Genomic DNA, 72,089 nt, shown 5'->3' with positions numbered 1-72,089 from the left:
TCACTACATCTCTTTTGATGGTCTCACCTACAACTTCTATGGCACGTGTTCCTACGTTTTGGCTGAGGTCTGCAGTGGGGACTTGCACCTGGGAAACTTTTCTATTGTTGTAGAGAATGAAAATGTTGGAAACAGCAATAAGACAGTGACAAGGTCGGTGAAGGTGAATGTATATGGATATGTGATTGCCATGGAGAGAGGAATGCAGTGGAAAGTAAAGGTAAGTCCTGCATGGGAGACTTCAGTCACTGTAAAGTTGTTTATAGATAATTCGATTAAAAACATAGTATTAGTATACTTGGTCTTTAAATATTGAGGTTTATAAAACGTTTTTTTTAAAGACTTCAGGCTTTAAGAAATGGGTTATAAATCTGTGTGAAAATATTACTTTTTATATGACGATCCGAGTTTTATTAGATACTTTAATATAGTTGGATGATGTTTCACTGAGGTTTTTTGCTTGCCTTCCTCTGGATCAAAATACTGTAAATACAAATATAGGATAAGTATCTGTTGTCTAAAATTAACACATGTTGAACTTGATGGACTGTTTGTCTCTTTTCAACCTCATCTACTATGTGACTATGTACATTAGTAAAGACCCAAGTTTTACATCAGAATATTCTTATCCACCCTAAACATCAATTATACAAGATTATTCTATTATGTTTAAAGAAATCAATCACTTTTAATCACAAATTCACAAACATACAATTTGCCATATAAGTATCTTTGGAACTACAGTATATTGCTTTCGGCTATAGTTTATTTTTATTTTCATTCCAGGTAAATGAAGAGATTAATGTTGTACCTCTGATTTTGGAGAAGGGGAAAATTCGAATAAATCAAGAGGGTAATAGTATAATACTCCAGACTGACTTTGACCTGATGGTCCTATATGATGCCATGTTTTCTGCCCGTCTCACCATACCTGGTGCCTATCGTAGCGCCATTTGTGGTCTGTGTGGTGATTTCAATGGCCAGTCCAACGACGACTTCCGTCGTCCATCTGGTGAGCTGTCGGCCAACGTGGAGGAATTTGGGGCATCCTGGAAGACAAACTGGGAAGGCCATGACTGTGTTGATGGCCGCAAGGAGCCTCACAATGGTTGTAATCCAATCACGGGTGCCATATTTGGCAGAGATGAGGAATGTGGACAATTACTAATTGAAAACGGTCCATTCATGGAGTGCAATAAACTAGTTAATGCCACTGATTATTTTAACCATTGTCTGTATGATATGTGTGCCCATCATGGACAAGAACAGACGGTGTGTGGGAGCCTACAGGCTTATGCCACTGCCTGCCAGAGTTCTGGAGCCAAGATGAAACCTTGGAGAACACCTGACTTCTGCCGTGAGTAACACCATGCTCAGTACACACATGGAGGCGCACGTTCATATTCAAATAAAGTCCTTCAATCTGCAACATTAAATGAAATATATGTTACAGCAGTTGCACTAATGTAAAAGCACCCACCCTTTTTGCGATGACTTTCACTTAAGAGTTTTTCAGTTCAAGACCAATATAATGTAGCTCGTTATTCTCTTCACATATAAGTAGTGACTAAATGTAGAGTGCTACTGTACATCCAATATGACCAATTATTTAGTTCATTACTACCTGCTTTTTCTTTTCATAAGTATGGGTCATTTAGTTCACTCCCTTGATCTGCATCCACGACCACGTAGACCATGGCAGCAGGTCCTACACTACCAATTTTATCCTATGTATATGATGTTTTTGAGCTTGCTAAACCTGTGTATGCCTATATTTAAAGCCAGTCAACACATTTCAAATGCTATCTGGCGGTGTATGACAAGCTATTTGTTGAAGAGAATTATAATGCATTATTATATATAATCCTATATAATATTATAATTATACAATGCACAGTACAGTATCACAACTATATAAGGAGGAGGTTGATAAATCCTAACAATATCTAATCCATCCCTTAGCTCTGTCCTGTCCAGATAACAGTCATTATGAGGTGTGCACTCGTACCTGTGACATTACTTGCGCCAGCATCACCACACCAAGCTCCTGCTCTGACAGATGCTTTGAGGGCTGTGAGTGCGACCCTGGCTATGTGTTCGATGGCGACAGATGTGTGACTATGGACAGATGTGGTTGTATGTACAATGGGAGATACTTAAGTGTAAGTGCTTTTTTTCCGATCATTCCTTTTTTTGCGTTATAGTTATTGTAAAGTTTAATTACTGTATGGGTTGTCATAATAATTTATAAATCTTACAACAAGATTTACTTAGCAATTATGACAGTTGCTGCTTAGTCCCCCTGACACTATTTACGATACTTACATGTTATGGTGCCAATATGTGGAATATAATTTCCTCTCCTATGATGTTCCTTGGGCCCGTGCCCCTCTCATTCTGCCCTTAGTTTATTGAGATTTATAGCACTACAATAATATATTAATGAAATGGTATATCTACTGGAAATGAAAAGATCAAGACGACCACAACCAAAAGTAAGAAGGTAGGATAAAACCAGGAAATGTGTTGGAGCAACGTGGAGAAGAGAGGCTTGCAGCCGCAGTACCTGAAAGATCATTGGGGAGGCCTTCATCCAGCAGTGAATCTAAAAAGGCTACTGCTGATGAGATAGAGATTATATATATATAATTTTCCAATTTGGGAAACATTATATAATGCAATGTGTCCCAAATTGGAAAATTAGCACATCTATAGCTATAGGACCTTTAATGTTTCATTTTCTCTGTTCCCAATCTCTCTCATCATCTGCCTCTTCTTCGCTTGTTTATTTGATTATAATTCTACAGAATGAGCTGTTTTCTTCTTTCCTTACAGCTCGGGGCTTCTCTCGTCATACCTGACTGTCTCCAACGCTGTTCCTGTGAAAATGGTGGTGTTGTAATGTGCAGCAATTTCTCCTGCTCGGATACAGAGTTTTGTGGCCTACAGAATGGGAATCGAGGCTGCTTTGAAAAACAGGGCACTTGTTTACTCAGCCTTCAGGGCAACCTGACTTCCTTTGACAATCTATCTGGTCCTGTTGCCCATGTTGACACCTTTGAGTTGGCATCTGTATGCAACCTCACTTCTGATGTCTGGTTCAGACTGGTCGTAATTACCCAGCAGTGCCGCAGTGAGGATGGATTTCGTGTTTCGGCACTTCACGCCTATTTCCCAAATGTCTCTATCTCAATAAATCCCAATGGAGAGGCCTGGGTAAGAATTAAGTGGAAGTGACCTTAAAATGACAAACCATCATAAATTAAGTCATGTACTATCTCTTCATTATTTTATTAGGACACAAGGAGTGTTATTTCTTGGTAACCCATACCCCACAATGATTATTGGCTTATCTTCTGTGAGGAAAGGGTAGTATCAAAGGAGTGAGAGGGAGTTGGGCGTATGATACCTTATATTGGACCAAAAACTGGTTAAAGTGGGTATGATACCTTTTATTGGACCAGCAACTGGTTAATATGTTACAAGCTCTCGAAGCTCTCAGGATCCTTCATCGGGTATGACAGAAATACAGCGAGAACATATTATATACAGTACACTGTTTGTAGGAAAGGGTGTAATTAAACCAAATCACAAATACAGATGTAGCAGATGTTATTGCTCCCGCTGGCACGTTGCAGCGGGTCACACACAACGCACCAGCGAGAGCAACTGCCATTATAAATGCATTAACCACATGCAAAAAAGGGGTGGGGGTTATACTTCCAGCGGGTGTGATAACATTTGCTCCATCTGCACATAAGGGCTGCTTGGTTTTATCTAGAGGAACAGTGACCAATCTTATTTTAGTATTTGGGGTGCACATTGTAAGACTAGTGGTGCAGGTTGTTTGTTCTTTGTGTAGATTCCGCTTTGGGTCATTGCCTTGCTTGTGTTACAGGTGAATGGACACGCAGTTGAACTCCCTGCTCAGGTATCTAGCTCTTTGTCAGTAAGCTCTGTCAAGGGAGCTTTAGTGATCAATAGCGGCACGGACATGGAGCTTGTAATGAGTGAGAGTGGAGAGCTGACACTCCATGTGAGCCCGGAACTGACTGGGGCTCTGTGCGGAGCGTGTGGCAATTTTAACCGGCAGATTTCTGACGATCTGCAGGGGGCACGGGGAAAGCCTGCTGCTACCTTCTCTGAGTTCATTGCATCATGGCAAGCTTGTGACTTTTCCAGATGGTAAGTCATGTTTCTACTACAGCATCTAGCTACTTATACAAGGACATAAGCTCTAGTAACACCACCTAATGAAAAATGCCTTTACTTTTCATGCACACTCAAAGAGCCCAGAAAGCAATCTGTTGCAGGGATGTTGGCAATCCGCACTGTTTGTTTCAGCTAATCAGTACAGGGGAATATCCTTTATAGATTGTAATTCCACTGCCCCCTTACCCTCTTAAATATAATCTGGAGTATTTACAAAGGAGTACAAATATATATATATAATTAAAACAGAAGTGTTATCTTGCATTAAACGGTATGGATGGAAGAAAAGAAAGCATACTAATGCCACCTTATAAAACATTAGTACAGTAAGACCACATCTTGAATATAGAGAACAGTTTGGGCACCCCTCCATAAACAATACATTATGGAACTATAAAAGTGCAGAGAAGAGGCACTAAATTAATAAGGAGATGGACAATCTAATTTATGAGGAGAGGCTAGCTAAATTTGATGTGTTTACATTAGAAAAGACACTCTCCAGTTGTAATCCAGGGGGAGCATGAAGGGAAATAGAACAAAAGACAAAAAAAAACAATCTAAGTGCAGACAGTTTTGAAATTAGTGTATAAATTCTATGTTCTGTCTTGGCTCCTATGTGTTGCCTACTTACAAGATGTAAGTCAAAATCAAGCGGTTTTGACACACAATGGTCTCTGCTAGAAGGATTTCTCAACCAGGTAAGTGGATTCTCCAACTCTCAGCTCAGCAGCAATGTGTATGCAAAAGAAATGATAACCATAGTGCAGACCAGTACAATAAAAAACTCGACTTTATGGGGTTAAAAATTAACACTTACAATAAAAACAAGTGGTTTAAGCATATGTCACAATCATTGTGATCAAGGAGAGAAAGTTGTTAACTTCAGGCTCACCCGCCTCCTCCGGTGTGACTCTGTGTGAACCACCACTCTCTGGGACTCTGCACCTCCAGCGGTGAACGCCGTCTTCCAGGCCTTTTCCCCTCGTGGGATCCCTCTTAAGTGGGTTGTTCTGCTCCCATTCACCTATGAAGGGGAAAAGGCCTGGAAGACGGCGTTCACCGCTGGAGGTGCAGAGTCCCAGAGAGTGGTGGTTCACACAGAGTCACACCGGAGGAGGCGGGTGAGCCTGAAGTTAACAACTTTCTCTCCTTGATCACAATGATTGTGACATATGCTTAAACCACTTGTTTTTATTGTAAGTGTTCATTTTTAACCCCATAAAGTCGAGTTTTTTATTGTACTGGTCTGCACTATGGTTATCATTTCTTTTGCATACACATTGCTGCTGAGCTGAGAGTTGGAGAATCCACTTACCTGGTTGAGAAATCCTTCTAGCAGAGACCATTGTGTGTCAAAACCGCTTGATTTTGACTTACATCTTGTAAGTAGGCAACACATAGGAGCCAAGACAGAACATAGAATTTATACACTAATTTCAAAACTGTCTGCACTTAGATTGTTTTTTGTCTTTTGTTCTATTTCCCTTCATGCTCCCCCTGGATTACAACTGGAGAGTGACGATTTGTGGGACTAGTGGAACCAGTCCCCACCAGCTGGGTCTGAGCAGGGGGTTTGAACTTTAAAATATCGTTTGCACGTTATTTTATCACGTCACTATGGTCTATTAATCAATTGATTTTTCTTATAATTCACTGTATAACACAAGTGTACACTAATAGAGTTAGCGCCGTTTTCTTCACCTTTACTTAGTAATTAGAAAAGAGGCATGTTAGAGGGGATATGATAACTATATACAAATATATTCAGGGTCAATATAAGGAGCTTTCAAAATAACTATTCATCCCAAGGGCAGTACAATCAACACGGGGTCATCCCTTAAGGTTGGAGGAAAGGAGATTCCACCAGCAACAAAGGAAAGGATTCTGTACAGTAAGAGCAGTTAAAATGGGGAGGTCATTACCCATGGAGACTGTGATGGCAGATACAATAGATATCTTTAAAAAAATATTTAGAAAGGATAGGTGTTTAGGGTTAAAAAAAAAAAGTCAACATGGGAAGGATGTTGATCCATGAGGTAATCTGATTGCCATTATTGGAGTCAGGAAGGAATTTATTTTTTCTCTTATGAGACATCATTGGATAATCTTTCACTGGGGTGTTTTATTTGCCTTAGTTTGAATCAACATATTGTAAATATAAATATGGGTTAAATATCTATCATCTAAGTTTAATATACGGTAGGTTGAACTCGTTGTACATGTCTTTTTTTCAAACTTATCTACTATGTAATTGCATTTCTTAGTGACAATATATCACTTCCCACTAAATGTAAATATAACACTTTTTGTTGTTGAAGCGGCTGCTCAGTGAATGTTTAGGAGTGTTGATATGAAGGTGTTAGCCAGAGCAATACCCCTACTGGACAGAGATGGAGGAAGCTTCTCAGATCCTTGTAACTTGTTCAGTAAGCTTCTTAGATCTAATGCTAATGCAGAAAGATGGAATGTCTAGTAAAGTATGCTCTTAATAATGCAAATATAGACAGTGAAGAACAGTTCCTAATAAGATTGTTTTTTTCTAGAGATGAGGGAAAAGGGCAGTGCTAACTGCAACATCATTGGGATGCACTTGTGTGGAAGTAGTTAGTACATTTTAGTAGAGATTTTTTTTAATGCATACTCTGTTTAAACACTGCTTTATATTCAGTTATTTAAATTTGGGATTTATATTCTGTTTTCATACACTGTAATGGAAGATTAATTCCTTTTTCCACCTACAGACTTCTTTATTATAATGGGGGTGTTGTTCTTTATTTCCCAGCAGACTGTTTTAGATAGTGAAAGATAAGTCCTTTATTGGCATGACAGACTCACCTCATGGTCCCTCTTATCTCCTCAGCGAACCTTTGAAGATCAGAGCTGTGTGAAGTTGTGGCAGAGATCGTCCCACGTTTTCTTATGACATACTGTACAACTTGACTATACATATATCCTGTACAGCCTGCCTATCATCACAATTTCCTTAATAATCCTAGAACCTACTTGATATCTAGCTTTCACGTGGGCTAATAATAATAATAATAATAATTACATTATATTGTAATTAGAAAAATAAATGTAAATATTTATAAGATTCTGTCTTTTATTAGGATTTGTATGCTTTTCTCAGTGAAGCCTTATCCAGAGAGCAAAAAAAAAATGGATTTTGTTTCCTCTTCTAGAAATAATAATAATGTTGTCTTTGTAATTAAGCGTCTATTTTATGATTTCTCAAGGGAGCTATAAGAAAAAATAATTCTTTTATAATGTTTAATATTTGTCATGTGCTTTGATATCTTTATTACGAAAACCATTCATGTAGATACTGTTGCTTTTAATGATAATAATAATATAAATAATAATAATGATAACAGCAACAACCTGAATAATAACCTTGTCATGCTATATGTACAGCTCAACCCCATTATAGCGAGATCTACTACAACACGGATCCGCATATAATGCGGTCTGAGCGTGGCTCCCGTTTTTAAAAAGCTAAGCTGCATTTTTTTTTTTTTAATACAAATTTTTTTAAATACAATTATTCAATGCTTTATTGCTAACAGACACACACGGGGAGAGACACACACAGGGAGAGCCACAAAAAGGGAGAGACACACACGGGGAGAGACACACACGGGGAGACACACACACCTCCTTGATATCCAGAATAACCTGCAATGCATTCCAAACAGTATGGTCACAGACATCAGAGGCGGACATGAAATACTTTAATTTATTTCAGTCTAGTGTCTGTTCCTTGGTTTGATTAAAGGAAAAATATACAACAAGAACAAAAGAAAAACACCACCATTCCCCATCTTTTTGTTAATGTCCTTTTTTCCTTTTTACACTTGATTTACTGTTTTGTACTAGAACTGTGATACGGCTGTCTAGAAGACTGCAGATAGAATGTAATAGCTGTTGTTACACCATCTATGCCATCTGCAGTTGCTATCATAAAAATCCAAATAGCATGATCCATATTTGTATTAAATGACAAGTTTAACCAAGATAGTCAGCATGAGCCTGCCTACAAGCTAAGTGAAAGCTTCTATGTACGAAGCTCTTAATCATGTGAACAATCCTAAAATTATCAAACCATAAAGAACAAAGCACACAGGGCAAGATTTGTAGCGTATTTGATACGTGCTCCTTCCATTTTTTAAATCATATGGAACTACAGTACAATCAAATGGGTATCCCTGTCACTTTGCAATCTTGTCCTTTTCTGCTCTTTAATTTTGGTAAGGAACAAATTTGACAGCTGAAGAATGCAACTTTATAAAGACACACATACACACACACACACATACACATATCATCCCCCCCCCACCCTTCCCAGGACTCCGACCTGTCTTTAGGATCCAGCACTTCCTGACTCTCTCTCCCACCAGAGCCTCGTACTGTTAACTCCCCCTCCCTCCCCCCGGGTAACCAAGGCTGTGATGCGCACGCCAGCTTGGATCAGGTGAGGTTTTGGGCTGCAGGCTCCAGTAGGGAGACTGGGGTGTGGCGGGAGTGGTACAGGGGCAAAAAAAAGCGGGGCCTAATGGGGGCAGCGTGGGTGGTCTGGGACAGCTGGGAGAGTTATCCCAGCTCTCCCCCTCCGGCAGACGCAGAAGTCCTGATCGCGGCGGCCATTTTTCTCCCCGCGATCCTCGTTATAGCGCGGTCGCTTTACATCACAGCTGATTTACGACAGGGGGTGGGCTTATGTGGTTTCCATGGGAAGAAAGAATCTTTAGTTCTCATCAAAGATTATGAAAATCAGATTTCACCAGAGGACAAAACATGAGATATCTCATCTCCTACACAATTGACCTCTTTGGGGGAAAACATATGACATTTGGGGCTCTATAGGTTTTCTTTAATGCTATATCCTTTTTTTTTATTATTACTGTTCTGCATTTATTGTAATTGTATGTTCTTGTAACCTTTTTTCTGTAACCTAAGCACTGAATTTTTATATGTATTAAAACATTTAATAAGTAATGCTTTGGGCTCTAAATGAACTGGTACATGCTCTGCAGAGAGTATTTAAAATTTCGGACACATTTTGCTACAACGGATTGTTGTATGTTAAAGTGTATAGGTTTTCTATAATAAACAGGGACCTGGGACCCTTAATGACATTAATTTGACATATTTTGTTTGCATAACTATCTCAGGTGGTGGCAGTGAACACTGTAGATATGATTTCAATTGGGTAAGGGGTTAATATTAACTCATTGGAGGTATAAGAAACCGTGAAATTGCACACCAATTATTGTAGCTAATTGTGATAAAATAATACAATTTGGTGAGAAGTGCAAAAAAGACAAAACGAAAAGCGATACTACTATACAGTAAATACAAAACCTGTGCATGAAATATAAGGAGTTGGCTGCTAAACGACACAGATAGCTCAATATCTGGAAAAGCTGCAAACAAAAAAAGAGAAAAGCACAGTCCTTTTGGTCCCGGGATGCCCTGCCGATTTGGAGGAGTGACCCCATTCCAGGACTTGTCTGCGATATGGAGAAGTGAACAGACGGCCCTCAGGGACCGTAAGGTTATCAGGGGTCTGATCTTGTTGAAGAACGATATCTTTTAATGCTTCAAAATTAGTGGAAGAATGGATACGTTTAGGTGGAAGAATAGATTTGAGTTAATCCTCAGAATTATCCTCAAGTGAGAACTGATGAGACAGGGCATCTGCTTTGACGTTTTTGTTCCTGGAAGGTAGGAGATAATTAAATTGAATCTTGAAAAGAAGAGTGACAATCTGGCCTGGCGGGCCCCTAGACGACGTGTTCCCTCGATATATAATAGGATTTTGTGGTCAGTAAGGATTGTTATAGGCACCTCTTTTCCTTCCAGAAGATGTCTCCATTCTTCCAAGGCTAGTTTCATGGCCAAACGTTCTCGATTACCAATATCATAGTTACGTTAAGCCGAAGAAAATTTTGGGGAGAAAAAAGCACAGGGGTGCAACCTAGCCTGAGGATTCTTCCTCTGGGACAGAACAGCGCCTTCTCTGACATCAGATGCATCCACCTCGAGGGTAAAGGGGAGCTTAGGATCAGGATGGAGAAGAACTGGGGCGGGTACGAATGCTTTTTTTAGAAGATCAAAAGATTTGACTGCCGCAGGAGACCAAGAGGTGGAATCTGCACCTTTTTTAGTGAGAGCCGTGAGAGGAGCTACTAAAGAAAAAAAATCAGAATAAATCTACGATAATAGTTGGAAAACCCCAGGAAGCGCTGAACAGCCTTGAGAGTAATGGGTTGAGGCCAATCCAAGACTGCCTTGGCAAGATCCATCGGGAGGCCGGTATCCGAAATGATGTATCCTAGAAAGACTGTAGAGGATTGATGAAAATGGCATTTTTCAAGTTTAGCGAATAAATGATTTTCACGAAGAAGTACTTATTTGACATGTTGTACATGTTCCTTCATAGATTTAGAAAATATCAAGATATCGTCCAAATAGACAATTACGAAAGAATTGAGAAGATCCCTAAATATTTCATTGACAAAGTCTTGGAAGACAGCTGGGGCATTACACAGCCCGAACGGCATGACCAGGTACTCGTAGTGTCCATCTCTGGTATTGAACGCAGTTTTCCACTCGTCGCCTTGATGAATACGAATGAGGTTATATGCACCGCGTAGATCCAATTTAGAGAACACCTTGGCACTTTGAAGGCGATCAAAAAGTTCTGAAATGAGAGGAAGAAGGTAGCGATGTTTGATAGTAATTTTGATGAGCCCCCGATGCAATGCATGCCGCAAAGTCCCATCTTTGTTCTTTATGAAGAAAAACCTGGCTCCAGCGGGAGAGGTGGACTTGCGGATAAACCCCCTTTGTAGATTCTCGGCAATGTATTCCTTCATGGCTTTATTCTCAGGCATAGACAATGGATAGGAAGCTCCTCTGGGCGGTGTAGTACCGGGGAGAAACTCAATAGGACAATCATAGGGGCGATGAGGAGGAAGGATTTCGGACCTGACTTTGTCAAAGACATCCTTGAACATGAAATACTCCTCTGGCAATTGTACCCTTACTTGGTCTTCCGATAGAGTAGTGGCGCAGACCCTGCTTGAACCCCTGAGACAATTCTGCACGCAGTACGGACTCCACTGCATGGGTTCCTGATTCAGCCAGTCAATCAGAGGGTTATGGACCTGTAACCAGGGAAGACCCAAGATCACTGCTATAGACGGGGCATGAATGACGTTCAGCGTAATCTCCTCCCACCTCCCAGTGATCGTCTGGTGACTTCAGCTGAAGATTCTGCGTCACTAAGGAGATGAATGTGGGTTGGAGCTGTCGCCATCAATAGCCTCCAAGGCAAGGGGTTTCTTCTTGTGTGTAAGAGGAATGTGATGTTTCTCTGCAAAGCTCTGATCTATGAGGTTACCACCAGATCCTGAATCAAGAAAGGCTAGCGTGGAGACGGAGAATCCCTTTCCAGACAGAGAGATAGGGATAAGGATCTTGGTGGGATTAGAAATAGCAATAGGGGATAGAGCGATCGTTCCCAATGAGACTCCCCTAGGCCTCATGGGAACCTTGCGTTTCCCGACTTGTTGGGACAAGAATCAGCAAAATGTCCAGGACCACCACAATACAAACAAAGTCCCGCGTCAATACGACATTGTTTTTCAGTCCGTGAAATAGTGGTAACCCCCAACTGCATAGGTTCAGACTGATCCATGCCAGGATTTTCCGGCTGTGCGATGAAGTCTCCTTTCGGTCCTCTTTTCCTGGAGGCGATGATCCACCTTGATGCAGATGGCAATGAGGTCTTCCAGGTTGGTGGGCCGGTCGTGGGTGGCGAGTTCATCTTTCACGATTTCGGACAGACCCCACCAGAAGGCGGCAGACAAGGATTCATCGTTCCAATCCGTCTTGGCGGTAATGGTCCTAATCTCAAGTGCATAACGAGCAACTGGACGGTTGCCCTGGGAAATGGAGAACAAGGCAGAAGCTGCAGATACCTTTTGACACGGCGTGTCAAACACCCTGTGGAATTCCTTTGTGAAGGCTCCAATACCTCGGGTCTTCGGGTCAGTGATAAGAGAGAATATATATATATATATATATATATATATATATATATGCAAATATAACTGTATGCTCATCTGCATGTCTTAGGCAGGTCTGCAACCCCGCCTTTCCCCATTATCACCCAGCATACAGCACTTCCACTGCAGCAAGGGATTCTGGGAAATGACATGCAAATGAGCACACAGTGTCACTTTTTGCCTCAATAACCATTTTTAACATGGTTCCCTATAGGCTTAAGCTTGCTGCATGGTCACAGCTTTGAGCACAGCCAGGGTTAAGGTGCATACCCAGAAAACCACCCACAGACAGCCGTTTCGACCTTGATGGGTCTCATCAGTGTGGGGTTGATTTTACTGGGAATGCAAGAGAGGCTATGGGATAGGTTAAACCATAATACTGAGTTAAGTTATGGTGAGTAAAAAAAGTGACAAAAACCCTCCACAGGAAAGCAAATATAACTGTATGCTCATCTGCATGTCTTAGGCAGGTCTGCAACCCCGCCTTTCCCCATTATCACCCAGCATACAGCACTTCCACTGCAGCAAGGGATTCTGGGAAATGACATGCAAATGAGCACACAGTGTCACTTTTTGCCTCAATAACCATTTTTAACATGGTTCCCTATACAGTTATATTTGTATATTTGCTTTCCTGTGGAGGGTTTTTGTCACTTTTTTTACTCACCATAACTTAACTCAGTATTATGGTTTAGCCTATCCCATAGCCTCTCTTGCATTCCCAGTAAAATCAACCCCACACTGATGAGACCCATCAAGGTCGAAACGGCTGTCTGTGGGTGGTTTTCTGTGTATGCACCTTAACCCTGGCTGTGCTCAAAGCTGTGACCATGCAGCAAGCTTAAGCCTATAGGGAACCATGTTAAAAATGGTTATTGAGGCAAAAAGTGACACTGTGTGCTCATTTGCATGTCATTTCCCAGAATCCCTTGCTGCAGTGGAAGTGCTGTATGCTGGGTGATAATGGGGAAAGGCGGGGTTGCAGACCTGCCTAAGACATGCAGATGAGCATACAGTTATATTTGCATATTTGCTTTCCTGTGGAGGGTTTTTGTCACTTTTTTTACTCACCATAACTTAACTCAGTATTATGTTTTATATATATATATAATTATATATATACAAATGGAAATATAACTGTATGCTCATTTGCATGTCTTAGGCAGGTCAGCAACCCCGCCTTTCACCATTATCACCCAGCACACAGCACTGCCACTGCAGCAAGGGATTCTAGGAAATGACATGCAAATGAGCACACAGTGCCACTTTTTGCTTCAAAACCATTTTAAACATGGTTCCCTATAGGCTTGATAATGGTGAAAGGCGGGTTGCAGACCTGCCTAAGACATGCAAATGAGCATACAGTTATATTTCCATTTGCTATATGCTTTGCTGTGGAGGGTTTTTGTCACTTTTTTTACTCACCATAACTTAACTAAGAAGTATGTATATATATATATATATATATATATATATATATATATATATCACCTTGGAACGAGTAGCAGTAAAGTGGGAAGGATTCATCTCGAACTGAATGAAACATTGATTTAGGAACCCCCTGCACTCATGGGGATCCCCACCATACCGGTTGGGCGTGGGAAGCCGAGGTTCAGACAGAGAAGAAGGCAAAAACATGGGGCTAGCGACTAGCAGAGTGGGTCCCATGTGAGTTTCTTGCAGGTGGAGGGTCAGGGCCCTGAAGTTCTCCTGAAGGGTCCTCGGGTATTTGTCACTAATTTCAAGTTTACTTTCAAGATTGGACAGGGCAGCAGTAAGCGTATTCCACCCCAATGAGGTTTTGATCAAGTGTGGGGCACCTCACTTTTCAATCCTTCAAGGGACAGCTGTCAATTTTGCATTTCCAAGATATCAGCACTATTTATACAGGTATGTACAATTACCCACATTGGATTTCTCTGGTTATATCCTATACTGTGCTATTGTTTGATCGCATACCTTTTTTCCATCAAGGATTCCCATCATTTATCCCAATTGAATTTGTAATTCGCCTGTTAATTCTTGCTTCCAAAATGCATAACCTTACATTTATCTGTATTAAACCTCATCTGCCATTCACCTGCCCCAGTTTCCAGTCTCTCCAAGTCCTTCTCCAAGTCCTTCTGGAGAGAAATTACATCCTGCTCTGATTCTACTACTTAACACAATTTGGTGTCATCAGCAAAGATGGAGACTTTGCTCTACATGCCAACCTCAAGGTCATTAATAAACAAGTTAAAAAGCAGGGGCCCCAGTACCGATCCCTGAGGTATTACACTCATGACTTTAGCCCAACCTGAAAAAGTTCCATTTATGACAACCCTTTGTTGTCTATCCTTCAACCAGTTTTCAATCCAGGTGCATATATTTTTATTGAGTCCAATTTGCTTTATTTTGTACACCAACGTCTTGTGTGGAACCGTATCAAAAGCCATTGCAAAATCTAAGTAGACCACATCAACTGCATTACCCTGGTCTAAATTACTACTTACCTCCTCAAAGAAACAAATAAGGTTAGTTTGGCATGATCTATCCTTCATAAATCCATGCTGACTATTACTAATAATTTTGTTTTCCATTAAGTATTCCTGAATATTATCTGGTATAAAACCTTCAAGTAGCTTCCCTACTATTAAAGTCAGGCTTACAGGTCTGTAATTCTAAGTTTGGTATCTAGCTCCCTTTTTAAATATAGACACCACATCTGCTTTACATCAATATTGTGGTACTGAGCCTGTGGAAAAGGAGTCCTTGAATATTACATTTTATGGTTTGGCTATTACTAAACTTAATTCCTTGAGAATTCTTGGATGTATGCCATCAGGGCTAGGTGCCTTATTTACTTTCATTTTATCAAGCTGCCTATGAACTTCTTCCTCAGTTAACCAATTGTTTGTTAATATCGAGGTTGTGGCTTCCTCCTGCAGCACTAAGATTTAAATTGATTTTTCCCTGGTAAACACAGAGGCAAATAATTTGTTTAATACCTCTGCTTTTCCTTTATCTCCAATAATCCTCCTGCCCATCTCACACTGAAAGGGTCCTATATTTTCTTTTCTGATTATTTTTGTTATTAAGGTACTTAAAGAACTTTTTAGGGTTGATCTTACTTTCTATTGCAATCCTTTTTTCATTATCTATTTTTGCTAATTGTATTGCCCTTTTGCAATTTTTGTTACATTTCCTATAATTCTGATATGATGCCTCCGTCCCTTCTGACTTCAAAGTAATCTTCTCTTCTTTGTAATCTAAAGTGGGCCGGAAATGTTTATCTGATGGCTTCTTGATCTTAAATGAGACAGGAAAAAAGGAAAGCCGAATAAATCTCAAGGAAAAGCACAGGGATTATACAGTATAAGGAGTGTGATGTCAAATTTGGTTGACAAATGGTACACCCCCAATCCTATTGGTTTGTGTACCATGTAACAGCTTCCATTTTTTAATGATGTGATGTCATCTTAAAGAAAGGGAAGCGAGCTAATCAGGTAGCAAATTCTCCCCTCCCTTTAAGATGACGTTACTTCTGCAAAAAAGCCATTGCATGGTACACCAGCTACTGGATTGGTAGATATACCATGTGATGCCTTTCCTTTTTTGGAGTGCTGTGACATCATCAAAAAGGGAGGGAAGATATCCAATCGGGCAGCATGCTTCCCGTCCTTCCTTTTTGATGATGTCACAGCACTCCAAAATAAGGAAAGGCATCACATGGAATGTCTACCACTATGATTGGTTAGTGTATCATGTGAGGACTTCCATTTTGTTTTATATAAGTGACGTCATCTCAAAGGGAGAGAACTGTATGCTACCTGATTGGCTGGCTTCCTCCCTTTAAGATGAGATCCAACTCGCATTTTTTATTACTGCAATTCCTGAAGCTCTGTTATGCAAACTGCCTTTTTTTCACACCACCTCCAGGGGGTGAGATTGGTATTGCAAGTTACTGTACACCTGCAGCCTGAAATATGCGTTTGGCCGAGAGATCAAAACCCATAAATCAGACTGGGGGTGGAGTTAGCACAACCTTAGGTCATTCTGCTTCTAATGAAAGTTAAACCATGTGGTTTGTCACTTTTAATAGAAGTGGTTTAGAAATTGCGATTTGCAGTAGAGAATTGTTTTTTTTTCTTCTCACATTTCATTTGCTTTCTTCTGAACATGCCAGACCATGTGGTTTGGCAATGACAACTTCAGAGCTACTTGAATAAGCCCCATGGAGAGATACCTATAAACACACCTGAGATACCTGGGAAATAAGTTTATTTTATTAGGCAAATGAGCTAATCTGGATACGTAAATACGACCATATCTCAGGTATTTCAGGTGTTGTCACAGGTATCTATCCAGCCTCCACGTGTTGTATAGATGAGGGTATTGGGAAGTTTAAAAGTCAATGGGTACTCTACTGAATAGGACTCTCCCCCCCTGTCAATTTCCATCAAACTTCTTCACCTACAAAGTTATATTGAACTTTTGTTTTACCTTTTCAAACTAAATTTGGACAGTTTCACACATCTCTACTTAGCACATTAATACGATTCCTTTGCATCTGACAGATGCCTGAAGCTTAGAACAGTCTCAACATACGTATGTACATTTCAGTCATGGAATGTTCACAACTTGGAATGTGCAAAGCAACTTTTGGAATGTCCACCACATTCTGTCAAAGGAGCAAACCATGCAATATCCTACATATTTGTATTTTGTTGTTGTAAATAAATCAGTTCTTTAGTATTAGATAATACTTACTATCTTTTTTATTTTAAAATTCAACTTAACTGCATTTTTGACTAGCTTTAATATAAATATACTGAGGATCCTTTGATTTCTATAGCAGGTTTTATCCCACCCCCCCAGCAGTGCAAGATACCGTATTTGTAACACTTGCCTGTTTGTGATAATTTATTGCCAATATTCGCAGCAGTTTGAACAGCAAACTGCAATAATAATAATAATGTTACCTTAATAATATAAGCAGGGCCACCAACAGAAATCGTGGGGTCCGGACAAACATTTTAAGCAGCTATCTATATATGTAAGTAACCGCGGTAAGCGCCGCCCACTCAGCGCTAGCGAGGACGCAGCCTTACTCCCTCTTTTCCTCACTCACCCCCTCTCTCCTCTCCCTCTGTCATTTACCCCACGCTCACTCATCCCCCCCACAAGATATATACCAAAAAACTTACCACCCTCAAATACATTAAACAAAATCCCCACCCTCTCAAATATATACAACCTCCCCACCCCCAAATGCATTCAATAAACCCACCTACCCAATACATATAAAAAAAACAATACATATAACCCCCTCATTCATATTAATTCATTCTCTCGTGCTCTCTCTCTCATTCTCATTATCTCGCTCTCATTCTCATTCTCTCTCATTCTCTCTCTCTCTCTCTCTCTCTCTCTCTCATTCTCTCTCTCTCGTTCTCTCTCTCGCTCTCATTCTCTCGCTCTCATTCTCTCGCTCATTCTCTCTCGCTCATTCTCTCTCTCTCATTCTCTCTCTCTCATTCTCTCATGCTCTCTCTCATTCTCATTATCTCGCTCTCATTCTCATTCTCTCTCATTCTCTCTCATTCTCTCTCTCATTCTCTCTCTCATTCTCTCTCTCATTCTCTCTCTCGCTCTCATTCTCTCGCTCTCATTCTCTCTCTCTCATTCTCTCTCTCTCATTCTCTCGCTCTCATTCTCTCGCTCTCATTCTCTCGCTCTCATTCTCTCGCTCTCATTCTCTCGCTCTCATTCTCTCTCTCTCATTCTCTCTCTTATTCTCTCTCTCATTCTCTCTTTCATTCTTTCTCTCATTCTCTCTATATGCACACATTATATATACACACATACACACAGTGTATATACACACAGTATATATACACACATATACAGTATATATACACATATGCACACAGTATCTATACACACAATATATATACACACTGTGGTGCCATCGCTGTCCTCTAGGGGCTGAATGGGGCAGTTTTGGACTTTTTCATCACAAAGAGTTAATTTAATCCTCCTTGGAAAGGCTATTCAGGTGATAACTAATGAAGCTAATCAACCTGTTCTGAATAGCCAGGAAGTGCTTTAAAAGGCTGGAAGCTGCAAGGCACAGAGAGACAGTTTTCCCCAGAGAAGGGGGGGAGATAGAGGAGCTCCCCAGCTACCAGGAGCTGGCTAAAGAAGTCTGAGAGACACTGCTGAGAGAGCTGTGCTGAAGCAGTGACGGCTAGTTACAGAGGAACACAGGAGTTTCCCTGAGCTCCCATGGGGTGGAATCCCAAAGTGAAGAACGAAGGACGATAGACTGTGCTGAAGAAGGGACATCGCCAGATGGACTAAGATAAGCACAACCCTTTCTATTGTTTACAAAGACTGCTGTTACCTTATTGCTTATGCTAGGGCATGTTTTGGGCTGACAACTGGCTTAGCTGGCAGCCCTGATAGTAAGGGCCTGAGAAGTCAGTTAGCTTTCCTAATGGAAATAGGATTTGATTTTATTATTTGGTTTTTCTTAAAAGGACGGTGGGCCTATTCATATTATTTATCCCTGTAAATAAACCCCAAGTATAAAGACATACAGCGTTTCCTGACTCATTTGGGATAAAAGAGACTGCAATGTGGTGTCGGCATCACAATATGGTGGAGAATGCGGGCAGTCCCTAAGGCACTAAGCAGCGGAAACTGTGGGTTTGAAGATAAATGCGGGGATTTAAAATGGCCACCCAACTGAAGTAAAAAGCAAGCAAAGCCTGTCCCACTATGAGTGATCAGTTGTGCTTACAGCATGCACAGAGAATGTGTGAAGTGTTGATGCAATAGCACCCAGAGGTCAGAAGATAAGTTAAGGTGCTGAACTCAAGCAGGAAAAAAAAAAAAATTCTGAAGAAAGTGTAAAGTCTGCCGGCCAGGTATGAAAAGGATTGCAGTGCTGTATGTAAAGTTGATGCTTTTTGCGGAAGCGAGTGAATTTGCAGCTAGCAAGTGCTGTGTGTAAATGAAATAGCGCCTCCAGTAGTTCAAGGTGAAGAATACACCTGAAGGTAGAAAATGGAGGATACAATGTGTTTTATGTGTAATATGCCTGGCCACACAAAACAATGTCCTTTCAGGAATGGGTATCCTGGCGTGGTCCCACAAAAGGAGCCGCACCAGAGATGTTTATGGTGTGAAAAGCTGAACCATACCAAAGACTGTCCCTTCAGGCAGGATGATGATGACGACGATGATGATGATGATGAGAGAGAATGTGTGCCCAGTATTGCTACCTTAAAGCAGAAGTTACAGCCCAGAGCGTTTGGCGCAATAGTCACCGGTACGACGACACGCCTAGAGATGACAGAGGCTGCCGCTACCACCGTGTGCAGAGAGCCGAGCGAACCAGAGAGAACAAGTTCTGACTGGAGACTATGCTATGAGATGTCCCAGAAAGATGTGCAGAACTTCATCACAGACTTAGAAATTTCTCACCAAGAGGCTCGCGCACTCAAAACAGAGCTGGAACTCTCACGCCATGAGGTCTCTGAATTGAAGGATTCTGAGGAAGAGATCCTTATTCGTTTTAGAAAAGGTTAAAAGAGCAAATACAAGCCTGGGACAGAAAAATTCAGACTTGACTGCTTGGATTGCCTCTTATCTGTCTTTGACCTGAGCCACTGATAGAACCACCTGTGCTGAAGCAGGGATATCATGAAAATCTGACCGGTTGATGGCCGTTGAGGACTGGAGTTCGCCAACCCTAATGTAGCTCTTTATAAGCACTCTGTTAATGTTTGCACTATGCTGGATTAAAAACCATTGCTGCACTTTAGTGTGTGGGATTGCGTTTGTGTTTTGTGATACATTTCTTTGTGATACATTCTTATTTGTCTTTCTGTGGATCATAGTAATCTCCTACAACCACCTGTGAGAAAGTGCTACATGACATGCACAGAACACAGCATCTTGTTTGAAGACTGAGCTGTTGCCCCTGATCGAACGTTTGACTTCTCCACTCTAATTCCTTCCAGGCTGCTGCGTCAGCCCTAAATACAGTTCAACTGTTATGAAATAGCGTGGCCTTGCTGAGGTTAAGGATCTTGCTCTTTGCACATCAGCTTTGTAATGAGTGTATACCATGCATAGAAATATATACACATGTTGCTAGACTTACTGTCTCCAGCACCACAGCCAAAAAAGCAAATGGCAGACGTGCTGGGGACAGCATGTGCTGTGATTGTGCAACAGGGTGGTCCTTGCTTCCGGACCGGATAGCCCCCCAGAGAGGATCGCGAACTGCCTCGGCAAAACAAACCGTAACTCTGGCTACATCTGTAGCCACCCATTAATATTTATGGTTGCTAAGTGTAACGGGTATTCCCCTACACCAATCGCAGATAGAGTGCATGTGAGGGGGAACCTATGTGTTACCAGGTGTGGTGCGTATACCTGTAGGTTCACAAGAGGCCTGAGCCTCCGCTTGCTGGGAACCTGGGGTGAATCCTCTGCAACGATCTGGTTTACAGTGCCTCCACCTGTGTAGGATTTTAGGAGTGTAGAAGGTTGCATACACAGGACCCACAAACACAATAAGTACATACACCGAAGTATTTATATGAACAGTTTACTGTATATGCAACATAACCATAGCTTCACAGAAATCATAATATGTGTATCCCCTTTCTGACTAGGAGTACCACTGGCCAATGCGTCACACAGGACGCAACTCTACACTGTGTCCAATGTCCCATAACCATACAGTGACCACAATAATTGGGTGCTCGGCACCAGCGTCCCAGTGTCCTGGATCCCCACCCAGATGTGTGGCAGCGCTGCTCACGTGTGTATAGTATATAGAAGGTGTCTTGTTGGTGCACTTATGAAGGTACCTGCCGAGTGCTCCTGCACCCGGGCCTGCAGACAACTTCAAAAAGGATACGCTGCTCAGTGATCCCGTCTGCGATATCCTGCCTTTCCTAGCACGATGATCTGTCAGGGGCGATCCCACCCTGGAGATAGTCCTTATCTCTTTGTAGCGTAGGCTTGAGCCCAAGCCTCTTCGCGGGGAGCGCAGCGTCCGCTGTGTCCCTAACTGACAATATCACTAATGGGGCAAAATCCCTTACCTAGGGCCTGTCCCTGTAGCACAACAAACTGTAATGTGGCTCAGGACCTGACTGGGGCCTAGGGGGGTGCTGCCCTACTGCAGTGGGTTACAGACCCCTGCACTCACCTCCTTCCCCTAGCTCTTCCTGGTCCCGACTGCTCGTGTGGGCTCAGCACGCAAAACATTTATCTATCCCCCAGAGCAGGGAGAAACTCCAGCCCTATTGGCTCCTTGGCGTCATGTGGGGCGGTCCCGAGGCTCATGGGACTTGTAGTCCCGTCCAAGAGATTTCCCTGGTAGGCTACTGCTTCGCGGGCTGTACTCGCGCATGCGCAACTCATAAGGGCCGCCGGAGCTCCACTGCGCATGCGCGACTTCACGCAAGATGGCGGCGCCCTACATTGGAGCCGCCGGGAGTCTCCGGCAATGCGCACACCCTGTGCAATAACCAGCTGTCCTCCTGCACCTCCAACAACCGCCTCACGCACACCGGAGGTGCGCACACACTCCCGCACCTCCCCGTGAGTACCTGGAGAGGGGAGTTCTGACCCGCAGAGGGGGACCTGGATACATAAGATTGTCGAAGGGCCAGGAATACAAGTTCTCATTGCTGAGGGCACATAGCCAAGAATAACGAATGGCATCTCATGGGTCATGGGAAAGCAGAAGGCATTTACCTCTGTAGATTAGTAGGAGTAAAGAGTGGCTCAGTGAGTAAAGACACTGACACTGAGTTTTAAGGAAGGAATCCTTTTAACCTTGGGCATGTCACTTTATCTCCCTGTGCCTCAAGCACCAAAACATAGACTGTAGGCTCACTGCGTACCGTGCCCTTTACTGTAATTTGAGTCCTATTGGGAGAAAAGCGCTATATGAAATAAAGTTGTTATTATTATTAGATATAGTCACGTGACATAGTAGTGATATATAGCTTGCCATCCTTGGACTAGACAGCACAGGGGACTCTTATATTTCCCCCACCCCAATATATATTTATAAACACTCAAAACCAGAGTCCCTTGGGTGACATCAAATTAGCAGTTGCTTCAAAATATAACTAAAGCGTATTTTAACAATTTTTAGGGGACTGAAAAACATAGATCATTAACTAAGGTGTACCTTTATCAGATGAGATTCTCATTACCATCTACCAAGACCCCCCAAAAAACAATACACATACTTTTACATTGAGTTTCTATAGCATTAAAGGGTGTTTCCTTCAATGGTAGCTATGTAGCTATGTCGCCAATGTGAAGTTTATACAGTACGCATGATCCTAAAAGAAAGCCATTCACAATCCAGTTTCAGAAATAATACCTATACTTCAACCGTTACATCCCCAAGATTTACAAAAGACAGAAGTGGGCTACACAAAAGAAAGGAAAGAAGAAGGCACAGTGAACACGTTGTATTCATACAATCTTGATTCATTGTTTCTTTGCAACTTTTTTTAAGCAGCTTACTTATTTCAGACAAACAGATTTAATTAAAAAAAACAAAGGAGCAGTGTTCCTTCAACATAGTGTTACATAAAGAAAAAGTTACTCATAGTGCTGTAATCTAATGGTTATTCCACTTTAGCATCATTAATACAGTACATGATTCGATTAACGACGTGTTATGGGGGTATCATTTCAGTGTTAGACTAGCATTAGTGTAACGTGATTTAAACAATGGGTAAATTAAAGGTATTGTATGTACCAAAGGCAGTGAATGTGTCACAGTTGAGAGAGAGCACGGCAGGAAAGCATTATTTGGTTTAGAATTATGAGCATTATATCATTGTATGGCCCATAAAATCCTGTAATGCGCCTAGTTTAACAATTCAGAGACCTAAGTGGTTTAACAATTCAGAGGCACAAGAGGCCTAAGTGGTCTTTGTACTGTATCTTGGTGTAATTCTTTAGTTCATCTGTCTTTGTGCCCAGACAAGGGGTACATTCTAGGTAGCCTGTCGGTGATGGGTGGATGCAGTTTGGTTTGGGTTCATATCTTGCAGATAAGAAAGGACCATAGTTGGGTTGGGTTCTTTGGTATAGGTATCTTCATAATATTTTTTAGACATTACTGCAAGGGGGAAAACACTGCGTTAGAGCATAGCATAAGCAGGTTTAAAGGGTGATAGAAGATATGGGGGTACGCACTTCCCAGAACATAACTATTGCTGTGATGCTGCCTTTACCATTTATTTTTTGCTGTGGCCTCACTTCTTCTCAAATTATACACTTCCTTCTACCAGGCTCATTATGTCTCTAACTCTATTCATATATCTCCATCTCTCCTTTCTTCACCAATTCTGAGTTCACATGAACTCCTTTCTTACCTGCGCCCTCTGACACTGCATAGCTATATTGCCTGCACTAAATCACACCCCTACAAATCCTCCTCACATTCTCTTTCTATCCATGCTTCTCCTCCTTGCTTCTGGGGATATCTCTCCCAATCCTGGTCCCTGTCTTATTCCTACATGCTCTCGTCCTCGCCTGCCAAATGCAACCTCTACTCCTGGTGTCAACCCCTCCAACCTCATACCCATCCCCTGCCACCCTCCCTCCTCTCTCCCTTTCTCCTGTGCTCTTTGGAATGCTCGCTACCTTTCTAACAAGTGCCTCTCTGTACATGACTTCTTTCTCTCTCACTCTGTGCTCCTATTTGCCATAACTGAGACCTGGCTCACTCAGTCGGACACTGCTCTGGAAGCTGCCCTCTCCTACGGTGGCCTTTCTTTCTCCCACACTCCGCGCCCTGATGGCAGGGGTGGAGGTGTGGGGCTCCTGCTCTCATCTCTCTGCCGTTACCGAACCGTTCCTATTCCTCCCTCTCTTGCTTTTCCCTCCTTTGAGGCTCACACTGTCCAGATCTTCTCTCCTCTCTCTGGCAGTCATCTATCGCCCACCTTCCTCTGCTCATTCCCCTTCTGCCTTTCTCTCTCACTTTGAATCCTGGCTCTCTTTCTTTCTCTCCTCAGACTCCCATGTATTTCTCCTTGGGGACTTCAATTGCCACATTGATGACTCCTCTCACCCTTGGGCTTCCCGCTTTCTCTCTCTAACCTCTTCTTTTGGCCTTCAACAGTGAACTGCAGCCAGCACCCCCAAGGACGGCCACTCCCTCAACCTGGTTTTCACTAAGAACTTCTCTCTCTATGATTTCTCCATTTCCCCCTTTCCTCTCTCTGACCATTACCTCATCTCATTCTCTCTATCTTGCTTCTCCCCTTCTCCAACTCATCTACCCACGTTCTGCAGAAACCTGCGCTCTATTCACATACCTCACTTTGAGCCCACTTTATGCTTTTCCCTCTCCTCTCCCAGCTCTGCTACAGACCCTGACAACCTGGTCAGGAACTACAACTCTGCCTTATCCTTCCTTCTTGATCTACATGCCCCGCTTTCTCCTTACTGTCCTCGCCCTTTTAACCTCAGACCCTGGCTAAATTCCCACACGCGTATGCTACGTTCCTCCACTCGTTCCTCTGAATGCCTCTGGAGGAAATCTCATACTCTCGCAGACTTCCTTCACTACAAATTTATGCTATCCAGTCTCAACTCTGCCCTCTCGCAAGCTAAACAAGCCTATTTTTCTTCCCTAATCAACACGCATAAGTCTAACCCACTCTGACTCTTTGTCTTTAACACTCTACTCAAACCACCCTCAGCTGCCTCTTCTTTCTCCATCTCTGCTCAGGACTTTGCTGACTATTTTAAGGAAAAGGTAGAATCCATACGTCAGAACATCCCGTCTGTTTCTTCCTCCCATCCTACACCTCTTCCCAACTCTCCTCCTGCCTTCCTTGACTCCTTTTCCACTGTCTCAGAGTTGGATGTGTTAATGTTGATCTCCTCTTCTTCCTCTACCACTTGCCCTCTTGACCCCATTCCCTCCCATCTCCTAAAACCTCTTGGTCCTACTATAATCCCTATGCTCACACACATTTTTTACTCCTCCCTCTACTCTGGTACTTTTCCCTCCTCCTTCAAACATGCAACAGTTATACCATTTCTCAAAAACAGCAAGCTTGACTTTACCTGTCCGTCTAACTATCGACCTGTCTCCCTTCTGTCTTTTGCCTCCAAACTCCTTGAACGTCTTGTTTCTCTCGCTTGCTTCATTTTCTCAACACCTATTCTCTCCTAGACCCTCTACAATCTGGCTTCCGCACTGCTCACTCCATGGAAACAGCCCTCACTAAAATAACTGATGACCTCCATGCTGCCAAAGACAGAGGTCATTACACTCTGCTCATATTACTCAACCTCTCCGCAGCATTTGACACCGTGGACAACCCTCTTCTCCTTCACATTCTCCATACTCTTGGTATTCGGAACAAAGCTCTATCCTGGATCTAATCTTACCTCTCCTATCGTACTTTCAGTGTCTCTTCTGCTAACACCACCTTGTCCTCTATTAATCACTCTGTGGGGGTAACCCAGGGCTCTGTCCTGGGACCTCTTCTTTTTTCTCTGTACACACTCTCTCTAGGTGACCTAATAACATCTCTTGGGTAAAAATATCACCTCTACACTGATGACACACAAATTTACTTTTCAACACCCGACCTTACACCTGCTGTACAAACCAAAGTTTCTGAATGTCTCTCTGCTATATCATCCTGGATGGCCCACCGTCGCCTTAAACTCAACATGGCAAAAACAGAACTCCTCATACTTCCTCCCAAATCTGGCCCTACTGCCTCCTTCCACATTACTGTTGGAACTACGATCATTCACCCAGTAGCCCAAGCACACTGCCTAGGGGTCACACTCGACTCCTCTCTCACATTCTCCTCTCACATTCAAAACATATCTAAAACCTGTTGCTTTTTCCTCCTCAATATAACAAAGATACGCCCATTCCTCTGTTGCTCAACTGCTAAAACTCTGACTCAGGCCCTCATTCTCTCCCGTCTTGATTACTGTAACCTCCTGCTGTCTGGCTTTCCTGCCTCTCACCTGTCTCCCCTACAATCTATCCTAAACGCTGCTGCAAGAATCGCTCTGCTCTTTCCTAAAACTGTCTCCGCGTCTCACCTCTTGAAATCCCTCTCCTGGCTTCCGATCAAATCCCGCATCTCACACTCAATTCCCCTCCTCACTTTTAAAGCTTTACACTCTTCTGACCCGCCTTACATCTCAGCTCTAATTTCTCGTTATACACCATCCCGACTCTTGCGTTCTTCTCAAGGATGTCTTCTTTATACCCCCTTTGTATCTAAAGCCCTCTCCCGCCTTAAACCTTTTTAACCGACTGCCCCACACCTCTGGAATGCCCTTCCCCTCAATACCCGACTAGCACCCACTCTATCCACCTTTAAGACCCACCTTAAGACACACTTGCTTAAACAAGCATATGAATAGCACTGTGGATAATCCTGGACACATGATATAAAGCTTAGCCCCCTGCAGACGCACTTACCATAACTCCCTCCTACTGTCTCTGTACGTTCTATCTACCCACAAATTAGACTGTAAGCTCCTCGGAGCAGGGACTCCTCTTCCTTAATGTTACTTTTATGTCTGAAGCACTTATTCCCATGACCTGTTATTTATATTATCTGTTATTTATTTGATTACCATGTGTATTACTACTGTGAAGAGCTATGTACATTAATGGCGCTATATAAATAAAGACATACAATACAATACAATATGTAAGCAAAGAGTTTTGTGACTGACTGAAATGCTTCATTTTAAACAGCAGGGGGAAAAAGGAGAAGGCTCAACAGATAAAGTATAATAAATGTGAATGTAATAAAGATATATGATTGTGCCGTATTGCCGCAATGTGGCAATGGGATGCTACCTATGTACTAAAGAGAACGGTAGGAAAGAAGAAGAAAATGAGGTGACAAGACACAGATCTTCAAAAGGAAATATTTATGGTGCACACCCTGGGAGCGTAAATATGTATACATCCCCACGATTTGAGCAAATCTGCACATCAGACATATCAGTACCAATTTATGTTCTCTTCAACACACAATCTACTCTCGAGCCACACTTCTTGTGTTTTATTTGTATATATTATGTATGTCTTCACATTGTTACCATTTTTCCTTGTCAGTTGTTGTTACTATTCATTTTAATTATAGAATTAAATGTTCTTTTTTTACGCTTCCAGGGTGTTTTACCATAAATGTACCTCCATATAAAGATCTGTGTTTTGTCACGTGATTTTCTTCTTCTGTACATTTTGAACAGGGATCTGAGAATTCAGGATACTGTCAACAAAAGTGTTAGAAATATAAAGGGGACTCTCTTGTAGGAGATGTGCGTCTGATAATAGCTACAATACTCATAGTATGAAACTAGGAAGACTAACTTGTTTCTTTGGCAAATCTATTATTTTTTTGTGCAGGTTTTAATAAATAATATATTACATCTCTACTCTGCGCAACCACAGGGCCACCAGAAGCAGAATATTTGTTTACATGATTAGAGAATAGAGAAGGCAATAGGAGTTGGACCAATTTCTCAATATCAGGAAAATCTTAACCTTATGAAGAGTTTAGAGAACCATAAGACTTTCCCACCTGTGAGAGTGGATATTTGGGAAAAGGAGTCACTCACCAGCTGCTGAAGTCAAGAGCTCTCCAAGATGCAACAAGCTCCAAAATGTCAGTAGCTATTTTTTCCCCAGGACCCTGAAGGTCATCTGAACTCTGGCCATTAAAGTTTCCACATGCCCCACACAGAGAGTTGGACAATCCCTGTGTCACACGCAGTGTTAGCTCTCCACTCTCACTTAGCACAATCCTCAAGCCTGAGCCAATCTGAACCAAAACTGTTGCCTCCTCAATGCTGGCTGATAGCAAACCAGACACCTTAACCGGGAGGCTTACTGGGCGTCCATTCACCTAGAATAACAGAGGGAATGATTACCTTCAGATGAGTCTAGAACAAGCAATACTAATTCTTGCACCCAGTACTATGATTCCATAACCGACACAACAAGCTGTCTCTTTAAACTGTGCCATAGCCATCATTCCACAGCCCAAATACAATACAACTATTCTTCAGATAGTGGTCTTCTGTCTCAATTGCACTCACGTTAGAGAAAAAGTAGCTGAATACTAGGCCTCAGTCTCTAGTCTAAAACCTTTCAGTAATATGAGCCTTATGATGACTTACCCATGCCTTGTTTTCCTTAGATATGGTCACCAGAGCATCACGAAGGAAAATATGGAGCCTTGCAACAGATGGCTCTCCTTGGTCACATTGTTGAATGTCAGCTAGGACTCTAAACCAAGAAGCTGAATCAGGGTCACATAGAGAGACCACTTCATAGGGACCAGGCCCCATTGGTCCGCCAGACAAGCCATCAAAAGTGCTTAACATGTTTGGGTTGACTGAACATTCAGCTTCTGTGTAGCAGCCCCGCAACCCATTCTTGAGTTCGCATTGCTGATTGGATCTGCAGGATAGTGCCTCGCAAATAACACCTCCGGCCTGACACTTGCACTGCTGGCTGCAATCAACAGTTACAAAGGAATCGCCATCCTGTAGGGGGATTAAAGTACAAGTCTCAAAAAATCACATTCTTAAGAATAGTTTACAGCCAAAGGAAGGAAGTGAAGGCAAAAGGAACATAAATAATGGTTTTATGATGCCTATAAAAACAACCTGCGGCTTTTAGAAACTACCACCTTACATGTAGTTTGAGCAAGGTCTCTGTCTTCAGACATTCCCAAGAGGCCCATCAGTCAAATTGGACTAACTGAGCAATAATGGTAAAAAAAATATTCCAAGCTACATTGTCAAGCACATGCCAGGGAATGGAAAATTTGCTCACCGTCTATTTCTGTTTCCAAGTCAAGGTAAATATCTTTAAAATGGGATTTAACAGTAACAACCAGTATTAGCTTCTTTGTTTTCAAATGAGAAAAATGGTCCTTACACTCAAATATCTTCCATTGAAGACACAGCCACACTTGTCCAGAGTCACACATTTGTCTCCATCAAACACGTAGCCGGAGTCACACTCGCAGCCTTCAAAGCATCTCTCTGTACATGAGGTTGGTGCAGTGATACCAGAGCAGGTATTGCCACAGGTGCTGGTGCAAAGCTCATAATGACTATTGGCAGAACAGGATAGAGCTGGAAAGGAAAATAAAACATTAAGATTAGCTACCCACTTTATAGGCAATGTGGCACCCCCCAGAATCTTTCAGGCCTTTAATGGGACATATAGTATATTCTTATTAAATGTAGAAATACGTTTATGTTTAACTTACGACAGAAGGAGGGGGTTCTCCAGGAGGCAATGGTGGCACCAGCTGTATGACAAGCAGCTACATAGGCCTGCAGGTTTTTGCACAGGATATCATCCTTCCCTTCCACAGCACACGAGTCATAGGTGCAGTGGTTGAAGTATTCATCTGGGTTGATCTTGGAGTGACATGCTTTAAAGGGCCCAGCTGGGTTGGTGATCATGCCACAGGATGATGTTCCTTTGTATGGCTGGATTTTGATGGCATCACACACAGGACACTGGTCTCCACAACCATCACTGCACTTGGCCCCAGCAATGCTCACTTTCCAGGCTGCCCCAAATTCATCCACATTTTTGACGACCTGGCTGCTGGGAAGCTTGAATTCATCATTACGATCTCCATTGAAGTTGCCACATAGGCCTCCAATTTTGCCATTATATGAACTGGGGAGACTCAGAATTACATAATAATCTGTGTCATATAGAACCTTCAAGCCAAAGTTGGTCTGTAAGACAATATTCTTCCCTTCTTGATTTATTGAGATATCTCCATCTCTAAGGATCAATGGCAATTTGTTGAGCTCTCCATCAACCTGTGGGTACAAGTAGTAAACGTAACCAATACTAATGCCTACTTGATTTCATTGCCTCATTCTACCTGTGTGCTGGCACTGGGATTATTTGCTCACAATGCGAACCATTTAATTGTCTGCTTGGATGTTATTTTTTTAGCATTGAAAAGTGGAGCAATGTATGTGCACATATTTGGTGGAAGTGTCCGGGTATACGGCCATTCTGGGGTATGATACACGCACTAGTGGAGGAGATGGTGGGAGAGGAGGTAGAGTTGAACCCAGTGACATTTCTGCTCGCAAAACCTATGGAAAGTCTTCATCCCATATCCAGAAAACTGGTCTCGTTCATTTTGACAGCGGCTCGCTCAAAATGCTCAAAAAAAGTGGAGCAATGGCAAAGGGAAAATCCAAGCGGTCACTGCTAACACTCCGTAGTCTCAACCAAGCATGATAGCATCAAAAAAACTTTATTGGTTCATAATCGTCAACATTGAAGAACCTCTAACGCGTTTCATCCTGTGAGAGGGACTTTATCAAAGAGATGTATATTCTATATTAAAAAGTGGAGCAACGGTTAATGCATTGTCTCTGCCCTGAGATATTCCCCTTCTGAATTTGTTGGAGATAAGACAGACGTGTTGGTATTGCCAAGTGGGTAAAGAGAAAATGAAAGCAAACTGGGCACAAAGTGGAGAAACAGAAATGTGTTACTGTAGTTTAACAAGAAGGAAAATAAAAGGACAGTGTTACAAGAGAAGTAATAAAAAATTGAATTTGGGACTATTTCTTGGTACCTGTTTAGCTGCCATGCAGGCAATTCTGAATTACCCATGTTTTACTAACTAACTTGTAAGTTCTCTATGATTTAACATTACACAATGGCTCATGCACATATGTATGGTTGTTACTAACCTTCACTTTCCACGTCATGTCTCTCTCAATGGCCACTGTGTAACCATACACAGAAACTACCACCAGCCTTGGCACAGACACTTTGAGTTTGCCATAGCTCTCATTCTCCACAACCACAGAAAATTTCACTAGCCGAGGATCATCTTCCACCACCTTTGCCAATGTGTAGGTGCAGGTGCCTTGGAAGTCAAATGTGAGCCCATCAAAGGAAATATAGTGTGGCTCTCCATTCACCACACATGTGCCGTAACTCGTTGGCTGGCACCCACGGACTCCGTTCACCACTTTGCATTCCTCGTTGGGCCCGCACATTTCTACCCGGCATTTGACGACTCCATTCTCTCCACACTGGCACTTCTCATTGCACAGCCCTTGAGGGAAGAAAGCTTCACCCTTCTGGTAATACCTCTCCTGGTAGACACAGCCACACTGGGCGATGGGGGTACACTTATCGCCACTCAGGATGAAACCATTATCACAGTGACAAGCTTCTTTGCAGGGGGAGTCACAGCCAGCAGGTGAGGAAATACCAAGGCAGGTAACAGGACACCCGTTTCCACACAATTCGTAGTGACTGTTTATAGAGCAAGATGCAGCTAGAAGTAGGCAGGAAATAGAGAGGAAAGATCAGTGTTAAAATACCGTTTTTACAGAATGGATCACTAATTCTCTGACCCCCATCACATATAAAATAATGACAAAGACTGAAGTATTCATGAAACGTTATAAATAGATAGCTATGTTTGACATTGCGATTTAGAGGCTAAATATCAACCACAGTAAAACAAAGGAGGAAGGTGGTAATGACCTTTGCTATAGCAGTAAGCCTGGGAAGTATATTTATATTTTTTGCATTTAATTTGTTTCTAGACTTTTTTCACTGCATTTCTTAGGGCACTTCTGGTTTTCATCAAGTTGTAACTGCACTGTAGGTCACATATATAGTGCTCCTAACCTTTAACTCGTTAGGCACATGTTACACATCCCATGCTGTTGACTATGTCAACGGTGCTCAACTCCGGCCCCGAAGCCTCCCCAACAGGTCAGGTTTTCAGGCTATCTCGGCTACAGCACAGGTGGCTCAATCAGAGGCTCAGTCAAACTGAGCATCTGATTGAGCTATCGGTGCTGAAGCAGGGACTCATTGAGCCACCTGTGCTGAAGCTGGGATAGACTGAAAACCGGACCTGTTTGGGGGGGGGGGCGTGGCTTGTGGACTGGTGTTAAGCAGTCCTGGGCTATATCATTGTTTTATTTTCTCTTTTACCTGTGCAGTGGAGGAAATACTAAAGGACACAGTATAACATTGGTAATGGACGATGTGTTGAAAGGGTCACCTTGTCGCGGTTGCAGGGTTGATATGTTTTGACCAAAATATTGAACTAAATGACCCATAATTGTGAGAAGAAAAAAACATATAGAAATGAACTAAATAATTTGTCATATTGGACGTGCATCGGGGCTTCTTTGTAAAAATAAATAAATGTGTTATTCTATTTTATTACATTTCACCCAAACCAATAAGCTAAATATGTTTATGTCACTTCATCAGACATGGCAGATAAATTGATGGCTAATGGTGGAAAAATTGAACATCTCATTGTAGTATTTGTCATAATTCCACTAAAACTCCTTTTATTGCTACATACAGTATAACCACTCCACAAGCAAGCAACCACGTAAGCAAGGCCACATACAGTACAGTGTAGTTGGCTTATATCTTGATAATCCCACTCTTGCAGGTGTGTTCAAAATACCTTCAATATAATTTAAATGCAATGGCAAAGGGCACGTTTTATGAAGAGCCTGCGCAGTGTTTTTGGTAAATACTGTATATCTAAACAAAGCAAAACTTACGGCAGAAAGAGGCTGATCTCCATTCTTGGATTTTGATCCCAGCAGCTTGGCAAGCAGCCACATAGATGGTGATGGCATTACAGAATGCTGACGGATGACCACGGTATTGGCATGAATCAAAAACACAATCATCGAAGTATGGTGCTGGGTCAATGGTAGAGATGCATTGACTAAATGGCCCATTGGACTTGGTGATGATTCCACAGTACTTTTCAGCCTTGTAGTCTTGTTTCTGAGCCTCGGAGCATTGAGGACAATTTCCTGTGCACTCCGGGGAGCAACCAGGGACCTCCCCTACTTTCCAGCTGTCACCAAACTGTGCAGAATTTGATGCTGCATTTCCATTCTTCATGTTAAGATCATCATTGGGGTTTTTGTTGTTGTTGCCACACAAGCCAGCCACAGCATTGGAATAGGTGCTTGACAATGTCACTGCCACATAGCTGTACCAGTCATAAGTAACAGTGACATCAAAGTCTGTTTTTATAATGACACGATTGCCACTGATATATGCTGTGATTTTGTTCGTTTGGTAGTACATTGGTAGTGAGCTGACAACTCCATCAATCTGAGAAAGATGACAAGAAAATGGACATTTAATGATCAATATAAACACAGCAACACAGAAATACAAAATCTAGCATGCGCAACATGACACTAAGACAGATACAACCTGTGTTCCTTTTTATTGTTAGTGATGTAACAAAGTAAAAATCAACTGAGTCTGTTCTTTTTCAACGTACTGTACATAGTGAATAATAGACAGAATATAATTATTAACCAGCTGCCTGTCTTGCTTTATACGTACCAAGATACGACGTGGGTAGTCCATGCTGAGGGTTAATGTCATATTATAGGCTTCTAAAGTGACAACTTTTGTGTAGGACACAGCTTTGTTGCCGCGGTTGTTGTTCTGAACCTTAACAGTAAAGCGGGTGAGAGATGCGTCACTAGAGGTCACTCCAACTAATTGGTAAATGCAGGTGCCCATGAAGTCGAATCTCTTGCCATCAAAAGTGCCGTAATGAGGGTCACCTGAAGCTGAGCAGGTAGAGAAGCTTATTGGATTGCATCCACGGACTCCATTGACTACCATGCATCTCTCACTTGCTTTGCAGCTGGTCGGCTTACAAACCACCATGCCCAAGGTTGGGTCACATTTGCAGAGCACACTGCAGGTGTCATCAGACCAAAATTCCTGGTTCGCTTGATAATAGAAACCGTTGTAGTTGCAGCCGCAGCTTGCAACAGAAACACATTTGTCAGCGCTGAGAACAAAGCCATCGTTGCACTGGCAGGTCTCCACACAGGCGTCCTTGCATAGTGCTGGGGCAGTTCGGTCAAAGCAACTGGCTGGACAGGCATTTCCACAGGCCTCATAGTGGCTGTTTGCAGGACAAGGTAGAACTTAAAATAAAAGAAACAATCAATTTAAATGTGTAACGAGTATTTCAAAATATATCAGCTATCCAAATGGGCTCCCAAAACGTTCATGATCATTTCCTTTAGTCTCTTTGTACCTACACTTCCCCACAGAACAATCCTCTGTGTCCTACTCTAATATGTAGCATGTCATAACAATCATAACTACAGTGTTTTAAGGAATTAAATATTGGAATATCAATGTTGTATGTTTCCACCTTATCACCACCTCCTTCCCCTTTCTCTTTCACTCAATCCACTTTCTCACCCTGCCATTGTTATAGAGAGATAATGGAGTCACTGGGAAATCAGTATGGGTAACTAGGACTAGTCTCAACAAATGTGAAAGTATGAACAGTGGGGATATGCAACAACGAGAAGATATATTTTTTGTCTCTCATGTAAGTTTCATATTTACCACATCCAGACGGTGTTCTCCAGTCATATATTTTTACTCCTTGCTTCCTGCAAGTGCTGGCATAAGCACTAAGAGCCTGGCACAGTAATGCTTTAGCACCATCATTTATACAGACGTCATAGATACAGCTGTCAAAGAAATTATCGGGGCTAACTTTGGGGTGACACTCTCTGAAGGGTCCGTCTGCGGCTTTGCTGATGATACTACAATACTGATCTCCTCCATACAAGCCCTTCTTGCTGTCATCACATGTTGGACAGTTTCCACGGCAGAAGTCCCAGCAGAAGGGGTCTCTGTCATTGACTTTCCAGCTCCTGGCCCAATCTATGACTGCGGTGACTGGTTTATTGTCTATGGAAATCTTGTCATCTTTGGGATCTTTGTTAAAGTTACCACAGAGGCCACCAGTAGCACCATAATAGCTGCTGGGAAGGGTGACCACCACATGAAAGTTATATTCGTAAGTGACTTGAAGACCAAAATCTGTACGCACTACAACATAAAGACCACTAATGCTTGCAGAGATCTTTCCATCTAGTAATGTTACAGGCAGATTAGTGACAACATCATTTATCTATAAGGGGAGACAGTGGAAAAAGAGATAAGAAAACCAGTCATCTTAATGCTTTGTGGCATGCAGTATAGCAGTATAATAACCTACAGTACCCATGTATACAATCTATTCTGATTGAAACATTTTAGATGATGTACCTCCCATTTGTTAGTTTTGATGCTGGTATTTTCTAACATCATATCCATATATAACACAAAAACAAATGGATGGGAAACTTACCCTAACTTTGCCAAACTCGCCCTTCAGAATGGAGATCTTATATTCATACACGTAGATATTGACAAGCCTGACCATGGACACTGCCTGATTCCCTCTGTTATCATTCTTTTCATCAACTGTAAAGGGCACCAACGTGGCATCATCGCCAATGTATTTAGATAGAATGTATGTACATGTGCCCTGAAAGTCAAAGCTGTAACCATCAAAGGTGTTGTAGTGAGGGTCACCCCATCCCCAACAGGTGCCTGTGTAATCAGGGACACAGACTGGATTTCCATCTTGAATCTTGCAGGTCTCCTTGGTCCTACATTTCATGGATTTGCATGGATCTGGAAAGAAATAATGTATTATTTGTGATAAATACAGTAATATCTACATTTGTAATGCAGAATAGTAAATCTATTAGGAAAGAGAAGGAAAATTAAAAACTTCCAATTACAAGAACAAAACTTTTTTGGAGGCGTGGAAGAAAACTACCCTAATATTTAAAATACTAATAATGTGTCAATAAATCCCCTATTCCTTCATTTCCACCTCTTGTTTTTTTGGGACATGGAATGGGAGTTCACCAATTTAAACAAATTACTTGTTTGTCTGAGATGGGTGAAGGAAGCAGAACCAATGCTGCTTTTAAATCATCTGGACAAGGTAGGACTACTGTGGAGTTTATTCACAAAAGTCTGATATCCAATATTCATCGTTAACAGACATGCAGTTTAATGTCCATCCATGATAAATATTAACTTTTTCACTTTAAAGCTTAAACAAAGGGAACAAATAACTATACATATTACAGGGAAAGCTCTACTGAACAATGGTCCAAGCTGTTTACAAAAAAAACCCTGTTATTATTACTACCGCACATAGAGCACAGCTGAGATCTGCTAAGGTATCTGACCTTATTTCCCCCTGTAGATACTAGAATAAAATACAGTACAAGTGGCTCTGAAGATTCTCACTGACAAGTTACCACATTCTGTGTATAACAAAGCTCTTCAAATGTTTTACACAAAGGCTCTGATCTGTAATTCCTAATTTACAGTTTTCTTTTTTCAACTACTTTATCATAGTAATATATTATATGCAGATACTGGGCTTACAGTGCATAATAAAGTAATGCATTTTAATGACTGACCCCCTACTACTTACTACTTTGTTAGTCCTTCCAGCAGTGCCAGAGTAAATACCAACCTACCTTAACACTGCACTTTACTGAGCTGCATTTTAACATGCTTTTAACATGGAGACTTGGCTTTACCTATATTGATACATCCAACAACGCCATCCTTAATCTGACATTTTTCATCACTGGCACAACCAGTGTCCTTGCATTCAAGAGCACCCGCTGGGCTACAGGTGCAGACTTCTTTGCAGTCACTGGATAAGACCTTCTCCATCGGCTGTGAAAATACAGTAGAATATCCTCAGCATTTATACATTTAGCAGAATACTGCGGATGAGAATTAATATAACGGAGAACTATATACTTATTCAAATTACATATGGATGGTGTGAATGAGGGATACATTGATTATCCCTCTCATTAGTTTTGATCCTTTGTATATCTACACAGTATCTACGTACAGCTCAACCCCCTTGTAACGCTATGCTTGGGGTCCAAAGAATCACATTGTGTTATAAGCGGATCGCGTTAGAAATAATGTACAATTGTATGCATTGTACAATAAACTATTTAAGATAACAATAATCGTGTTGTAAAGTATTCATATATACGAAAATTGGGAGCCACGCTTGCAACGCGTTATAAGCGGATTCACGTTGTAACGGATCGCGTTATAACAGGGTTGAGCTGTATTATGAATATATCTGTAGGTAGGCATTTCTGATTTTCCAACACTGAGGCACACATATGGGATGTCTGGGGATCCAGAGATACAGTTGAGTTTTAAACTCCCCCGGATCCGTTTTGACTCTCAATGATGTCCACACACTCTTATACCAACCATAAGAGGCGACTAGAACAAAGAACATAGACTGTATGGGCATGTATTATTCCATCTATACATGGAGGAGTTTGTTTTTGTATATACAACATGTATTAATCTCAGCATACATGGATGTTATCCATGAATATATATACTAAACATAATGCAACAAGGACACTTAGATGTTACAATGCTGAGCGCTTTCTTAGTGGCAGTAGACCCAGTCAATAGTTTGCTGTGTGGTTTGTGCTGGCACTCATTAGCTTTATTAATGGGGAATAAACTTCTACACGTTAGGTACAATACAGGTACCAATATATCCCAGTGCTTATATACTGTACATAGAAGCAGGGATTTATATAATTGAATAAATAAGTGTAACGGGTATTCCCCCACCCAATCGCAGATATTGTGTAGGTGCAAGGAACATATATTGTTACTCAGGTGTGGTGCGTAACCTGTTGGCTCACAGGAGGGCTGAGCTTCCGCCACGGGGAACCTGGGGCAATTACACTAAGGGTGATCACTTACAACGATGCAGCGCCTCCACCTGCGATGGCTCCCACCAGAGGGGGAGTGGTTCCTCGCAGGACAATTACTAATAATCAGTACTCACACACAGATATATAATAACTAATACGATTTACTTAGGGACAGAATATAACACATCATGACAGGTATCACATAACCGGTGTCCCTCTCACGAGGAGACACTAACTGCGACGTCCAGCAGGACGCTTCCCCAACACCAGGTGATCCCACCCAGTGTCCAAAGAACCCCACCCAATGTCCCGCACTCTTGCAGAGAGAGTCAATGGGTGACTGCGCAGTCACTATTAAACTAAGGGCCCGTTGGTGCACTTGTGTATTAGATAGTACCTGCCGAGCACTCCGGTGCTCGGGTCAGCAACAATCTTCTCAAAGGGTCAGACGTGTGATGAATCCGTCTGATCCTCCAACCGAACTCCTTGCACGTGCGGACCGCCAGGGGCGATCCTATTCGTACGAAAGTCTCTGCGAACCCCAACGTGGGTCCAACCGCTCCCACAGGAACAGCAGCAGCCGCTGTGTCCCTATCTATATAAGTGGTACTAACCTGACCGGAACCCTAACCTAGGGCCTGTCCCTGTAGTACAGCAACCTGCGGTGGCTTGGGGAACTCCTATGGCCGGTAGGGGGTAATGACCTGTCCCACTCCCCTAACTACCCAAGTCCCTTCAGCCTCACTACTTTCTAACTAGTCCCAGCGCCTACAGCAGCAAGCTGTAGCTCACTGGAGGCTGCAGCCAACGTGCTGCGCAACAAGGTGCCTGTCTGTCAGACCTCACAGCACTAACAGCCGTGACTCTGACAAGGCAGCACTCTACACTAAGGGCAGCGTCCCTATCTTGGGCCTCCCTAAGCATTTACCCACTAAACTAGTGGGGAGTTGGGCCTACCTGGGGTGTATTTACCTATATGGGGCAGGAGCTACACTCGCTCCCCGCACCCTTCCTTCCCTCACAGCTCCCTGACTCCAACTCACTTAACTGATCACTATCAGCGAATGCAGCAACACCCTGCAACTTAACACTAAGTCTGCTGCTGCCTTTCTTCCCTTCTGTTCCCCAGCTCCCACTAATGCAAGTGACAGGGTCCCTAACCTGAGGGCTGTCCCTGGCAACACTCACTTTACTGGGGAGCTGAGCTATCTGGGGCCCTGGGGGTGCTGGCCTAGTACAGGGAGTCCCTGACTCCTGTACCCTACCTCCTTCCCTGGGCTGCTCCGGTCTCTGACTGACTAGCGTGCTCCAACTGACAAAAACCCTGTCTGCCCACAACATTGTTGCAACTCTGCAGCATGAGAATCTGCCAGCTCTATTGGCTTCAATGCTGCCTGTGACAAAGGTGAAAGTGCAGTCCCTAGAGGCTGCTGGGAATTGTAGTTCTTGGTACAGCTCTTTTCTATGGGGACCGCGTGCGCGATCTTTACTGCGCATGGGCGAAGCTCGCCATCCCTTTCCCCCACTGCCACAGGGGTAAGACAGGGGCAAAGGAAGATCAGGGGAACCGGGGGTGACCCCCTTACATAAGGTTTTAACTATGACGGGCTCACAGTAGAACACCACATCAGTTAACTGTTGGGTTATTCCATCATAGATAGACCACCCCTTGTCTCCGTGATATAGTGGTGAACACACCGTTCACAATATGGATACCAAGCATAGAGAGTGACCAGGCATCACTCCCTACACCTTGACAAAGCGCCTTGCAGGCGTGAAACGTACATCGTTTTTTACTGACGTCACTCCGGTGACGTCATCAGGGAGCGCATCAGTGGAGATCTGAGAAGAACCACGCCGGAGCACAGCTCATTTACACCCGTCTATCAGGTTGTATAACTCTGCTTACTCAGGCATAACTGCCAGTACATTAATATCCCTATTTTAGGGTATATTCACACACACACGCACGCACCCGTGTCTGTCTCAGTCTACGGATACATGTCCTGTATTGGGCAACTCATGTAGGGAGTGGTTTGGTTGTGACTACAAGCCAGCAACATATCGTGAGTGAGACAAGGTATCTTAGTACTAGTAACACCAAGTATTACAGACCTAATTCTAGTCCTACCTTCCATACAATAACACCTCACATGTTATTGGGGATTGTATCCAAACTGCAAGATTTAAAATTTGAATTTTCATGTATGTAGCTATTTGTGTTATACATATTTGTGGCAGCAGCATCAGCATGGCGCACAGTACAGCTGTACTATAATAGACTGTGGGTGTTTATATACATTATGCAACTCTGCACTTTTTGCTGCATTTACGGCATTATAACATCTTAAAAGATTTACAAGAATCCTTTTTTGGGTGTGCTTCATAGTGACCACTAGGGTCACTTTGTAAGGATTATATTCCTTTGGCACATGCACAAGTGTGTTTTGGTTCTTCCTCCCCCCTACATTTTCCCACTGTCTTTTCAGGGGACTTAGACAGGCTTATTGACAATAGCTGTTGCATAGTTATCTCCACTGAAGTGATCTTTTTCCCCTGTTACTTTTAATGGATATATGTGGTTCATTGTATATTAGTTTAATAAAAGATTTTATAAAATTATATTAGTGAGTGGCTATATAGGGGTTCCACCCCAGGATTGAATACTTCCTAGCCCTCAATTGGTCATAGAGAGTGCACATAGGTTGCTTTTGGTTGCCTTGTCAACTCCCCTTTTCTTTCCGATTATTCTCCATTCCCGTATGCACCCGATTGACTAAAACAAACAATCCATACAAAAGGAAAGCAGTAGTATTTCTTTTTTCATATTTTCCATTATACACTCCTAATTATACTTTGAGTGCAATAATTTGGAGGATCTTCTTTGATCCCCTTTGGATTAGCTCTGTATATACTACATTTTTATCCTCCTATGCACCTTAGATAGAAACACTATCTTACATATTGGTGAGCGGATTGATTAAATCTCCTTTTCTAATGTAAAGAGAGAAAACATTTGAGAAATGGAAACAATAAATAAAATGGGACTAGGTGAATCTTTATATATATATAAGTGATAAAGGCTTGCATTTTACTAATATCAAAAGCAAGCTACTATCCCACCCAGTAGTATGAACACAATGCACAAGATACTCACCCGGTAGTATTTGCCATTTTGGAAGCAGCCACAGTTGTCCATTGATACACAGCCCTGTCCATCAAAGTAGAATCTATCATCACACTCACAGCCCTCAGAACAGTAGGTGGGACATTTGACAGGGCTTGTGATGCCAGCGCACGTTGCGGAGCAAACATCTGCACAAACCTTGTATTTGCTATTGGCTGGGCAGCTCAGAGCTAATTTGGAGATAGAGAGGTATGTGGCACTTTGAAATGAAGAAAATAATACCTTGTTCTTAAATATAACGACTATTATACACAGTGCTGAGCATAGAAAAATAACAGAGACACTGTCCCTGTCCTAAAAAACATACAGCTGAACCCCGTTATAATGCGGTGCTTGGGGTTCACATAATGCGACCGCGTTACAACATGGATCAGGGGAAAAAATGGCTACCGCAGTCAGGGGTTCTGCGTCCGCTGGAGGGGAAGAGCTGGGATAACTCTCCCAGCTGTCCCTGAACCCGGCGTCACAACGGCACCCCCATGCAGGACTTTCCCGGAGCAGCTCATCTGTGTGCACATAAGTCATCCAGTCTGCACAGACGAGGTTTGTGTGTGTGTGTGTGTGTGTGTGTGCGCGCGCGCGCGATTGTGTTCTTTGTTTAAAGTTTCTATTCTTAGCCAATGGAACTGCATTTGTAGGTCAGCAGGGAACTGATGTGACTTCAGGAGTTCTTTTCCCTTCTCTGTGTCCAGGGATGCTGTGCTCTATTGCTATGCATCCCTGATTGGATACCAGGGATGTGGCAGCTTGTTGCTGTGCATCCCCTATTGGCTACCAGGGATGCGACAGCCAATTACCATCTAGTGTATCTTTGTTACCAGGGACTCTGCGCATGTGTTGTCCCCTGATGCGGGCACATAATGAAGACCCTGTAACAGCACCCTGGGCTTCCTTAGAGCCGGAAATGAAGTGCCGTTTTGGCACCATTTATCTGTCCAAAGATAAATAAATGAAAATATATATAGATACTGTAAGTAAAAATATGCATTGGGATAATGGTGACTGACATATAAAAAAGGAAGAAATAGCAGAATCTTCGCAAAGTCTTGTTTAAGATATGCCTCTCCCTTTAAAGGTTTCCACATTCAACAATCTATTTTTATTTATACATATGGGAGCTACAAACGGTAAAGACAACTATGATGGAAACATAATAGATAATGCATATATACTGTATATCTTTCTTAGCTTCTTGTCGGTTATAAATAACTGGGCAATATGTAAATATAGTCCATCTGATAGAGCAAGGGTACCGGTTCCCTTTTTCCAGACTTTTGCAAATGTCTTTACAAACGGCTGTTGTATTTATAGATTAGGGCACAAATTTACAGAAAATAAATGTCATTTATACAGGGTAATATACATTTCTTGAAGCAAGATTGTGTGTGTCTACGTGTGTGTGTGTGTGTGTGTGTCTGTCTGTCTACGTGTCTGTCTGTCTACGTGTGTGTCTGTCTACGTGTGTGTCTGTCTACGTGTGTGTCTGTCTACGTGTGTGTCTGTCTACGTGTGTGTCTGTCTACGTGTGTGTCTGTCTACGTGTGTGTCTGTCTCCGTTTGTATCTGTTTCCATTTGTGTCTGTCTCCATGTGTGTCCGTTAGCAATAAAGCATTGAATAGATATGTAAAAAAACAAACCATAGGAGATGTTCTAAATCAGGAGCCACTCCCAGACCGCATTATAAGCAGATCCGCATTGTAGCGGATCGCGCTATAACAGGGTTGAGCTGTATTATGTTTAGCACCCAAGACATATGAAGATAATCTGACTTTCTGCTGTTCACAGGAAGGAAGCATAAGTAACTGAGGCTGGAGTCAAACCCACAAGTGCTGCATATTCAAACCCAGCAACTTAAAGCAGCAATACTGCATCCCTCACCCCTCTTTTTTTGTCTTCTTGTTATATTTAAAGCCTTTGACAATGTATAATTCTACATTCTTACCTAAGCTGGCTAATGTTTGGTGCTCCTGTTATAAATCTGTAACAATCCTGATTGTGTGCCTAACTAAATGGCCATTATTCAATTCCAATCAATCCTTCACTCACTGTAACTCAACAACTACAATGCATCCTGATATTACTAAGGTAACATTATTTATTGTTATAGATTACAGCTCAAACTGCTGGAAACATTGGCAACAAATTATCGCAACCAGGAAAGTGTTGCAAATATCTTTCACTGCTTGGGAGCTGATATAGAAATCAAAGGGTGCTTTAAAACAACTTAAAAATATAATTAAGAGTTGAATAAAAAAATTAAATTATAAAAAGTCAATATTATCTAATGCTAAAGAACTGATTTATTTAAAAAAAAATAAGAATTTGCATGCTCTGCTGCTTTAACAAAGCTACCTTCCTAAACACACGCACGCACGCACACACACACACACACACACACACACACACACACACACACACACACACACACACACACACACACACACACACACACACACACACACACACACACACACACACACACACACACACTGTAGAAGCAATCAGATAGAGCCCCTAAATTAAAATCAGAGCTTATAGCAACAAGACTTTACTCACGGCAGAATGCTGAAGTTCTCCATGGTTGGATGGTGACACCAGCTGCTTGGCAGGCAGCAACATAACTCTGAATACTTTGACATAGGATGTTTCCATCTCCAAGACCAGCACACAGGTCAAACATACAGTTGTTGAAATAGGTATCAGGATTAACAGTGGCATAACAAGCACTCAGTGGACCATCACTTTTCTTCAGGAACCCACAGTAGTTATCTGATTTGAAGATTTCTTTTTTCTTGTCATCACAGGCTGGGCAAGCATTGCCACTTCCACCGCATCCATCATCACAGGTCACACCAGGAATCTGAACCTTCCAGGATGCCCCAAAGGTAATGACATCGGGGGCCAAATTCTTGTTGGGGAGTTGGAACTCATCGTTTTTATTTTCATTGAAATTGCCACACAGGCCCCCCAATTGGCCTTTGTAGTTTCCTGGAACGGTGACCACGACGTGATAAACCAGATCATAGTTGACTACAACTCCAAAGTCTGTGTCAATAAGGGCTCTCATGCCATGCTGATAGGCTCGGATCTTGCCGCCTTCCAAGGTTAATGGGAGGTTGTTGAACACTCCATTGACCTAAGAGAGAAACAAAGAGCAGATCTTGTAATCTACAGTAAGTGTAGTATTATCTGGTCCACCTACAGTATTAATCAGTTGTAGAAATGGCAGCTAGCTGCACAAGCTAAACTTTCCTAAATCGGGTAGCAGCTACAGCTGCTATTTCCAACTAGGACATTTTGATTTCCAGCCATAAATTACACCATTAGAAAAAAATTCCACTTTTCACTACTTCCACGTCTATATTCTGTCTCTTTTATGAAGATTTCCCTTTGTTTACATCTGCCTAAATAATAATTGATTTATATGCCTGTTGCCTTTAAGCAGCTAACCATTATTCTCATGAGTCTTCTTCATCTTTATTCATATGTGCACAAACCTTTTTTTTGGGGGGGGGTTAAATGTATGGCAGAGGGGACTTCTGGATATATCAGGTTTTAGGAAAAACCAATTCACTTGCATTAGGTGCACATATTGTACTCTTAATTTGCATATGAATATAATTCTGGATAGTTGCATTACAAACCTTGTCTGGAGAGTTAAAGAACCACAATAGATGGTATTCTAGAAGAAGTACAATTATATTTTGTAGTGTCTGATTTCTAGAGCACTCCCATTTTGACTTACCTTGATTACACCTTTTCTGTTATATTGAAAAATGAGGGTGTAACCATAGACTTCAAGAGATACCAGCTTGGTGACAGAAACTTTTCCATTACCCCATTTTTCATTTTTAATGTTGATCGCAAAGGGTACCAAATTGACATTGTTTGTGATGCTCTTTGTGAGGGTGTAGGTGCAGGTGCCTTGGAAGTCAAAGGTAAGACCATCAAAAGACAAGTAGTGAGGGTCACCAGCTGTCATACATTTGGCAGAACCAATAGCTTGGCATTTCATGAGTCCATCAATCACTTTGCATTCTTCATTTCGTCCACAAGAGAAAGCCTTGCACTCGACCGCTCCACTGTTAGTACATGAGCATTGCTGGCTGCACATCCCATTGGGGAAAAAGGTTTCACCAGACTTGTAGTATTGTCCATTGTAATTGCAGCCACACTGGGATATGGGGACACAATCTCCACCACTAAGGATGAAACCATCATCACAGACACAGCCCTCTGAGCATGCAGGGTTGCATCCCAATGGAGGAGAAAGAGTTAGGCAAGTTGGAGCACATCCAGAAGCACACACATCATAGTGGCTGTTTTTACCACAGTATGGACCTGCAATTGAAATTAAAACATGTTACTCAAATGTAAGCAAGATGGAGGATGCACATTCTTCATATAAATTAATTTAGAGGCATTGATTTAGTGGTACATTCATGGAAGCACATCCGCCTCAAACAAATGTAGTACTTTAAACACAAAGCTATGTTTTGCATATATAAATCTAAGGTTAAAATAAACCCTAGTTACTAATTCAGACACAGAACTTACTGCAGAATTTGGCAGATCTCCAGGGCTTTACTGTGACACCAGCATCTTGACAAGAGGCTGCATAGCTAGCGATCACCTTGCACAGAACATCTTGCCGCCCAACATAGAAGCAGGCATCATACACACAATCCTTGAAGCTGCCTTTTGGGTCAATCTTGGCATGGCAATCACTGAAAGGTCCACTTGTGTCCACTATGACACCACAGCCCTCTCGGTTAGAGCGTTGACGCACTTCTAGTTCTGCTAGATTGGAGCAGTCTCCCTTATCATCCTCTGTACACCCAGGTACATTTTGTACCTTCCAGCTTTTACCAAATATTGTTGGGTTGAGTGCGACTTGGGTGTTGTTCATCGTAAATTCATTGCTCTTGTCACCATCAAAGTCACCACAAAGACCACACACGGCGCCTGCATAAGTACTGGGAACTGTGACAGCAACGCGGCTTTCCCAGTTAAAGGTGACTCGCAAACCAAAGTTTGTCTGGAGGATGGCATTAAAGCCCTGTTTGTAGATAGAAAGCTTGCCTTTGTCAACAATGAAGGGGAGATTGGTCAAAACTCCATCCAACTGGGAGGACAAACAGAGTGAAAATTACATGATAGATCAGTATTGTGACATTCAAAATACATCACTTTGCTTTGTTGCTGATGCTTAATGCTAATATAATTTTATTAAAAATATAACATTTAGGCCTCATTCAAGAAAACCCCAATGCTAACTACATCCCTTTATAAAGACAAATTATTGCATTTGTGTCAGATATGTGTCAGATATAATACAAAAAGCAAATATTGTACAGTAATAGGGCCCATATTTAATATGCGGAGCAAAGTCATAAGGCAACTTAAAGCCTAAGAAACGTCAAAATTATACAATGGGGCAGATTTTTTTCCCCATTTATAGTAATTCTGCAGAACTTGTAACTTGCAAAAGCTCTGTTGTGTTTACAAAAAAAAAAAAGAGAGTGGAGAATGGGGATACACCTGACTGGTGCTCTACAATCCAACAGGCATAGCGTGTTTATGACAGATATGCAATGAAATTTAATTTAAGAAGAACTAAAAAAAGAAGAACTTAGATACTTGGGACATAGGCAAAGGCTGACTATAAGTAAATAAAAAACACAGAGCCCATGAACGTGTGCACAAGGGTGCAAGTAGGGTGTGAATATAGCGGGGGGAGGGAATAATCAAAACCAGAGCGCTCACTGGTGAGTGTTTCACCCAGTACAGAGCAGACCCACAAGCCCCAATAATTTTTATGTCACACACTGGCTCAAGATCTGATGAAAGATTACTCACTGCTAAAATGCCATGTCGGTTTATGAGAAAGCAGACGAATTACTGGTCCCCGATATAGCGTGCTACAACCAAAGGTAGGTAACAAAAATAGGCAGAAAAGGAAGTGCGCTGCTGAGCTGTCAGTGAAAGGAACAAAACGCAATCAATGAAAAACGAGTTCAATGAAAAATCTGACAATCACATAGTTGCAGCATGAACTCTGACACGTTTCATATGACGCTGGGTGCTTTGTCAAAGTCAGAGTTCGTGCTGGAACTACAGATGCAGCAACGTGTATCCGAACACTTGCCTGGGAAAATCTGGGGCAATCTCCCAGTAATGCTGCAACATTTCTGTGACATTTCTGCAAACAGACTAATGGCCCATCGGATTAACACAGACGGGGGTCCCTGGCAGTCTCATTACGTTTGAATGGGACTGCCAGGGACCCCCGCTGTGTTAATCCGATGGGCCATTAGTCTGTCTGCAGGAATGTCACAGAAATGTTGCAGCATTACTGGGGTATTGCCCCAGATTTTCCCAGGTAAGTGCTCGGATACTCGTGGCTGCATCAGTATGTGATTGTCCGATAATTCATTCAACTCGTTTTTCATTGATTGTGTTCAGTTCCTTCACTGACAGCTCAGCAGAGCACCGCCTCCACGCCAACTGTATATAAAAAAATAAGACAAACCTGTACATAAACAAAGGTTTAGTGACAATATTGATTAATTGGGTTGCTGGTCCTTCGAGCACTTACCACAATCATGTCTGGGTATTGCTTGCTGATGACAATGTTGAAATTGCTGATCTTCACCTGCACTGACGTGACATAAGATACGTCTTTGTGACCTCGGTTCTCATTCTGCACATTGACCTGGAAGTCCACCAAACCTTCAATCTTCTTGCACAGCTGTGCAAACTGATAAATGCATGTACCCATGAAATCATACTTCACCCCGTCAAAGGTGATATAGTGGGGATCTCCAGAGGCCGAGCAAGTGCCGTAGGTCAGAGGGTAACAGTCTTGGATACCGTTGGCCACTGAACACCTCTCATTAGACTTACACTTAGTGGCTTTGCATTCAACCTTCCTGGTGGTGGGATTGCAAGTGCACTGATTCTCACACTTATTGTCAGCCCAGAACTTCTCATTGGCAATATATAGTCTACCATCATAGATGCAGCCACAGCTGGCCTTGGAAATGCATTTGCCTTCATCCAGTACATATCCATCCTTACACTCGCAGGTCTCCACACAAGACTCAGAGCAAGTGGATGGGGTAGCACCATCATTGCAGGTGGAGGGGCAAGCATTGCCACAAAGCTTGTACTGGCTGTTTTCAGGGCATGGCATTGCTGGAAAAGACAAAATTAGGTGTAAGCCATTAGTGTACTTGCGAGATATTTATAAGTAACAGTTTGCTGAAAAATCAATATATCGTTTTCTGGGATTAAGGTTCTCTGTTCACAATGCATGCCAAGAGGTGATTAAGATATCACCTTTCTCCATTCAAAATCTCCTTGATAAGGTTCTTCATACAGTATGTTCACAGGTATAATTCAATGTACACCAAAGTTGCTCTACCCACTTAAATAGAGAAGGGTTTCCATGGGCGTGTCCAACAACACATGCATTGTCATGTTCATTGGCTAATTGTCAGGGTCCCTTTTCAAACTCGCCATCTTGTTGCAATAAGTGACAACTCTTTTAATAACTGAGTTATGTTTGTATTTTTTACATTTTTAATATTGTGTTTAAATATACATATATATGAATTGCTTCCTACACAAACTCATTCACAAGAGAAGTGCTGAATAGCGTATGTTAAATTATGCAATTGTGTTTAAGCCTATCTTTATACAGCCAACATGACAGAAATACACAGTAAAATACTTATATATTCTCTTGAAATAGGGTCATTTAGTTTAACCCTTTGGCCAAAGCGTTTCAGCTGTTGGGAGGTTAGTGGCTCCTCCTTCCCAGGTTTTAAGCCCGCCCCTCCCCACTTCCCTAGTTTGCAAGTTCCTCATTCTGCTGGATATAGACCCACTGTGGTCTTTCTCCCTCCTAATAGAGGTAAATGAGAATTTATATCCTAATAGAGGTATATTAGTATTTTATCTGGTAGTGTTAGGACTTGCGAACAGGTGTCTGCCTTGACGTGGCTCGCAAGCTTACAACGCTTTGGCCAAAGGGTTAAACTAAATTACCCTATTTCAAGAGAATATATAAGTATTTTACTGTGTATTTCTGTCATGTTGGATGTAGCATTGGGCTTCTCTGTCGTCTGTTGTATATGTAACGGATTTTCTGGCCTAGCCTGACCCACCCAATCTCACATTGGCCCCTGTGGTCTAACCAGTCCCCATTACAGTGTAGTGTCTGGTGGTGCACCTGTTGGCAACAGGACTCCTGAGTCTCCTGCATGATGGTGTAAGGGGATTGCCCGCCCAGACAGGCAGCTGAGGTAGTGTACTTGAGTCCTACCTATATCCAGTGCAGCGCCTCCACCTCATCAGGATCCCAGCGTCCGCTTGTGGATGGTCCTGGTGAGGAACTCCTCTGTGGTGCACCTCTCTGTGTAATCACTCCACACTTACACACGAGAGTATATTTGAACAGGATCATCTTTATTGATGTACGGTGGGCCAACTGCCCTTCACAGTGGATGTTCTTAGCCTTCCATTGTTCAACGCACTTCCCTTTGAAAGGTATATCTTCCCTTAATTGGTGGATTCCCTATCCCCGCAGGGATATCTTTCCTGTGCCAGGTCCCTGGTCACAGTCTCATAATCTGTCTCCTCCCAAGCCTGCACTCAGGCTTGTTCCTTGTCTCATAACTCAGCAACCTCTAACCACACTAACCACTTCACTCCTTTACTCTACACTCCACTCCACACAGACCTAACTTTTGAGCAGTGCTGTGCCTTATGTATCCTCTGGGGGCTGGCACAACTCTGACATCACTAACCATGGATTCAGAGCATGTGACCACTCCCATCCATACATAGGGCACCTCACCAGGGTATGAGGGCAAACCTCCATGATTACTGCTGGCATGCCCATAACTTACCAGGCCTTACTGTCAGCAGGAGAGATGACTGTTAGCCATTTTACAGCATGGCTACATATACATATGCCACGCTCAATAGCACTCCATTTTGACACATATACATATATATATTTTGTGGGGGCTCAGGGGATTCCAAAAAGAGCTTGCTGGGGTTCTGTGTTTTGTTAACCCATTCTCAGCTGTTCCAGCTGGTGGAGGTTAGTGGCTCCTCCTTCCCAGGTTTTAAGCCCGCCCCTCCCCACTTCCCTAGTTTGCAAGTTCCTCATTCTGCTGGATATAGACCCACTGTGGTCTTTCTCCCTCCTAATAGAGGTAAATGAGAATTTTAATCCTAATAGAGGTATATTAGTATTTTATCTGGTAGTGTTAGGACTTGCGAACAGGTGTCTGCCTTGACGTGGCTCGCAGCTTACAACGCTTTGGCCAAAGGGTTAAACTAAATGACCCTATTTCAAGAGAATATATAAGTATTTTACTGTGTATTTCTGTCATGTTGGATGTAGCATTGGGCTTCTCTGTCGTCTGTTGTATACATATGCCACGCTCAATAGCACTCCATTTTGACACATATACATATATGTATTTTGTGGGGGCTCAGGGGTTTCTAAAAAGAGCTTGCTGGGGTTCTGTGTTTTATCTTTATACAGTGCAGTATTTATGATAAGGTTAGACACTGACCCTACCGGTGACCCAGTCTTTAGCCAATGTATATTACACAAGCTCACATCCTTCACAAAAATAAGAAGCTGAAGAGTGAATAGACATGCAATCTAAGATCTCCATCTTGTACTTACGGCATCCAGTGAGCTGTCTCCAGTCTGCAATCTGGATCTTACTTCTCTGGCAGGCATCAGCATAAGTTTTCAAGCTCTGGCACAGGATTTGCTTGAAGCCATCGTTCATACACAAATCATAGACACAATTGTCCAGGTAGATTTTAGGGTCAATGGTTGAATGGCACTGACGAAAGGGGCCATCCACTGCCTTCGAAATAAGCCCACAACTCTGCTCACTCTCATACTTCCGCTGGAGCTCCATTGAGCATGTCTTGCACTCCCCATTGCAATTGTGCCAGCAGAACCTGTCTCCATCATCCACTTTCCAGCTCTTTCCAAAGTCTGCTAAGTTAGGGGCCTGAGTGCCAGTAGGTGTAGCCATGTCATCAGCAGGATTGCCATTGTAATTGCCACACATGCCACAAACACTTCCAAAGAAGCTGCTGGAGAGGGTGATCTTGAGGATGGAGTTCCAGTCATAGTACACCTTCAGGGTGAAGTCTGTTTCAATGATGAGGAAGGCACCAGATTGATATAGTCGGACTTGCCCATTGTTCAGATTTATGGGGAGGCGTTGACGTTGATAGTTCACCTTGAGAGAGGCAAAGAATGAGAAGAATAGTGAAGAACCAAGTGATTAGACTTTATTTAAAACCAGAGACAGAACATGAAACACAGACAGAGCTCAGTGGTACATCCATTGACACAAATACACGGTACAGTGCCTAAATATATATATATATATATATATATACTAGCTGATATACCCGGCATTGCCCGGGCGTGGAAGGGCAGGGGGCATGGAGTGGAAGGGCGGGGGGAGGGGCATTGAAGGGCGGGGGGGGGCCAAGGGGCGTAGAAGGGTAGGGAGGGCAAAGGGCAGGGAGGGGCGGGGGGTGAGGGGCTGGGGGGGGGCAAAGGGCAGGGAGGGGTGGGGGGGCAAAGGGCAGGGAGGGGCGGGGGGGGCAAAGGGCAGGGAGGGGCGGGGGGGGCAAAGGGCAGGGAGGGGCGGGGGGGGCAAAGGGCAGGGAGGGGCGGGGGGGTGGGGGGTTGCAGGGAGGGGCGGGTTGGGCAGGGAGGGGCAGGGAGGGGAGGGAGGAGCAGGACAAAGGGCAGGGGGAGGGGGGGCAAAGGGCAGGGGGAGGGAGGGCAGGGGGCAAAGGGCAGGGGATGGAGGGCAGGGGGAGGGAGGGCAGGGGGCAAAGGGCAGGGGGAGGGAGGGCAGGGGGCAAAGGGCAGGGGGAGGGAGGGCAGGGGGCAATGGGCAGGGAGGGCAGGGGGCAAAGGGCTGGGGGGCATGGGGAGGAGGGGCAGGTGGAGGGAGGGCAGGGGGCAAAGGGCAGGGGGAGGGAGGGCAGGGGGCAAAGGGCAGGGGGCAAAGGGGAGGGCAGAGGGAGGGAGGGCAGGGGGCAAAGGGCAGGGGGAAAGGGCAGGGGGAGGGAGGGCATGGGGCAAAGGGCAGCAGGGGGGGCAGGGGGCAGGTGGGCAGGGAGGGTAGGGGGGCAGGGAGGGTAGAGGGGGGCAGGGAGGGTAGGGGGGGGCAGGTAGGGTAGGGGGGGGCAAAGGGCAGGGTGAGTCAGGGACACGTTAAATAACCCATTCCCCTGCGTGTACTCACCTTGCACACGGCCGCGCGGGTCCCGGCCGCCCTCCTCCTCCACCTCGGGCTCCTCAGCTCCGGTGAGGAGGTGCTGTGCCTCCCGCGGGGAGAGGCGGAGACAGCCGGAGGAGAGGCGGAGACAGCCGGAGGAGCGCACACGGGGACGGGAGGCGGCATGTGTGAGGGGAGAGCCGCAGAGAGCGTGCTCTGTGTGTGTGGGTGGGGGGGATAAGCGGGGCGGGGGGTAAACAGGGGGGGGGTGAGCGGGGGGAGGGAGCGGGTGGGGGTTGAGGGAGAGCGCCGGGTGAGGGAGTGGCCTATGGGTGGTGAGAGCCGTGGGGAGCGCTCTCGGGGATGGTCAGCTGGGGGAGCGGCATATGTGAGGGGAGAGCTGCAGAGAGCGTGGGGGGGGGAAGGGGGTGGTGTGTGTGTGTCCCCATCTCTCTTTTGGCCCGTCACTCCGCCTCAGGCCAATGAGAGGTGTGCGGGGGCGGGCAGCCCAAGGGAGCAATCTCATTGGCCTGGCCCAAGGTCCAATGGGATTGCCGCTAGGGACACAGGGAGGGACACAGGGAGACACATACAGACATAGAAACATATGACGCTTTCACAAATATATAGTAAGATATATATATATATATATATATATATTAATTGAAAGATTCAACAGCGCCTAGGTGTATACTAGCCCCACAGTAGACTCCTGACAACAAACAAACCACAACAAATGTTAGCACAGATGACCCGTATAAAACAATTGTAAAATGTATTATTATAAAATATATATAGGAACTCAGATGGTGGTCATAAGTATTGATGGTGAGTGTGTGTAAATATAAAAAATGTAAAAATTGTACATGTATAATTGTTGTGTGTTAAAAAATATATTGAATAAAAAATGATGAATGATGAACTATTATTGCAAAAAACACTGAAAAATATGATTATCAAAATATAATATGATTAGGTGAAATGTATTAACCAAAAAATGAAAATGTTAAAAAATGTAAAATAAAAAATAAAAAACGTGTAAAAAATTAACTAAAAAAATATATATGTGTTTTCCACAAAAAAAGTTGATGATTCTGTATGGAGATTACAACGTCCGGGCTGCTTCTTCTTTGGGGTCAGCAACCTCCTAGCAAATTCTATTGGAGAAACAAGAGAAAAAGCGCCCGATCCATGTGTAAAATCTGGTAACAAAATTTTAATAAAAAATCACAAGACAAATGCACATTAAGCATTGTATGGGTAAACCCATGCGCCAAAATGTAGCTGCTCGCCGAATGTTTACTTCAGTACATCAGACCTCACTGCTACCGGTGCATCACAGTCAGATGTCCCTCCAGAAATTCAGGTATACAGTTTGTTGTTCCAGCATTAGATGCTGTGTGTGGCTCAGCAAAACGTCCTCCCTCTCCTGACAGCAGATGCACGAGCTATTCCACCAAACGTAACTCCTTGAAACCACGTGCCCTACGTGTACGCGTTTCTTCCGATTGACGGATTTCATCAGGGGACTGTATACCTGAATTTCTGGAGGGACATCTGACTGTGATGCACCGGTAGCAGTGAGGTCTGATGTACTGTAGTAAACATTCGGCGAGCAGCTACATGTTGGCGCATGGGTTTACCCATACAATGCTTAATTTGCATTGACAAATTGTGAGTGTGCATTTGTCTTGTGATTTTTTATTAAAATTTTGTTACCAGATTTTACACATGGATCGGGCGCTTTTTCTCTTGTTTCTCCAATATATATATATATATATATATATGTAGAGGTATCAGTACCGTGTTAGCCGAGCTTCAATAATCAAAAAAATAAATAGATGATACCGTTCTGTGGCTAACGAAATGCTTTTATATAGATATCTTTTGAATGAAATGGTCTTTTAGTTTAACTCTTTGGCCAAAGTGTTGTAAACCCTTGAGCCCCTCCAAGGCAGACCACGTCTCACGGGTCCTAACACTAATATAAATTCTTAATAACCTGTACATTACCAGGAAGAATGATTTATAATAAATCTGTCAAAATTAGTTTCATAGTTCTAAGTCTGATTGAAGCTCTTATTAACCTGTTTAATACCAGGAAAAGCACTCTGTATTAGATTTGTCGCAATCAAACTGCATGCAAGTTCCCATGAGTGTGGAAGGTGGAATGGAATTTTGACAGATTTATTATAAATCATTCTTCCTGGTAATGTACAGGTTATTAAGAATTTATAAAACATACTGGACACCTAACAAGCTCCTATTAAACCCCCAAAATACCCACAACATATATATAAGCATATGAGTGTCAGAGGAGTGCTACTGAGCATGGCAATATGCATTAAAACCAGAGACATAACATAAAACACAGACAAAGCTCAGTTTTTAGCACATCTAGTGAGACTCATACACGGTACAGTGCCTAAATATATATGGACAAATATCTAATAAGTAAATGGTCTTTTAGTTTGACATTTTTGGCCAAAATTGTTGTAAGCCCCTGAGCCAACGCCAAGGCAGACCACATATCAGGGGTCCCTAACGCTAATATAAATTCTTAATAACCTGTTTAATAACAGGAAGAATGATTTATAGTAAATCTGTCAATATTAGCTGCAAAGTTCTGTCTGACTGAAGCTTTTATTAACCTGTACATTACCAGGAAAAGCACTCTGTATTAGAGATGTCACAGCCAAACTGCAAGCAGGCAAGTTCCCCTGAGTGGAAGATGCTATGGAGTGAGCCCATAACCATTTAAATGTGGGAGGGGGTGAGCTTAAATTAAGTAGGAGGTTGCCAACCTCCAATCAGCCATGACTAGCTGGACAAGAATTGCAAAACATACTGGACACCTAACAAGCTCCTATTAAACCCCCAAAATACCCACAACATATATATAAGCATATGAGTGTCAGAGGAGTGCTACTGAGCATGGCAATATGCATTAAAACCAGAGACATAACATAAAACACAGACAAAGCTCAGTTTTTAGCACATCTAGTGAGACTCATACACGGTACAGTGCCTAAATATATATGGACAAATATCTAATAAGTAAATGGTCTTTTAGTTTGACATTTTTGGCCAAAATTGTTGTAAGCCCCTGAGCCAACGCCAAGGCAGACCACATATCAGGGGTCCCCAACGCTAATATAAATTCTTAATAACCTGTTTAATAACAGGAAGAATGATTTATAGTAAATCTGTCAATATTAGCTGCAAAGTTCTGTCTGACTGAAGCTTTTATTAACCTGTACATTACCAGGAAAAGCACTCTGTATTAGAGATGTCACAGCCAAACTGCAAGCAGGCAAGTTCCCCTGAGTGGAAGATGCTATGGAGTGAGCCCATAACCATTTAAATGTGGGAGGGGGTGAGCTTAAATTAAGTAGGAGGTTGCCAACCTCCAATCAGCCATGACTAGCTGGACAAGAATTGCAAAACATACTGGACACCTAACAAGCTCCTATTAAACCCCCAAAATACCCACAACATATATATAAGCATATGAGTGTCAGAGGAGTGCTACTGAGCATGGCAATATGCATTAAAACCAGAGACATAACATAAAACACAGACAAAGCTCAGTTTTTAGCACATCTAGTGAGACTCATACACGGTACAGTGCCTAAATATATATGGACAAATATCTAATAAGTAAATGGTCTTTTAGTTTGACATTTTTGGCCAAAATTGTTGTAAGCCCCTGAGCCAACGCCAAGGCAGACCACATATCAGGGGTCCCTAGCGCTAATATAAATTCTTAATAACCTGTTTAATAACAGGAAGAATGATTTATAGTAAATCTGTCAATATTAGCTGCAAAGTTCTGTCTGACTGAAGCTTTTATTAACCTGTACATTACCAGGAAAAGCACTCTGTATTAGAGATGTCACAGCCAAACTGCAAGCAGGCAAGTTCCCCTGAGTGGAAGATGCTATGGAGTGAGCCCATAACCATTTAAATGTGGGAGGGGGTGAGCTTAAATTAAGTAGGAGGTTGCCAACCTCCAATCAGCCATGACTAGCTGGACAAGAATTGCTTTACTTATTAGATATTTGTCCATATATATTTAGGCACTGTACCGTGTATGAGTCTCACTAGATGTGCTAAAAACTGAGCTTTGTCTGTGTTTTATGTTATGTCTCTGGTTTTAAAAAATATTAAGAATTTATATTAGTGTTAGGACCCTTGAGACGTGGTCTGCCTTGGAGGAGCTCAAGGGCTTACAACACTTTGGCCAAAAAGTTAAACTAAAAGACCATTTTATTCAAAATATATATCTATATATTTATATATATATTTATGCACTGTACCGTGTATTTGTGTCAATGGATGTAGCACTGAGCTCTGTCTGTGTTTCATGTTCTGTCTCTGGTTTTAAATATATATTGACATACTCAGTAGCACTCCTCTTTGACACTTATGCGCATTTATATATATATATATATATATGTTGTGGTTATTTTGGGGGTTCAATATGAGCTTATAGGGGTCCTGTATGTTTTGTAAATCTTGTTTGGCTGGTCCTGGCTGATTTGGAGGGTGGCTCCTCATTCCCTAGTTTGAAGCTCACCCCTCCCACTTTTAAATGGTTAAAGCTTACTCCATTCCACCTGCCACACTCATGGGAAATTGCGTGCAGTTTGATTGTGAGAAATCTAATACAGAGGGCTTTTCCTGGTATTTTACAGGTTAATAAGAGCTTCAATCAGACTTAGAACTATGCAACTAATTTTGACAGATTTATTATAAATCATTCTTCCTGGTAATGTACAGGTTATTAAGAATTTATATTAGTGTTAGGACCCTTGAGACGTAGTCTGCCTTGGAGGGGCTCAAGGGCTTACAACACTTTGGCCAAAGAGTTAAACTAAAAGACCATTTTATTCAAAAAATATATATATATATATATATATATATATATTTACATTTTTTATATTTTACACACACTCACCATCAATACTTATGACCACCATCTGAGTTCCTATATATATTTTATAATAATACATTTTTACAATTGTTTTATACGGGTCATCTGTGCTAACATTTGTTGTGGTTTGTTTGTTGTCAGGAGTCTACTGTAGGGCTAGTATACACCCAGGCGCTGTTGAATCTTTCAATTAATATAAGTATATATATATATATATATATTTAGGCACTGTATCCTGTATTTGTGTCAATGGATGTAGCACCGAGCTCTGTCTGTGTTTCATGTTCTGTCTCTGGTTTTAAATATATATTGCCATGCTCAGTAGCACTCCTCTTTGACACTTCTGCGCATATATATGTTGTGGTTATTTTAGGTGTTCAATATGAGCTTATAGGGGTCCTGTATGTTTTAATTAGACTTTATGAATGTGACTATATTTATAGCTGCCTAATGAGAAGCAACATAGCAAAATAAAGTCTTCCTTCCACAAGGCTAATTCTATATGTGCAGAAGCGGCTGCTTGAGCCGTTTTCAGATAAAATTCCCCACTGACCTTCATGGCTTCTATTGACTTCCATGATGACGCACGGCAATATAGAATCAGGCCCTTTATGTGTATTTTTTTAAAGAATAAAAAAGGCATATCATATACTGGCTTATAGTTACATTTTATGTAGTATATAAACCTAGTGAATTCAATTGTGTAAGTGGTGTCTAAATAGCATTTATTTGGGCAGGAGCTTTATTTCTGAGAACAAAGTACACTCATGATAGCACAGTGAGCAGATACTGTAAGATTATAAAACTGGTAAGTGGATAACATAACCATATCATAACATACCTGTATAAAGATTATAGGCAAGTTATAAATAGTAAAAAAAAAAAAAGTAACAGTAAGAACAAAGTATATTATATTTGCAGAGTTTGCATATTAAATGCTTCCAGTTGGTATTTACATGTTGTCCAGTCTGTCCATTACATAGAGCACAATGTTCCCAATAGGACTGAACAATATAGTAAATAATGTATGGGCCGTTAGTCATGAACTGTGCTGCTTTAAATCCTTTAGATACCAGTGTAGGTATTTTAAAAGAGAAGACAGTGTAGTGAACCATGTTGGTATCACAAGCCCAAAAGAGGAAACTCCAACCCCGAATGATCTTCACAATTAGTTACTCACCCTCACAAATCCATTTTCAAATCTCACTAAGGAGATAGTGAAGTCATACAGCTGTACTTTGACAAAGCTGACATAAGCAACACGGGTGTTGCCACGATTCTCATTCTTGGCCTCCACACTGAAAACAGGGAGGGTGCTGTCAGTACCACATGTCTTGGCAACAGTGTAGGTACAGGTGCCTTGGAAGTCATAGTTGCGACCATCGAAGGTGCCGTAGTGAGGGTCCCCAACTGTCCAGCAAATAGATTCAGACTCGGGTACACAAGTGGGTTTCCCATTTGTGATCTTGCACTTCTCCTTCGATCTGCATTTTACAGCACTGCAGGACGGACCTGAATTAGCTAAGCAGAGGAGATACAGGTCAGCAGCAAATCGCAATAAAGATCTTTGATTTATCCCCACTCCCAGCAAAAGAGATACAGAGACAAAGGAGCCCACTGATAACTGACAGAGTAATGCAGACCTAGAATGGATCCACAAATTCCGACTGCAGGACGCAGAAATGTCTACAATTATTTATTTACATCTTGCAATTAATCGTAAATTCACTAATGAATTCGTTTGTAACTTATACTGTGAGAAAATGCTAGCAATGATCTGATTAGTTAGCTATTTATTTAGTATGTGTTAACATGTAAGCTACTATACTCTTTTCAAAATTACACAAACTATGTTGTCACTACTGTATATTAACATGGACAAAAGAAACAAGACTACATTCTGTTTATAAAACTACAGTACAGTAGTGTGATGAGGAAAAGTAATGGTTAAGTATAGCTGCTGTTTGTTTCTACCCATTCTTAAAAATGCAATCACATCCAAATACATCTGTGAGTCAAAAAAATCTTCATTTTTTTCATGTGTGATATACATAATCCAAATTACTATAGTAGTGAACATTTAATAACATTCTCCTTTCCACACAGAAATACATTAACTGTCGAACTTACTGTTGATGCACATAGCTGGGGACCCATAGCTGTTCAATTTGGTAAGTCCATAAGACAGCAGCAAGAAGGGTGAAGCTGGATTTGTCATAATATGGATACTGAATTCTTTTCCTGTGCCGTGATTTGTCCAGGAGTAATCTGTACCAGGGATAGCTTTCCACTGCAGGTCTGGAAGAGTACGTGAGTCGTAGGTCACTTTAGAAGTGTCTGAAGTTTTTGTTACCAGGATACCGTAGTTATCAAAATCTTGTTGACCATATATGTAGTAGGCTGAACAATAACTGCTAATTGGAGGAATGGTCATCAAAAAAGGGTCATATTGGATTCCCATTCTATCTTCCCAACCGGTGCAGTAGAAGATAACTTGGATTCCAGCGCTAGCTGTGATATAAATTGGAGTTTTGACTTGGACTTGCAACTGAATTACTTGTCCTGCAACTAAGTTATTGGATTCTTTTTTTGAGCTGTACTGGTATTCAATCTTTGTGTTCTGGGATGCCACCACAAAGACAATGTCAAAATTGGTCTGGAATATAATGGGTGGTACAAAGTAAGTGGTGTCCCAGCTGGAAACTGGAATGAGCTGTTCATAGACATGGGTGCATTTTTGTGCATTCTTCCATGTGCATGTGTGGCCACTCAAAACAGCCACAGGTTTCTGGGATACCACTCTGCTTCCAGAGAGATCATCACTGCTCAGGAGTTGAATGGCACTGTAGGCTTCCAGCAGGACAGTGAGCTTGCTTCCAGCTGGATATAGCTTCTCTTGGAAGGTTACTGCTCCCTTGAGGTAGATGTCAACATTGGTTGGTCCTCCGTTACTCACCACTGAGAACTCCTTGAAGCCATCAACAGGACCATCCAAAGGAGTCACTACATAGTAATCTGTGCCCAGGTCTTGCACTGGATACACTATGCTAGTATCAGCACTGTGCAGCTTTGAATTCATGGAAAGGACTGAGATGTCCTTATCAGACTGGATCATGACTACATTGCCAGACATGGAGGTTCCTGGTAACTCTGCGCTTGGAGGAATCTGAATTGAGAGTGCCTGGCGTTCGTTCAAAGACAAGACCTTCTTGAAGCTGGATTTGTTCACCGTTACAGTTACAGAAGTAGGGGAGGAAAAACTGGACATAATTAACTGGAGGTTTGCATTGCTGTTATTTCGCTGATAGTTCTGCATAAAGACGGTAACAAACTCCTTTCCCAGTGGACCTGCTGAGCAGATTCCTGAAATGAGAGCCCAAGACAAGACAGGTTATTTATAATTGTATCAGTTAAAAATGTCCCCTGTTGTTCCTTGAGGCTAGACAAACATGGAGGCTTATTGCATCGACAAATGAAAAGTAGACAGAACTATTTTATACATAGGTGTCTATGCACTAAGCTCCGATAAATCACTTATCGCTACCTTATCACTAAAAAAGCCTACTGCTATTCAGTAAGCTATGTTAAGTCAAAGCTCTTTGGCAATTTTTTTTGTCAGAAAAATAAATCACCAATTGCGCGGCATTAAGCCACTTATCACCACTTATCGTCAGCTTTTCAAACTCGTGGTATTCTAGTAGCCCCGATTAGCTTATTGAGGCTTATCACAACTCTAGAATTGAGATTTCCTCTCAAAATCGTGTCTCAAGAAAAAGTTGGCAAGAGGGTAGTGAGAAACTGCAGAGAAGCATCGAGACGGGACTTAGAAAAATAAATGCAGTTTTTACAGATATATTTTAAGCCTGGGAGTCTTTGGAGCTGACACGTATTGCTTTGTAGTTGTGATGCCGTGGTTTTGAAAAGTATGATTTTGAATAAATATAAGCGTTGACCTTGTTGTGTCACCTCTTAGTATATGAAGGGGATAAAGTATCACTTGTTGATGTAATATTTCTATAGGGGCTACATTAATATTTTCTTTCAGAAGGCTCGTTGGATATTTCTATCGGAACGTCTTAAAGGTGCAGTTTAAACAATATCATACGTGTGTATAAAAGAAAAAAATATTTATGTGCTATGTCAAAATACTTACACATGTAAAATTAAAACATACCATACATTTTTCAATAACATTTTGAATGTTTAAAACGTAGAAAGCATTAGCAAAGTGACAGCCCCTTCCTCTTGTGATTGTCTCTGCCTCTCTCTAGCAATGCACAAAATGTATCTAGTAATTGTCCAGTCCTATAATATTATAGCCAACATTTACCACAATGCTGTGCAATAAATGAATTAAATAACACGACCAAGCGATCGATTACAGGACAACTGATCGATCTGCAATGTAGCTAATCATTTGTCAGTTTGCATATTGTATTGATACACATATTTAATGTGAGAAACGACATACAATTATGTGAAATCAGCACTTAGAACTGAACCTTTAACATATTGTGGCAGGACGACCTCGCGGCAGCGGCAGTAAGACGCTAAGACACGGTGTGAAACTTAACTAAAGTGGTTTTATTATCCACCAGGCAAATGAACATCAGGGTACTGTCGCTTTAAGACAATCAAATAATAAAATTAACACCTCTTCCCGTCAGGGAATCTAACTAAACTGCTTCAATTTCAGCCCTTTCTACCGGGCAGCCAGCTAATCTGGTTATACGCCCCAAAACAAGTGCTCCACATACAAATTACAATAAGAATATGTCTTATCTGAATTGCAGCAGCAAACAGTCTTTTAACATTACAGTCTTAACAGTCTTATTTATGGCTTATCTGTTTTGTAGGGGATTCCTATCCCAGGGTCTCTGTGTCGCTCTTTCAGTCCTTCAGGAATGCCGGTTCCGGGGAGCAGGCTGTGTCTGGCTCGTAGCAGTCTTTTATCCTGGGATTGGGGTCCCAGCTGGTCCCAGCCGTAGAGCTCCTCACAGGGCTGGGGGACCAGAGCAACAGCCAGGGTTCTTCCTAACCTGGAGAAGTTTCTTTACCTTACTGGGGAAAAACTAACTCACTTGTGCAGGTTACTTCCTGCCTTTTTAAACCGCAGTCTCTCAGGAGTCCTTCCTGCTTAATTAGCTGCTGGTGCATGTGGTTCTCTAGCAGGAGGTTACTAGCTTGAATGCTCCTCCCTCCACCATACTGTGTTTGTGACTCTGTCACATATCCCCCTCCCCAACGTAACATTGTCCTGTGGAGCGGCCCGTGCACCATTCCCGTGCACCAGCATCTTTGTCATAAACGTACGACGTCACCCCCGTTTTTTTTTTCTTGACTTCCAATTCAGGCATTTTTCCTTTGGGGCAATTCCCAGGCCTTCTGGGCCTGACGACTGTTATTTAGATACATCTTCTTTCCCTTGCTTAGCATTGAGTACTTCCACGTGTCACGTGATCTCCTCGTCCATGTCACTCGCATGACGATTTATGTGTGGCTCAGCATCATTTAGCTTCAGTACTTTAATTTTGGTGGAGTTCTCATGAACTCCAAGTGCACCGCCTGGCACTTCTCTTTCACAGTCGACAGACTTGTCTTCATCTCTTGCGGAGTGATCATCAACTTCAAATGCACTCCATAGCACTTCTCTTTCACAGTCAACGAACTTGTCTTCAACTCTTGCAGAGTTCTCATCAACTGCAAGTGCACCTCTTTTCCACAGTCGCCAGACTTGAAGATTTGGGCCTTTCTTTCTTGACTCATTAACTTACTCCGACGGGAGTATCACTGGACCTCCAGTGACGCTTTTCCCCACGTACGAACGGGGACACCTTTACGCCCTATTCTTATTAGTGACGCCATCTTTATAGAAAATTGTCCTACTGCAACAGCATTGCAACAACTTATAGGCACGCGTAGCTTGCTTGGTTAGGAGGTAGGATTGATATCCGGGCTGAACCACTCTAGCAGCTTGTCTCACGTCCCGGTAGCATCTTTGTAGCTGGTACTTCCTAACCTTTGACTGTAGCAGAATCACACATTCCTTGAAGTATTGATACTTCTTTCTTTGCTGCCTCATTCGCCAGAATGACTGAATGACCTGGGCTGCGTTATTCTGGTAAAACAGCAGACGAGCTTTACTCCCTCTGTAGGCGGACTGTATGGTGACAGTCGCAGAGCGTTTATGCAAATAGCTTTCTCTCGCCATCCTTCCTTGGATAAACGCTCTGTAGTGTTTCTGAAGTGTCCTAATGCTTTACTCTTTTTCCAGCAGGTCCAATTCATCAACGAGAGACCTCTGTTTCTTGAGTGCATGATGCAATTCTCCCCTCATACTTTGGAGCACTGCTGACTTCAACGTTAGGGTCACCGCTGCTTGCGTTTTCCATGCCTCTTTCTCACGGGCGTACTTACTCAGGGGGAGGGGACAACCTCTCTGCTTCTCCAGCTCTTGCTCCATTTTCTGGATCTTTTCCCGCTCCCTCTCATACAGAGTCACCTGGCATCTAAGCTCCACCTTCCAGCGATGTTCTGGTGATGCTCAGCATGGCCTCCAGCTCTTCATTTTGCTCTGTGGGGACATACTGGGTACCCAACCGTTCCTGTAGTGCTTGTACTTGGTTAGCAGCCTGGACACTTGCTTCCTGTAAAACTTTCTGCTTCTACTTGGCATCTTGCAGACTTTCATGCAGCACTTGCAGCTGGCTCTGCCGTAGGTGCGTTGCTTGTGTGTGCCACTCCCGGGAGACACGTTCTTCTTGCAGCTCCCTCTCTGCATTCTTTACTGCTTCCCACACTTCTAACTTTCCGTGGATCAATTGGTTCTTCACTTTTCTACTTGGTGAAGCTTTTAATCTCCTTCACTGACCTGGTCAGTCAAGTCTGAATTTTTCTGTCTCAGATTTGTATTTGCCCTTTTTAGAGTCTCTAAGTGAATCAGGATCTCTTCCTCAGCATCCTTCAATTCACAGACCTCTGTGCAGATAGCGTGGACCTCATGGCGTGCGTTTTTCAGCTCTATGTTGAGGAGGTGTATCTCTTTCTGTGACATCTCATAGTACAGTTTCCAGTCGGTACTCATTTTCTCTTATTCGCTCAGCTCTCTGTATCTGGTGGTAGCGGTAACCTTTGTCATCCCTAGTCTAGTCGTCATTCCTGGGATGATGGCGCCAGGCGCTCTGGGCTGTAGCTCATCTCGGTCTGGTGTAGGGACATCACCATTTGTTGCAACGGTTTAATTTGGAGACTTTGGGGGGACACACTTCTCCCAGGTGACCTGGTTCCTGACAGGCCCAACATACTGAATCCTTTAGAAAGTCACCTGATTTCCTTCTAGCCGACACATCTCCAAATTCCTGGTCACCGACTCCAAGGTTATGAGGTCCTGCACTTTGGACGATTGTCACTTCTGCAGCTTTCATCTGCGGGTGCGGCTCTCTTCCTGGGGCCACGTATGAGTCGTCATCGTCATCATTATCGTATGGCCTGAAGGGACACTGTTTTGTATGATTATGTACATTGCAAAACTGGCATTTGACGGCGGCCATTTTAAAACCCTGTTTTTTTTTCACACCTGACGGGGCAGACTTTACACAACACACGTGAGTTGTACTTGCTTTACAATGTTTGAACATTCTTGGTTCTTCTTAGGGCAACACCTTTGCAAAAATCCATTTTCACTTTCTTTCATACCCGACAGGGCGAACTTGACACTCTGCACATTGCTTAGGGTGTTAGCTTTACACAGCACAGCAATCCTTTCATACCCGACGGGGCAAACTTTACACACAGCACTTGCTAGCTGCAAATTCACATGCTTCAGCAAAATAAAAATGTTGGTTTTCTGCTTGGGTTCATTACCTTAACACATCTTCACCTACTGACCCCCCAGAGGCATAGCATCCCACTGCTACCACCACCTGTGGCAGGACGACCATGCGGCAGGGTCAGTAAGACGCTAAGACATGGTGTTAAACTTAACTATAGTGGTTTTATTATCCACCAGGCAAATGACCATCAGGGTACTGTCGCTTTAAGAAAACCAAATAATAAAATAAACACCTCCTCCCGTTAGGGAATCTAACTAAACTTCTTTAGCTTCAGCCCTTTCTACCGGGCAGCCAGCTAATCTGGTTATCCGCCCCAAAACAAGTGCGCCACATACAAAGTACAATAAGAAAGTTTCTTATCTGAATTGCAACAGATCTCTGTGTCGCTCCGTCAGTCCTTCAGGAATGCCGGTTCCAGGGAGCAGGCTGTGTCCAGCTCGTAGCAGTCTTTTATCCTGGGATTGGGTCCCAGCTGGTCCCAGCAGCAGAGCTCCTCACAGGGCTGGAGGACCAGAGCAACAGCCAGGGTTCGTCCTAGCTGGGCGAAGTTTCTCTACCTTCCTGGGGAAAAACTAATTCACTTGTGCAGGTTTATTCTTGTCTTTTTAAACCTCAATCTCTCAGGAGTCCTTCCTGCTTAATTAGCAGTAGTTCTCTTAATTAGAGTAGTTCTCTAGCAGGAGGTTACTAGCTTGTATGCTGGAAACACACATAAACTCATCCCTCCAGCATATTGTGTTAGTATGACGGTCACAATAAAAATATAATTATTCTGACAGTGGTGACATATGGTCACATTGGTTACATAGGATTAAACCTTGAACAATCATGGGTAACCTATTCAGTACATGTTTAATTCTGTCATCGAGCAACAATGTTTTTCAATCTATGGTCTTTAGCCCGTTCAATCAATCCATCAATATGTTTGTAGGTGTTACTGTTGTGGTAAAATGGTGGTGTGCTCACCGAGCTGGTAAGTGGGACAGCTGGTGACTGGCATGGTGTTTTGATGTACGTTTCCATTGTTACTAGTTGGCAGGGACCAGGGCTTCTGAGAATGTAATCTCAGTGTCAACATGCTGTAATAAGAATATATTGCTGTAGCCTTTTGTCACCCAAAAAGATGATATGCTCTGTGTGTTTATTTATGGGTGTGGGGTTTTTAAAAAATGAAGGGAGGAGCAACATAATCAACACTGCACAAGTCAAGCAGAGGGGGCAAAACGGCTAAAAGAAGTACGTGTGGTGGAGTCAGAACTCGAAATGCAGATCACAATAAAAGTGCAATATCAGAAGTGCTCGTGCCAGGACTGGAATATCACAGACACATTGCAAGACAGACAATCACTGGAACGGGCCAAAGGCACCTTACGACTTTGCAATGCTTAATAGATATGGGTAACACTGGGGGGCCATGGGGGTTATTTACTAAAGACTCCCAGCTTCAAAAGTAGGTCGAAAACCAGTGCAAAAAACAGAGCCATATTAAAAGAAAAGGAATCCCATTGAATGCAATGAGAGCTTTTGCTTTGATATATTTGATAAAGACTTGGTCCCCGTTTTGCAGCCGGGAGACTTTAGTAAATAACGCCCATGGCCTATAGTGCCAGAGCTGCCTGAGAGCAGCAGTGATACAGAGCTAAATACAGGGGGTAAATTGTACAGGGGGTACAATTCTCCTTACCACAAAGCTGAGACAGTATGGGTGTAAGAAAAGCCTGCCATATTTGTCAAAGAAAAAACAATCCCCCTTGATTTCCTCGGGGATGTTTTTCTGCGGTGTTATCGCCCCTGTGATAATACTGACACTGGGAGACTTTGTGCGGCTTCCTGTGGGAATTATTTACTAAAGTCACACGATTTCAAAACTGGGGCAAACCCAGTGAAAAAGAATGCATCAGATTTATCTCATTGCTTTATAAGGAATTCCTGTCCTTTGATAATTATGGGGGGCTGTTGTTTTGCACTGGTTTTGCCCCAGTTTTGCAGCCTGGAAACTTTAATAAATACGCTAGTATGTGTCAATGCAAACTGGGGCTATCTGGGGGCAAAATATTGCACAATAATAATAAAAGTCTAATTGAAAAAAATTTAATTTTTTTTTTTTTAAATAAAATCTGGTACTGTTTGTTGCCCTTGATGTGCAGCTGGGAGACTGTGACAAATGATCCACATAGAATAATACTACAGTTAGGGTAAAATATATTTGTAACTAATTCCCTCTGCTTGCATTAGCAAGCGATTTGATGGGAAGTCAGATGGAGAAATATGAGCAATGTCATGACATGTTTTAATGCAAATGCTTCAATTATTGGGTCTGTGGTTTTCAAGTTTAGAGATGTGCAAACTTTGCTAACTTCCCCCTTTTAGGTTGAGCGAAAAAGTTTGCTTTCATCCAAAAGTTAGCAACATGTTCACCTAACACTAAAGGTCTCCGGGTATTGTATTGTCTGTCTTTATTTATATAGCGCCATTAGTGTACATAGCACTTCACAGTAGTAATACACGTGACAATCATATAAATAACAAATAAAACAAATAACAGGTCATGGGAATAAATGCTTCAGACATAAAAGTAACATTTAGGAAGAGGAGTCCCTGCTCGGAGGAGTTTACAATCTAATTGGTAGGTAGGGAGAACGTACAGAGGAAGTGGGAGGGCATTTGGCTAAGTGCGTCTGCAAGGGGCCAAGCTTTATGTATCATGTGTATAGTATTAGCCACGGTGCTACTCATATGCTTCTTTAAGCAAGTGTGTCTTAAGGTGGGTCTTAAAGGTGGATAGAGAGGGTGCTTGTTGGGTATTGAGGTGAAGGGCATTCCAGAGGTGTGGGGCAGTCAGGGAGAAAGATTTAAGGCGGGAGAGGGCTTTAGACACAAAGGGGGTAGAGAGAAGACATCCTTGCGCATAACACAAGAGTCGGGATGGTGTATAGCGAGAAATTAGGGCTGAGATGTAAGGAGGGCTAGAAGAGTGTAAAGCTTTAAAAGTGAGGAGGAGAATTGAGTGCGAGATGCGGGATTTGATCGGAAGCCAGGAGAGTGATTTCAGCAGGGGAGACGCTGAGACAGATTTCGGAAAGCGTAGAGTGTTTCTGGCAGCAGCGTTTAGGATAGATTGTAGGGGAGACAGGTGAGAGGCAGGAAAGCTGGATAGTAGGAGGTTACAGTAATCGAGACAGGAGAGAATGAGGGCCTGAGTCAGAGTTTTAGCAGTGGAGCAACAGAGGAAAGGGCGTATCTTTGTTATATTGCGGAGGAAAAAGCAACAGGTTTTAGAAACGTTTTGAATGTGAGAGGAGAATGTGAGAGAGGAGTCGAGTGCGACCCCTAGGCATCATGCTTGGGCTACTGGGTGAATGATCATACTTCCAACAGTAATGTGGAAGGAAGTAATAGGGCCAGATTTGGGAGGAGATTTGAGGAGCACTGTTTTTGCCATGTTAGGTTTAAGTCGGTGGATGGCCATCCAGGATATCGCAGAGATACATTAAAAAAATTTGGTCTGTATAGCAGGTGTAAGGACGGGGGTTGAAAAGTAAAGTTGTGTGTCATCAGCATAGAGGGGTTATTTAAACCTAAGAGATGTGATTAGGTCACCTAGAGAAAGTGTGTGCAGAGAAGAGGTCCAGGACAGAGCCCTGGGGTACCCCCACAGAGAGATCGATAGAATATTAGGTGTTAGCAGAAGAGACACTGAAAGTACAATGGGAGAGGAGATCCAGGATAGAGCTTTGTTACGAATACCAAGAGTATGGAGAATGTGAAGGAGAATAGGATGGTCTATGGTCTCTAATGCTGCAGAGAGGTCGAGTAATATGAGCAGTGTAATGACCTCTGTCTTTGGCAGCATGGAGGTCAATAATTATTTGAGTGAGAGCTGTTTCAGTGGCGTGAGCAGTGCGGAAGCCAGATTGTAGAGGGTCTAGGAGAGAATGGATGTTGAGAAAGTGGAGCAAGCGAGATAATACAAGATGTTCAAGGAGTTTTGAGGCAAAAGGTAGGAGGGAGACAGGTTGATAGTTCGAAAGACAGGTAGGGTCAAGCGTTCTGTTCATGAGTAATGGCATAACTGTAGCATGCTTGAAGGAAGATGGAAAGGTACCAGAGTAGAGGGACGAGTTAAAAATGTGTGTGAGTGTAGGTATTATAGTAGGAGCAAGAGGTTTTAGGAGATGGAAGGGAATGGGGTCAATAGGGCAAGTGGTGGAGGGACAAGAGGAGATCAACAGTGACACATCCAACTCTGATGAAGTGTTGATCATTGGGAAGCGCAAACATGTGAAAATAGAAAAAATATTCTGATGGTGCAATATTGTTGGAATAAAAAGTGGAGATGTTTTCTTAAAGTCTATAAGTAGAATACTCACAAATGTGAGGTGGAATAAGTACACTGGCGACACACTTTATTCGAGCTCGGCTAGTCCCACGAATTCGGGTATACCCGGGTGTATTGAGGTTTGTGACTGTTTTCTGCCCGAGTGCATTGAGGTATTTTCCAGGCAGGGATTGAAGCATTTTATTCCCGCTGGCTGCAATACTGCACAGTATATATATATATACTGCATTACAATTCATGAATTTATGCCATCTGGTAGACACGCGAAGCATTGCAGCCTATTAAATCCTAATCATTATCATTTAACAGATCAGCCGCCCGTCAGCCAGGCATGAACCCAGGCTGGGAAGGCAAACACAACGGGGCTTGTCAGAGGTGAGGAGCGGCGCATTCCAGGTATCTGCCAGGTACATACTGGGTATTTGCTCGAATAAAGTGTGTCGGTGCAGTACACGTAATGGTATCTGTCAGTGATATTCTGCCAGTTGCGGTGAGGGTAGATGTTGACCTCAATATAAGTATGCACTCGGGTACCTTAAGTAACCAAAAGAAAACCTGACATAGTGCAGACTGTATACAAAAATGTATGTGGAGTAAGTAAAATACAATGCACTCACATGATAAAAGATAATAACAAGCATTTAGATCTCACAACTGGATCTCGGCTGCAGGATTAGTAGACTCTCTGCTTCCCCTGTGATCTGCCTGTCAGTGTGGCGTGCGTCTCACGGATGCGTTTCAGCGATACCGGAAGTGACGTCAGCAGGATCCAAGGTTCCGCTCAGCTGTGAGATTCGTTTGTCAGAGTCTACGCGTTTCACCTTCCTTGGTTTTATCAGGAGTGTCGATGACTGGATACTGAGGACTTAATATATTCTAAACTTTGAACCCATAGGTTAATAGCTAATTGGGTGATTCAATGAGTGAGATTGCTAAAAGTAGCCAATGGCATAATGTATTATTTCCATATCACACATATATGGAGTTCAAATGGGAACAATGAGATAATTTATTAGAACATATTACAGTAATAGAAAATTAAAAAACATATAATAAAAAATATATAATAAAAACAATATTAAAACAATATTAAGTACACAAAATGTATACTTATAATACACATAACATAGCGATCTAGTAGAGAACTAATTTATATATATGAACTGTAGATGGATCTAAGAAAAGAACAAAAGACTGTAGTTAGGTCACACAATACAAGAAATGCATTACAGGAATGGTTTAATATCAAATTCTAAATTTAGACCTGAGGGGGATGGCGTTTGAAGTTCGAACATCCAATAGAATTCCCTCTTTATAAGAGCGGCATTTCTATTTCCCCCTCTCCAGTGGGGCATAACTTGTTCTATTGCTTTGAATGTGAGACCTTTGGGATTGGCATTGTGAAATAATAAAAAATGATTAGATACACTATGAGTGGTTAATTTCTTTTTAATGTTACCAAGGTGTTCTAATATACGGGTTCTGAGGGGGCGTATAGTTTTGCCTATGTATTGTAAACCGCAGTTACACTCTAAGAGGTAAACTACGAAATTAGATCTACAATTTAAATGCTGTTTGATTTTATAGGATTTTTGTGTAGTGGTAGACTTGAAACTATTACCTATTTACGCCCCCTCAGAACCCATATATTAGAACACCTAGGTAACATTAAAAAGAAATTAACCACTCATAGTGTATCTAATCATTTTTTATTATTTCACAATGCCAATCCCAAAGGTCTCACATTCAAAGCAATAGAACAAGTTATGCCCCACTGGAGAGGGGGAAATAGAAATGCCGCTCTTATAAAGAGGGAATTCTATTGGATGTTCGAACTTCAAACGACATCCCCCTTAGGTCTAAATTTAGAATTTGATATTAAACCATTCCTGTAATGCATTTCTTGTATTGTGTGACCTAACTACAGTCTTTTGTTCTTTTCTTAGATCCATCTACAATTCATTTATATAAATTAGTTCTCTACTAGATCGCTATGTTATGTGTATTATAAGTATACATTTTGTGTACTTAATATTGTTTTAATATTGTTTTTATTATATATATTTTATTATATGTTTTTTAATTTTCTATTACTGTAATACTGTATGTTCTAATAAATTATCTCATTGTTCCCATTTGAACTCCATATACAGTATGTGTGATATGGAGATAATACATATTGCCATTGGCTACTTTTAGCAATCTCACTCATTGAATCACCCAATTAGCTATTAACCTATGGATTCAAAGTTTAGAGTATATTAAGTCCTCAGTATCCAGTCATCGACACTCCCGATGAAACAAAGGAAGGTGAAACGCGTAGAGTGACGCTGACAAACAAATCTCACAACTGACCAGAACCTTGGATCCTGCTGACGTCACTTCCGGTATCGCTGAAACGCATCCGTGAGACGCACGCCACACAGACAGGCAGATCACAGGGGAAGCAGAGAGTCTACTAATCCTACAGCCGAGATCCAGTTGTGAGATCTAAATGCTTGTTATTATCTTTTATCATGTGAGTGCA

At 42.4% G+C, this 72,089-nt stretch overlaps 3 protein-coding genes across 3 annotated transcripts in view; 1 reads left to right on the top strand and 2 right to left on the bottom strand.

The window, feature by feature from the left end:
• LOC142498152 (IgGFc-binding protein-like) overlaps positions 1-7,417 on the top strand; it is an 8,098-nt gene extending 681 nt beyond the window's left edge. Inside the window, exons 2-7 of the mRNA XM_075606660.1 lie at positions 1-220; positions 787-1,357; positions 1,963-2,162; positions 2,836-3,216; positions 3,899-4,185; positions 7,073-7,417. The exon at positions 1-220 is cut by the window's left edge and continues 376 nt beyond it. Coding sequence (XP_075462775.1) covers positions 1-220; positions 787-1,357; positions 1,963-2,162; positions 2,836-3,216; positions 3,899-4,185; positions 7,073-7,100 — 1,687 coding nt within the window. The 3' untranslated portion in view covers positions 7,101-7,417. The remainder of the gene's footprint in view (positions 221-786; positions 1,358-1,962; positions 2,163-2,835; positions 3,217-3,898; positions 4,186-7,072) is intronic.
• Positions 7,418-22,680: 15,263 nt separating this feature from the next.
• On the bottom strand, positions 22,681-36,957 carry LOC142497814 (IgGFc-binding protein-like). The gene is made up of 11 exons (XM_075606163.1): positions 36,816-36,957; positions 35,558-35,886; positions 34,765-35,338; positions 33,733-34,331; positions 32,925-33,492; positions 31,068-31,663; positions 29,603-30,173; positions 29,266-29,465; positions 28,500-28,868; positions 27,939-28,225; positions 22,681-23,436 (listed from the first exon to the last, which is right to left on the bottom strand). The coding sequence occupies exons 1-11, from the start codon at positions 36,952-36,954 to the stop codon at positions 23,427-23,429; spliced, it is 4,242 nt and encodes a 1,413-aa protein (XP_075462278.1). The 5' UTR covers positions 36,955-36,957; the 3' UTR covers positions 22,681-23,426.
• Positions 36,958-45,879: 8,922 nt separating this feature from the next.
• On the bottom strand, positions 45,880-47,954 carry LOC142498151 (alpha-tectorin-like). Its single transcript, XM_075606659.1, has 3 exons — positions 47,772-47,954; positions 45,932-46,298; positions 45,880-45,884 (listed from the first exon to the last, which is right to left on the bottom strand). The coding sequence occupies exons 1-3, from the start codon at positions 47,952-47,954 to the stop codon at positions 45,880-45,882; spliced, it is 555 nt and encodes a 184-aa protein (XP_075462774.1).
• Positions 47,955-72,089: the final 24,135 nt, after the last annotated feature.

The sequence above is a fragment of the Ascaphus truei genome, chromosome 6 (assembly GCF_040206685.1).
Source record: "Ascaphus truei isolate aAscTru1 chromosome 6, aAscTru1.hap1, whole genome shotgun sequence".
Lineage (NCBI taxonomy): Eukaryota > Metazoa > Chordata > Amphibia > Anura > Ascaphidae > Ascaphus > Ascaphus truei.
This window is presented reverse-complemented; position numbering and strand designations above follow the sequence as displayed.

What these genes read in the sequence shown, in the direction of transcription:
- LOC142497814 (XM_075606163.1), bottom strand. Translation starts at nt 36,954, where the DNA reads ATGGAGAAGGTCTTATCCAGTGACTGCAAAGAAGTCTGCACCTGTAGC. An exon ending in TCAATGGAAGATATTTGAGT is followed by an intron (nt 28,869 to 29,265) that starts GTAAGGACCATT and finishes ATCCCCCTACAG; the next exon opens with GATGGCGATTCCTTTGTAAC. An exon ending in CTAAGGAAAACAAGGCATGG is followed by an intron (nt 28,226 to 28,499) that starts GTAAGTCATCAT and finishes CTGTTATTCTAG; the next exon opens with GTGAATGGACGCCCAGTAAG.
- LOC142498151 (XM_075606659.1), bottom strand. Translation starts at nt 47,954, where the DNA reads ATGGGTACATGCATTTATCAGTTTGCACAGCTGTGCAAGAAGATTGAA. An exon ending in AATACCCAGACATGATTGTG is followed by an intron (nt 46,299 to 47,771) that starts GTAAGTGCTCGA and finishes TTGTCCTCCCAG; the next exon opens with TTGGATGGAGTTTTGACCAA.